At 37.4% G+C, this 72089-nt stretch overlaps 1 protein-coding gene across 2 annotated transcripts; it reads left to right on the top strand.

The window, feature by feature from the left end:
* The first annotated feature begins 19930 nt into the window (after positions 1-19930).
* Positions 19931-64108, top strand: LOC131033396 (uncharacterized). Of its 2 annotated transcripts, XM_057964625.2 has the most exons (4): positions 19933-22798; positions 22993-23193; positions 63332-63388; positions 63559-64108. In XM_057964625.2, the coding sequence occupies exons 1-4, from the start codon at positions 20141-20143 to the stop codon at positions 63781-63783; spliced, it is 3141 nt and encodes a 1046-aa protein (XP_057820608.2). In that variant the 5' UTR covers positions 19933-20140; the 3' UTR covers positions 63784-64108. The 2 variants fall into 2 exon arrangements, with proteins under 2 accessions (XP_059065180.1, XP_057820608.2); XM_059209197.1 differs by lacking the exons at positions 63332-63388; positions 63559-64108 and adding an exon at positions 23541-24709 and having other exon boundaries at positions 19931-22798.
* Positions 64109-72089: the final 7981 nt, after the last annotated feature.

Genomic DNA, 72089 nt, shown 5'->3' with positions numbered 1-72089 from the left:
AAAAGATATTTAACAATAAATAAACCCAAGAGAATATGATTGAAGATATGAGATTCAAAGATAAATTGTACTTTTTTGTAATCTAGACCTAGTATACGACTAAAAACTGTATCTATGAACTGAATTTGTAACTATCTGTCCTTTTTTAGTAATCTATTATTAGTTCAAAAAATAAAAATTGGATGAATGGTTGATGCCAATTGATATAAAATATATATAAATGTAATGCTCATATGCTATGTTATGCATAATACAAAACAATATTTAGGAATTAAGAACATTGCTAGTTCATTATTTGATCCATGTTTCTCTTTGCACAGCCTCTAATATTTGAGGACACCCTTCCAACATTTATATTGAAACATAGATAAAAAAATTTAGTATATGTATTATGTTGAAACATACTTTCAATGTTTAATGACACTATAGTATCACAAGATGTTGTATTCCAAACTATTTGGAGAGATGACTTAGATGCAATTTTTCATTTAAGACTTTTCTTTGTTTCTATAGAATTAGGGTATTGGGTGTTTTAATTTTTCATTTTGATAAGTAATGTAGGGCTTATTCTTGCATGTGAAGAGCCAAATCATCAACTAGCTTAGTAATATTAACCAAACTTTTATATTTTTAAGAAGAATGAGAACATTAAAATGACACCTCTTCATTTTCATGCAAGTTTATAATTAAAAACTACTTTTTGGTTTATTTCCAAAAGAAATCAAGAATTTGAAAACAAAAAGATTATCTATTTTATGAAAATCTACTTACATTACAAATTTGATCAATTCAACCAACAATAACTTGGATATTTATATAATACTCACACAATTTCTAATGAAACATGCTTTTTGATTTATTTCCAAGACCAATAAATTGATTTATGACATATTTTATGTGAATCTATTTATATTGCAAACTTCAAAAATTAAACCACTATCAACTTGGATATATTTATATTAATGAGTTGATATATTTATATTAATACAAATTTCTAATGAAACACTATCTATTTATTTATTTGCAAAAGTAACCTAGATTTTGAAAACTAATATATTATCCATATTTGAAAATCTACTTGTATTGCAAACTTGAATAGCTAAAAAACTAGTGACTTGAATATTTTTATATAAAACTTACAATTTCAAATTTGAAAACTTTAACTTGTGTCAACTCAACTATCTTTTGCACAACTTTTATAGTTCCTAGTTGGTATTATTCTTGAAGTGACACTCACTCTACAATCCTCTTTGATATTTTCGTTAAGCATTAGATTCTATAATGCACTCTTCTATAAAAGGAATAGAGTACAAGACATAACTCCATCATCCAATGATCTTACGTCACTTTAGAGTTAATTCAAGATAATTATTAGAATATAATGGCCTGATTAAAATAAATCTTAAGTTGGAGGTGGACCCATGATTTTCATGATTTTTTAAGTTGAGAAAACTTAAGAACTTAAGATGCCATGTTCTTATCACTATTTTTTTGGGACATTTAATTCAATGATATTTTTTTAATAATTATTAATGTTAATAATTATAGATAACTATTAAATGGTAAAATATCACCATTTGTTTTAAAAAATAATAACTGTTTAAAATTTTAGATGCATAATATATGACAAACATCTCTTAAGTTGATATTGGATATGAGAATGAAAAAATAAGGACTCTTATTTTTAAGATAAGGTTTTGGTATTATTGAAAATTTTAGGAACTTCTTAGAATAAGGGGTCTCGCGAATTTTGTAGTATTAGGTAAGCTAAAAAATTTAAGCTTCAAATTCTAAAAAAATTGATGTTCTGGTGATCTTTTTAACAACTACTATTGAATAATTTAAGATGATATTGGTTTAACAATATTTTCTCTCTCCAAAGATTATTCTTAATAGAAAACTAAATTTGGTAGCAAAATATTTTAAATTAATAAAAAAAATTCAACCAATGCCTCTAGATTTACCTCTCTTAAATTTAAAAACCAAAAAATAGAACTCTTATTTTTCTCAAAAATATTGTAATTTATTTTGAAGCAAATTTTTTTTCATAAAACCCTCCACTCTATCAACGATAAAAGCTCTCCATAAACCAAATCCTCAAATTCTAATTTTATTATCTCATAAGATCTCTTATTTCTTGAGAAGTGTTAGGAACTTATCCTATGAACGTAATTTTACAATCATGAAACTAAACTCTTCATCGAGACAAAGGGGTTATACGAACTTTGAAGCAAGACAATCCTAAGCCAATTAAATAGACATTAGAAACACCAACCGTAGTGGATCTAGAAATGGGCCAAACAATGAGCCAAATGAGATGTTGGACAAAATCCTCAACCTCCTAACCCAACAAGGAGCTAGGATGGACAACCTTGAGCAAGAGGTGATAGGAATCTAAGAAGTTTAGAATCAAAATTAAAATGTTGTTGTTGTTGGCCTTCTAATTGCCTCCATAATGATTCCCCTTGGTTGTGTCATGGAAATTGTTTCCTCTCTTCATGTTTGAAATCTGATGATTGTTGCCCTATTGGTTGTTATTTTGGGCCTTCTTATTTCTAGATTTGACATCCTGAACTCTTTGGTAGTTAGCTACTCATCGGAGCTTTTGTTCTTGTTTGGTCTCTCAAAAACCTCATCCATAGTCAATGGATTATGGAGTCCACCTCCAATCTAATTTGAGGTCATAATCCCAAAATGAACTTATAGATCCTAAATCACTTTAATCACTCATCTAATTGTTATTATGGTACACACTTGAGAAAACGGGAGAAATTTTCCTAATATTGTGTTACTATCATACCCCCTTGGGTTAGATTCTAAAAATCAATCATCTTCTAGTCAAATAAGAGTTGGGGTAATCACCTCTTCCCGAAAAGTTGGAGAAAGAGATCCTAGGTGATCTCTCTTGGTAGCAACTTCTTCTCAACTTTGTCATTATCCAACCAAGTTGTCTCTTCTCCAGTAAGATGATAAGATCCCCACATAGCCTAAGTTTCAATGGACAACTTGTGAAGCTCAAAGTAATTTTTCATTTCAATCACCCAAGCCTCTACTCTATTACCAATGGTCCTACCATCAACTTTAAGCGGATTAACCTTCTTGAGGTCCTTATGCAAGTCCTCTACAATCTTACCCCAATTGTTTCTATTATCATCAATCTCCTAGTTTTGCTCCTCATTCCTTTGATCCACATTCATTGGATTTTCATTTTGATTCCAACCATCTCGAAGTCCTCTCACCTCTTGCTCAAGGTTGTCCTTCTTAAACTCCTTGTTGGGCTAGGAGATTGAGGACTTGGTACAACATCTCATTCTACTCATTGTTTGGCCCATTTCTATATCCATTGTGGTTGGTATTTCTACTATCCATTTGATTGACTTACAATTTTCTTGGGCCAAAGTTCACATTTTAGCATAAAATAAAGTATCTCAATCTGAGTCCTCAAATAACAAATAAAATAGTAATAAATAAAAATAGTGTTGCATGTGTTGTCATTGATGCTAATTGGATGACAATGATAATGAAATAATTTAGAAGTGTAGTAATGATGGAAGACTAGGAATTAGTATCATCTGTTTTTGTTCGTTGTTGCACTTTATCTTCTAAAGCTCACGTTTGTAAGAGTTTTAAAGAGATTTGGCTAAGCAAAATCCATGTAAGGTGTCACACAGGCTTTATAAAATATATTGCATTTATCCATATTTGAATATATGGCTTTTTTGTTTTGAAGCAAGACAAAGGAAGATGTGAAGTATGTATATTTCTCATTTTAGGTCACAAAAGCTAACATATAAGTTTCTAGTATTTGTTGTGTAAAGATGGTATTGTTGCCTGACTGGATGAGTCAAAGAATGTTTTGTACTTATCTGCACTTCAATATTTATTCTTTTGGTTTGGAGGACTTGTCCACATTATCTGTATACTGCCTTGTCACAAGTCTTTGGTGTTTTGGTGTACAATAAGTATGAATTTAAATGTTCTATCTCAAAACTATATTTTTTGGTTTGCATGTGATGTTGGGTTCAATTTTTTTTTGTCTACACTAGCTCAATTTTGTGTGATAGTGTAAAAAGAGTGTATGAAAATGTTTAATCTCATATAATGCTTATCTATGCTCCACATATTGGTTCCTTGTTTCTTCAGTATTGTTTGTGGTCTAGAGTAAATGGTTGAAAGGTTAAGTGTTTGTTGTGCTAACTTGGAATATCTACACCAATGCTTTGTTGCATGTACCCGCATGGAAATGAGTGCTAAGGTGGTTTTGGTCCCATTTATATCCTAGCTTGGACTGTTGTTTTTTCTCTTTCATTTCATTGCATAAGTTTTTTGGGGCCGACCTCCTTAGTTGATGCACATTTCATCTTGGCCAACTAAGAGGACACTTGTTGATGTTTGTGAAAATATAAATGGAAGATCATTAGAATGAGTGATGGAAGAGGAGATGTGAAGAAATATTCGATATGTGCTGGAGACAATGAATTGAAGGTAACAACATTCTTGTGAATAAGGAAGTGAGTTGGAGGCAATGAGTTGAAGGCAAATGATGTTGTTAAGTAGAGGTGTTGCGGTGGAAGTTAATTAACAACTCATGTTGTTTTGAGGTTATAGCCATAAAATTGAGTTTCAAGGAGTTGCAACTTCCTTTGAAATGTAGCTCATAAAAGTTAATGTAATCATGTTATATTTGTGAGACTAGATTTGGATAGTAGCTCCAAGTAGCTTTCTCATTGTGGTTTTTACCTTGTTAGTTTTCCATACAAATTTGGTGTTTTCATGTGCAATTGTGTGTGCTCTGTTCCTTTTGAATCTCATTAATTTTAATATATTTTGAGTAGGATTAGGATTAATAGTTGTGTTGAAGGATTTGGGTTTTGATCGAATACTAATTCACCCCCTCTCACTATTATTTTGTGTTTAACAATGCCAAGTTCCTTAGAAGAAGCCTAACAACTTGAGGATGATCCAGGATGGCCCAAGAAGCATATCATTTATACAATTCTCCTCAGTTTGATGGAACAAACTGCACCTTTTGGCAAGTCGGAATGGAAGTCTATATCACCTCTTTAGGGTTTGGTCTTTGGCAATCAATTGAGAATGGTTAGATTATTCCTACTGCTCCCCCAACTGATACAATTGAGATTGAGGCATATGAGAACAATGCTAAAGAAAAGAATGTTATTTTGAGTGGGTTAGGTGACTCTTAACTTGTGAAGGTAATGCATCGTTCTGCTAAGGATGTTTGGGAAAAGCTTAGTAGCATTTATGAAGGAGATACTAAAGTAAAGCAAGATAAACTATAGATCTATAGATGTAAATGTGATAACTTGAAGATGTTAAAGGATAAGGATATTGCCATCTAATTGCTCTGAGTAGATGAAGTGGCCAATACTATTAGAGGTCTAGGTGAAGAACTGAAAGAAGTGGTTGTGTTAGAAAAGGTACTCAAATCTCTCCCTAAATCTTATAATCCTGAAGTGTCTTCTATTGATGATTCTAGGAATTTAAATAATTTTTTAGTGGATCAATTATATGGTGCTCTAACTACTTATAAAATGAGACATTTTAACATGGAAGCCCCAAAGAAGGAAGAAAGATAGTAAAAAGAAAAAGATTAAAGCATTTTATCTGAGCAATGGATCTGATGAGGAGGAAGCAAACTTTGTAAGAAAGCTAAAGAAGGGCATTGGAAAATACAAAGGTAAGTTACCCTTCAAATGTTTTAACTATGAAATAATTGGTCATTATGTTTCTAAATTCCCTTTAAGAGAATCATAAAATAGAAACAAGAATCCCCAAAAAAATAAATTCAAAAGGAATCTCAATTCTAAGGAAGGTTGTTGCACTTCCAAAGATGAGGAAAACAATGCTTTAGATAATGATAGGGAGGAAACTCTTTTCATAGCCTTGAATGTTTGTGATAATGCTAATCTTAACAACTCTAATCTTGCTGAGAAGCCTAACACATTGGAGACTGGTGATGATATTGAAAAGTCAATGATAGTGTGGACTTCTTTTCATGCAAAATAAGAGTCAAACTCTTGGGTGATTGACAATGGTTGTTCCAACCTCGTTATAGGTGATAAGAGAAAGTTCATCAACCTTGTGAAGTGGGATGGAGGACCAACCAACGTTTGAGTTGATACCTCTACAAAGATTTGTGGAAAGGGTGTACAATAAGTATTGATGGAAAGAATAAGACAAAACACGTTCTTTGTGTTAAAGGTCTCAAGCACAATCTTCTTAGTGTAAGTCAAATGTGCAACAAAAGGATACAATTTCACATTGATAAAGGATGTGGAATCAAAAAGGCAAAATCTGGAATGTAGGTGGTAAATGGATCTAGGACTGAAGGCAATATATACAACCTAAAGGAGGCTAACGGAAGAAATTGTCTTCTGGGACAAAAAAGTGAATGTTGGCTATGGCACAAAAGGATGGGACAGGTTAATTTGATAGTCTTGTGAAGATTATCTTTACATGTGCTATAAGAGATGTGCCATAGTCAAACTTGTAAACACCTTGTGTGAAAAATGTTAGATTGAAAAGTAGATAAGGTTAATATTTAAGACTGAGGAGTTTTCTTCTACAAAACCATTAGAACTGATTCATATTGAATTTTGTGGGCCTACCAGAACAAAGAGTCCTCAAGGTGAAAGGTACTTCATGTTACTCATTGATGACTTCTTTATAATGACACAGGTTACATTCCTAAAATAAAAATTAGAAGCTTTAAGTAGGTTTACAATATTCAAGTCAATGGTTGAAAATGAAATGAATGTCAGAATCAAGTGTTTGAGATCTGATAGAGCAGGTGAATTCACTTCAAATGAACTTGAGAAATTTTGTGATTAACATAGAATAAAGAGGCATCTATATACTGCTAGAAATCCTCAACAAAATGAAGTAGTCGAAATGAAGAATACAACTATTCAAGAGATGGCAAGAACAGTGTTGAAATAACCCAATTTAGCTATGGCATGGAAGACTTTCAATTGTCAAGTAATTTAGAATTTTTGGTAGTAAATGTTACACCAAAAGAGATGAAGATTATTTGGGGAGGTTTGACTTAAGAAGGCATGATCTAGTCTCAAACAAACTCCTAGGCCCTAGTATGCATGACTAGGCAAGCACTTACTCCAGCAAGGCTTCAAGAAAGGCACATAGATAACAATCTTTACATCAAAATTAAGGATGAAAGAATTTTAATAGTTGTTGTATATGTTGATGATATAATATTTGGTGGAGATGATGCAATGTGTGAGAAGTTTGCTGAAGAAATGCAAAATGAATTTGAAATGTTTATGATAGGTGAATTATCATTCTTTTTTGGACTTCAAATTGATAGTTAGATTATGGTATCTTTATCTCCCAAGCTAAATATGTCAAGGAGATACTAAAGAAGTTTGGTATGGAAGATTGCAAACCTGTGAGCACTCCTATGGTATCAAGTTGTCATTTGAGCAAAGATGATGAGTCACCTCAGGCTAGTCAGACTCTGTATAGATCTATGATTGGGGGCCTATTGTACTTAATTGCATCTAGACCTTACATTGTGCATGGAGTATGTTTGGTTGCAAGGTTTCAATATGATCCAAGAGAAACTCATGTGAAGGTAGTCAAGAGAATTTTTAGATATTTGAAAAGTACTTTGTGTCACAACCCTCCTTTATCACTTTTTGATTTGATACAATTCTATTATATTTTTGGTTGAGCTATTGAAAATGATTGAATAAATATTATAAAAGAATAAGTAATGGACCCACACACACACTTGGAGAATATAATTCAAAAGGCATTATTTATTTTTATTTTTATTTTCCCATTCCCAATTATGGCACATGTTGTAGGAGGAATTAGAAGCTTCTAGAGGAATCTTCAATACCTTGCATGTAACTCCCCCACTAGGATTTTAATCAATTTTGCATGAGTCCAATATTGGAAAAGAATCTCATTCTTAATTAATTTCTCTAGATAGTGGAATTAAGGGATTTTTCCTATATATTGTATGCAAGTTTTCAAAAGAGGGAGTTGATTATGTTTTGAAGAAAATTTCCCAAGTTTTTAGTAGTAGGATCTTCTTTGGTAGTCTCATTTTTTGTTTTAGGATTGTTAAGTTGTTCTTGAAGATTTCTCTCAAGTTGCAAGGAAGGATCTAAAAGGATAGCTAGAGGATTGGAGAGGATTCAACATCGAGCTTCGATAAGCCAGGTTCTCTTCTTTTGTCATCTCTCATTTACATATGAGAAATTTGTATTATAAAAAAAAAAATAGCTTCTAGATCTTCTTTTATATAGAATTTTTTTTTATTAGATTGTAAATCTTTTCTTCTTATTTAGGGACAAATATTGATAAAAGTGCTTTTCATATAATGCATGTAAAAGATAGCTTTATTATTTATTTAATTTTCTTTAGAAAAAAAAAATATATCAGATCTTGCTTTTGCTTTTCCAAAAAAATAAAAATTTCTAGATCTGTGCAAAAATCATATTTCCCCTTATTTAGATTTCTTTTTCTGAGATTAAACTCTTCTCTTGTGTGATTAAATGATAATCACTTGTGTATGAATCTTGTTCCTTATTATTCTTCTCTTAAATTCATTTCTCTCGCTCTTGGAATGGAAATCTGAATGTAAATCTTATTTCTTTAATTAAATCTTACTTCCCTGTGAATATTCTTACCTCTATGTGAATACAAGTTTGATCATCTGCATATGAAGTTATTTAAATATTTTTCCTGTGAGTAAAACCCATTTCCCTCTCTCTGAATGTAGATTTGATCATAAATCTTAATTCCTTAAGAGCAGTCTTACTTCTCTGAAAACATCTGGAAATAAAGTATAAACTTCACTGTATTTGTTATTCTCTGTGGAAATAAAGTATAAATCTCTCTCTCTGTGTGAATATTAGTTCCTGAAAATCTTTCTTCGAAAGCTTTGTTTATCTCAGCATAATCATCTACCTATCTCTGTGATAATTTAATTATATGTACATTGCTGGAACAAATCTATTTCTCTGTGTTATTTCATACCTGTGATTAAATTCTTATTCTCATTTTTTTTACATTAACATTTTTCTTATACATATATCTTTTTTTATATATATTTCTCTCTTATATTATCAAATAAGCTGGAATAAAAAAAAAACCCATGTATATATATATGTATATGTATATATATATATATATATATATATATATATATATATATATCGCAAATTTTAAACTTAACGCAAATAATATATTTAAGTTAATGCGCAGCGTTATCGAAAAATGTTCATCGCATTAATACCGGTCAACGCAGGGGGGGGGGGGGGTTTATTACACTGACAGGGAGTGGTACTCTCCACTACCCCCTACGGTCACTGCTACGGCAGTACCCGCAAAGGGAGTGGAGGGAACCACGACAATCCCCTCACCCCTGCGGACCTGTACCCGCAGGTCCCCAGTGGTGATGGGACTCGTGGGTCCCACTCCCACTTGGCTTTTAAAAGCCACTACAAAAAGTTCAAACTCATGGCAACTTCAATTTTGTTAACCTTTTTTTTTGTTTAATAAAAATTTTAATTTAGGTAAATTTATAACTAATTTATAATTACAAAATTAAATTATATTAAAATTTATAATTAGAATCTTTTTTCAAACTATTTAAGATTCATTGGGTCACTTAGTTGGCAATTTAGACTCATTAAAGCAATTAATTCATGTTAATATGATTTGAATCAAATGTCTAAGCTAATTGCTATTTTTGGGACTAGTGACTTTATAAGTGATTATTCTCATGGTAGAAATCAACACATTGCTTAACCTTGCATGTAACTTACACTATCCTTGCTTCATTATTTGCATTTATTGATGTCAAAGTTACATTTTCTTCATCTTCATGTAAGTTACACGTTTAATTATTAATATGCAAGTTTCATAATTGCCATTATTATGCAAATTATATTTCAAGTTTGAATATTAAATAATTTAGTTATGGTTTTTATTCCACGTGGTTCATCAAGTAGTTATTTCAATTAATTAAGCTTTGCAATGTCTAATTATACACATTCAATTCATAATTGTTTCCAAGCATGATGTTTTTCACAGCTTCTTAGTTAGAAAACTAAATAAAGGAAGTCGGAAAACCAAAACTTAGCAGTGTTAGGTATATACAGTGCCTCTGGGTCACGCTTATGGGTAATCGTCATGTTGAACTACTGCACTTAACGCCTAATAAAGCTACATCAACGACGTCTGTGGCATCGTCCCTGTAAATCATCGGGGAGTAATAAGGGACACTTGGAAGTTAAAATCCAAGGGTGGGTAATCCCCCTTGGATCGATAATCTAATAAGATAATCCTTAAATGATTTTTACATCTATTGAGTTAAACCATAGTAAACCCCCTTTAGGGTTGATTAAGTGAAATGCTTTTATGAAAATGATTTAATCTTGAAGAGTTGTTGATGATTGATAATTGGGTCAAGGCTGACGCTTATGATAAGTATTAGGATCTAGTTGTTTAGGCCACAAGCAATAGGCCACCTTGAGCCTTTGCTTAAGCGCTACCACCGTGGGTAGCAACCGCAGAGAAACTGTCTGGGACATTGACCCTAGAAAGGGTTGCACACCCACTAATCAGTTTACATCAAACCATAGTGTAGAAAATAGAACTACATACTTTACACCTTGATCCCGTGCCGAAACGGGTATGTAGGCAGTCTAGGGATGGAGTTGTCCCTAGTACTCAGGCGTTCGTGGATGGGGTCTAGGTTTTTGGTAAGAAGAAGGGTTGAGTAGAATCCTAATTTGAAAGATAAGTATAATAAAAAGGGAAAAGTAATTCAATGCATACTCGGAAGGAATCCCGTATGGATTCGCTTGACTTCCCGAGGCTTTAAGCCAAATTCCGAGGCAGAATTCAAGCTCGTATTATGTAATTTTGTTTTCTCCTAAGGATGGTGACCTCGGTGTACTCCTATTAGAAGAGTGTAGTACTTAGTGAGTGACTCAGGACCCGGATGGTCCCGATGAGTCTAAGTCTCTGGCCAGAGCACCTCCTATCTCAATTGGATAGATGCCTACCCTATATGGGTAGATGCCTATCCAGTATTGGATAGATGAAACCTTCTGCTCCATATGGACAGATGCCTAACCCATATGGTTAGATGCTCATCCCGGATGGATGAATGCCTAATCCTAATGGATGGATGCCCAGAGTATGCAATTGAATCAAACACAAATGATTAAAGTAAACACAAAAAAAAGAGAATGGTCAAATTTTGTTGGGTTAAGTAAAGTGGGTTATTACACTTTGGATTATGGATTGTGGTATTAAAAGGGCGATGACTTTTACTTGAGTGCATACACTGATGGTGATTAGGTTGGTAGAATTGATGATAGAAGTACCAACAGTGGGGCTTTCTTTTTGGGAAGTAGATTAGTCTTGTGGTTTAATATGAAGCAAGATTCAATGTCCTTGTCAACAATTATAGTAATATTTATAGCTACAACATCTCATTGCATTCAAGTGCTATGGATGAAGCAAAATTTGAAGGACATAAAGGTATTGTATGATAATCCCATTCCTATTCTGTGTGACAACACAAGTGCCATCAATATTTCAAATAATCTAGTGATGCATTCTAAAACCAACCAAATATCTATTCGGTATCACTTTCTAAGAGAAAGTTGCTGATCAAGACGTGAAATTGGAATATTTTCCTACAAAGGATCAAGTTATAGACATCCTTACAAAATCTCTTTCAAATGACACATTTGAGTACCTCAAACAAAATTTAGAGGTTTTTTGCCCCTCCTCCTTTTAACTAGTTGCATAGATGGTGCATTTGTCCAAGAGGAGCATTTCAACTACTAACTTTTTCCTGGATTGATGAAGACTACTCCTCAGGGGGAGTAGATAGTTAGTTGTTAAGGTTGATGTTGATAGAGGGAGCATGTTTGTTGTTGAAATCTTAGATGAAGACCTCTTTCCCTTTTCCCTTGATATCAAAGGGGGAGAAATTGTCATCAGTTTGGTGTTGCCATCAATGACAAAGGGGGAGATTGTTTCATGTGTTGTCATTGATGCTAATTGTATGGTGATGAAAATGAAATAGTTTAGAAGTGCGGTGATGATGGAAGACTAGGAATTAGCATCATTTGTTTTAGTTCATTGTTGCACCTTATCTTTTGAAGTTAATGTTTGCAAGAAGTTTGAAGAAATATTGTTAAGCAAAGTTCATGTTAGAAAAGGTGTCAAATAGGCTTTGGAAAATGTATTGCATTTCTCCACATTTGAAGATATGGCTTCATGATTTGGAAGCAAGACAGAGGAAGATGTGAAGTATGTATGTTTCTCATTTCAAGTCAAAAAAGATAACATACAAGTTTCCAAGATTTGCTATGTGAATACAATATTGTTGCCCGACTCGATGTGTTAGAAGAATGCTCTGCACTTCTCTGTACTTAAATATTTGTTCTTGTAGTTTGGGGGACTTGTCCATATTGTCTGTCTATTACCTCATCAAAAGTCTCTAGTGTTGTTTTGTACCACAAGTATGGATTTAAATGTCTTATCTCAAGATTGTGTTTTATGGTTTGCATGCGATGTTGGGTTTAGTATTTGTTTGTCTAGATGGTAGCTCAATTTTGTGTGAGTGTAAAAAGAGTGTATGGGAATTTTTTTGAATCTCATATTTTCATATTGGTTCATTGTTTATCTGGCTTTGTTTGTGGTTTAGAGTAAATGGTTGAAAGGTTAAGTGTTTTCTAGGCCACCTTGGAATATCTACACCAATGCTTTGATGCATTCGCTGATGTGGAGATGAGTGCTAAGGTGTTTTTGGTCTTGTTTATCTTGTAGCTTGAACCATGGTTGTTTCCCTTTCACCGCAGAAGTTTTTAGGACCAACCTCCTTGCTTGATGCATGTTTCATGCCTACACATTTCATCTTGGCTGAGTAGGAGGATGCTTGTTGAAGTTTGCAAAAGATATAAATGGAAGATCAAATTTATTACATTGAGTGATGGAAGAAGAGATGGAAGGAAATATTTGATATGTATAGGAGGCAATGAGGCGAACGTAACAATATTCTTGTGAATAAGGAAATGAGTTGGAGGTAGTGAGGCAAAGGCATCAAATGTTTTTAAGTAGAGGTGTCGCTGTAGAAGTTAATTAGCGATTCATGTTGTTCTAAGGTTTTAGCCTTCTTCTATAAGTGTTGTAATTTGTAGGGAGTAGTGAACTTCCTTTGGTTGTAGTCATAGAAAGAATTTTAGGGAGTTGCAACTTCCTTAGGGTTGCAACCCATAAAAATCAATGCAATCATGTTATATTTGTGAGGTTGGATTTGAACAACAGCTCCAAGCAACTTTCTTATTGTGTTTTTTCCCTTGTTGGTTTTTCTATGAAAATTTGGGCTTTTCGTGTGTAGTTGTGTTGTATGCTCTATTCTTGTCACGACCTGTTTTAGGCAAATAAGTTTTAGAATAAGTTGATAAGTTAGATATTGATATTATTGATGCTTGAAGATATATTTGACTTTTGATGTTTTGATGATATTTGAAGTGTTTGATGACATTATGATTAATGACATTATTTTGACATTATGACGTTGAATGACATTTGATATTTGATGTTAATTTAATTGATGGAAATTTTAATTCAATGTTAATTTTATTATGGAATTTTATCATGATGATCTGACGATTTTTTGTCGAGTGTGAGATAGATGCAGGGTCGAGCATCGAAGGCGGACACATGACCGAGGAGGGGTCTCCTAGCTTGTCGGCAGAAACCCAGGGAATATGGCCTGTGCAATCACACACACACACACACATGTAATAATTAAACAAATTAATTAAATAATAAAATCGATTTGGGAAGTCGATAATAAATAACATTATGATATAATTGAAGAATAAAATAATAAATTAAAATTAAAATGTTAAATAAGAGATTATAAGTAAATGAATTAAAAAATTAATTATAATTTAATCTTATTTAAATTCAAGCATATTTTAAATTTAACACTTGAGTTTCAAATTTTGATGGAAAGTTAAACTCTCAGTAACTTCCTGTCAACTCTCAATTTTCTCTTCCTGGCTAATCAATCCAATCCAACTCTTGGTCAACTTTCTTAACTAGCAAATCTATTTGAGTTTTCTCCATTTCCACTCCCAATCAATCTTGAATTCTCTAGTCTAGATCCATAATCTGAGGATCGATTTCCTCAACCAAAAAATAATATAAACTCAGAGAAATATCAAACTATGCACATCTCTCTCTCTCTGTCTTCCCCATCGACTTACTAAATCAACCATAGATCAGTATTGCCCTTCCTAATATTCTTCTTCATTGCTAGTTTGGGGAGAACGATTGTGATTGGAGGTCAAACAACCAACAAGGGCCACACCATCTTCCTCTCCTGCCTCCATTCTCCTCCACACCAAGTTTGCAAGGATTTTTAGAGGGCGACTAGTGTTTTGGGAGGTCGATTTGCAACAATAAGCCATGTCTACCCCCTTTCTCATTTCTGTAGTGAGATCGACCAGTATAGGAGATCAATTTTTGCCTGTGGGAAGCCACCCATTCTCCTCTTTCTCTCATCTCTATTTTAGACTCCCTTGGTTATTGACTTGTCTGCCTGCAAGGTGATTTGGTTAGTTTTGTTCTTATTTCTTTTTTTTTACAAAGTCATTTTGCTTTGATTAGAAACTATGTTGGTTTGTCATTTGATTCATGGATTATGTTTAGCTTTGTAGAGGAGTCAATTTGGCAGAGCCAAATCGAATGCAGATAGAAGGGACTCCATCGCCCTATATAAGTCTAACGCCCACTCCCTTCACACTTTTTCTTTTATCTGTGTTTAAATTTATGGATCAATCTACTAAAATATGATTTGGTTTCAATCAGATCAAGGGTAGCTCTGCTATCAACAATTCATCCACTCAAATATCATAAAAGACAATTAAGTTAGTCTAGATCATGGGAATGCACAACATATTTTTAAGTAGAGTCTATACTTATATATATATATATATATATATATATATATATATATATATATATATATATATATATAGTTTCTTTTTAAAAATATTTATATTTATGAAATTGGGTAAAAATTTGTTCTCTTTTAATATCTTTGCTTATTTCATTTTGTAGCTTAATGATGATGTTTCCAAAATCTGGATAATGTTGGTTTATCTCGAGTTTAATTTTAAACTAGAATTTAAAAGAAGGCGAATTTCTAAAACCTGAGTTTGATTGAAATCAAAATAAAAGAATCACACAAAATAATAATATTATTTATCTGGGAGGGATAATTTTATTGCAATGAGGGATGTATTGGAAAGGTGCTTGATTATGGGTTAAATCAGGGAAGGGTGTTTACACCTACCCCAATAGGGTTAATTGGCCAATAATTTAATTCTCCTTGCCATAACACTTGTAGCTAAGTTCAACAGTTTGGTTGTTAGATACTACATGCACACACAGGTTCCATTCCCAAAAGTTGATGCTAGTTTGCTAGAATACTTTGTCATGAGGGACGAGATCTTATCATGAGCACCAGAAAGCGTAAGCTTCGTTTAGTCGGCAGATTAAACACCTGGGTCATATGTCCGTCTTCCAGATCGCAGATGGAGGTGAGTCAGATGGTGAGGAAGACATTACTTCCAAAGACACATGTATATCATTGTAAAATCTTATGTATTAAAAGTATGTTGCATTATCTAATCATTGTAATAAGACCAAATGTGGTCTCATGATTAAGCTATGTAAACTATGTAAAGGACCAATGAGTTCTATTGTCAAAAATGCGACAGGAAGTCGCCAAGAGAATGTAACTAATAGAAAGTAAGGAAAACTACTAACCACTAACCTACTAACATGTGTCCTACTTGTGCATGATGTGTGGAATGTGTGTTGAATGCTTGGGTTAAGTTGATGCTTACTTTAAGTTTTCTAAGTTTAGTTTAATCATATGCATGAATCATTACGTATGCGTTCTCTTTGATGAGTTTTCTTTGATCCCCTTTATGAATGCTCAACGCTCGGGTTGGATGGTTATATCGACGCTAATTTAAATTACTCTTAGTCGTTAAATTGACAAAGTATTTCATTGTTTTCATATGCATTAACTCATGGTTATCTTTAATTATACTCATTGGTTAGAACATTTATCCATTTTATCATTCCTTTTTCATAACTTATGGATCTTACTTTATCTTACTTTATATTGAATGTAGTATTTTGCACTCATATTAACGGCAATTTGTTATTCATTTGTTTAAGTGCATAATAGTTAACATAAGACTTGCATTTTCATTGACGTTAAAAACCAAATTCATTATTAAATGTATGTTAGATTTAATTGGGAATCAATTATGTTAGTTTTTCTAAGGTTAGGACTAGTGGGTCCTTACAATTATTTTTTAATCTCATTACTATTGATTTGTTTTGAGTAAGGATAGGATTAATAGGATAGTTGAAGATCATTATCAAAGGTTCAAGGGACTCCAACGATTAAGAGCGAACTAACAATTAGTAAGGGATTTCCTTAAAGACAAGTTGAAGTGGATAGAACATATTTGACAACCAAATAGGATTGTAAACAAGATAGATGTAGGAAAGGATAGGCATGCAAGAGTAATCATGAGAAATATAGAGGACAAGAATGTGATCCTAAAGAATGGAGGGTTACTTTTAGGCACACATATTTACTTAGATGAAGACTCGTTCTTTGCTCAGTAGGAAGAGCAAAAGAAGGAATGGAAAAAAAAAGCAACAAGAAACAAGGGCAAGTGGAATAGTTGAAAATGGGAAAGTGCAAATCAATGACCATCTTTCAAACAAGAAATATGAATAATGGGCCCTGTGGGAGTACTTACATGTAGAAAGTTGGAATTGTAGAGGTTATCCATAGAGAAGAGGACCTTGATTGGGGCCCATATAAGAGGGGAGGGATGTTATTAGTCTTACAAAAACACATGAACATGATGGTTTCAAAGTAATAAATTTTGAAGGATTCAAGAAAATTTTGGTTTGAAAGAAGGGAAATGAAATTGGTAAAGGACACGGGTTTACAATGCTAATAAAAGAGAGGTGTATATAATAGTAAAATTTGCAAAAGAGGACCCAAGTAAGCAAACATTTGGCTACAGATAATAGAGAATTAGGTAACTTTTAAATCGACTGCTTGTTATTTTGCTTGGAAAAATTCAAAGATATATAAGAGGATAAACATAAACAACAAAGGTCCATGTGTTGAACATTGAAAAAGATATTTCAGTGTTCAAGACATTGGAAAAAAATAGTTTTATTGGGTAACTTTAATGCAAGGAAAGCTAACAATCAACCACTTCCATTGAGTGGTGAAGAAAGAGGGGATATCAATCCTTTGTGGTTGCAGGAAGGAGAAGGTCAACCTTGGGAAAACATCACAGGATGGAAATGAGAGTGTGCCACACTTCGGGGTAGAATTATTAGGGATGTGTAGCTTTTTTGGCATGGTTATTTACAATGGCATAAGAGGTTAGCCAAATTTAAGCAGTATTATTTGTAACACTTTTAATGATCAAAATTTGGTGGACTAAATAATTTGCTCCCATAGTTTTTTTTCTAGATTATTAGAGTTTGATATTAGGGATTTCTCTATCGAGATGAAATCTAATCATGCACCTCTACTTGTTAAGGTTGACATCATTCCAAGAAACCAACATGTTAAACAAACCCATCACATATAGAATAAAACTCTTCCCAAGGGTGAAATCCCTATGAATCGAGAAAATAGATGAATCTTTAGTGTTGCTATTGAGTAGCATTTTCATGCTATAAAAATAACATAGGGGACAAGACAATTGATGAGTCAAGTGGTCACATTTGTATCATTTTGTTGATTCCTACAATTTGCATGGCCTTAAGTGCCTGGAAAAGATCTTGCCCCAAGAAATGGGTTGCAAACACTTTTCCAACAAACCTATCATATGACGAAGAGTGTAAGGGTGCCTAGATATCATTAAAAGAGAGCAAGATGAAAAAATAAAATAAGGAGAATCATGAAAAATTGGTGTAATAAAAAAAGTAGGGTATGCAAATGTAAGAAGGAAGGAATTAGTTTCTATTGGAAAACATAATCCCAAAAGCTTTTTGTAAGGAACTACGACAAACAAATAAAATAGATTGAAAGCAATGTCACAGATGCCTAGTGGTTGGCAAATATGAGGCTTCTTTATGAGCGGGGTTGCGAGAAAGGGTCTCCTCCCATAGTTAACACATCAACAAAGATTTTCTCAATAGAAGATATCAAACAAGGAATAAAAAATCTAACAATTGGTAAAGCACATGATGTATATGGGCCTTAGATTGAATTTTCATAATGGGAGTTGAGACCCTTGCCTCTCACATCAAAATAATGTTTAATGGCATCACTCAAGATGGCTTTCCGATGGAATGGACAACTAGTCTAGTCATTCCTTTCTATAAAAATGGGGATATCAATAACCCATCTAACTACAACACCATCATGGTCAATCCTCTTCGTGGCGAGCTCTTTGGGAGCATGGTAGAATATAAAATCAACAATTGGATAGTAAATAAGGGAAAAAGAGCAAAGAGGCAGATAAGTTTTAGACCAAGTCACTCTACCTTTGATCATTGCATCATCACCCTTAAACACTTGATTGGAAAAATATGGGATACTAAATATGAAAAAATCGTTTTTTTCGTCAATTTTAAAAAAGCCTTTGACATTATCCCTAGAGACAAAATTTGGAACAAAATGGAGGAATTGGGTGTCCAATATGACTATATGGTAGTCCCACATAGACTTTACTAAGACCAAATTCATGATTTTTTCATTAAAAAGGAAAAGAAAAACAAATTAACTTCCTTTTTGAAAGTAGACCACTAGATATAGTGAAAGAATGCAAGTATCTTGGGATTGATTTTCACTACAAACTCAATTGGAGTCTCGTAGAGTGAAAATTGGAAAGCTTCTTACTTACTTCAAAACACGTGTAGAAATGTTGAACTTTGGGATTGGAAAACCAAGGAAACCCTTTTTGGATTGTTGATCATGTCGATTGTCCTTTATGGCTATGAAATTTGGGGAATTAGCATGTCAATTTGTAATTGGAGACATTTAGAAAGAATCCAAAAACATCTAATCGCTACCAATATCAAATTCAAAACTATAATTTCTTATGATATTCTTTTGGCTCAAGCAGGAACTTTATGTTTGAAGCATCAATGGTAATTTGTTTTTTAAGTTACATAAAGAAAGTTGAAAACATGGATAACCATTGTTGGCCCATAATAGTCGTAGATGAGGAGTTAGGTTGGAGGAAGAAAACTTGGATGAAGTAGAACGACAAATGGTTGAGCAAATGGGACATGAAATTGCATGAACGCCCTAACACCAATGAGGAAATAAGAAAATATGTCACAAAAAATTTCAAGGCTGCCATGTGGACAAAGCATATTGGACGAAAAAAACATACCCCATCAAAGATTTTAACCCATGTGGACAAAACATATTGGACGAAAAAAGAACACCATATCACATCATCTTAGGTGTGAGACTGATACATGAACTATGCCTAAGGAAGTTTGGGAAGAAAGAATTTACATATTTTGTAGTAAGGGAGCGGTGGAGATGAAATGACATTTTATCATGGAATGCACAACATATAAAGATATTCGTATTGAGAATGAAAACAACTTGAAAGTTAATAGCTTGTGTGAGTTATTCCAAAAAAATAGGATTAATAAAAGTACTAGCTTCATAGAAATAAATCCAACATAAAAGAGTTTGAAGACAACCTAAGATTACGATTTTGGACCTTAAATTGCTTGATCTAATGAAATATCATTAAAATCATTCAATTCATTCTTTCATCTGATTTAATTAAATAAAAAAACAACACAAACCGTATGAACCACCCTGTGGGAGGGGTCCCTGGTTCTTGAGTCCGTTTCACTTCTCCGACACGTAGGATGGCAGGTGGGAAGTGTTCTGCCATTCACAACTCACCACCTGCAGCTGCTATTTCCCGCCTTCGCTGCATGCAAGAGATTCTCCACAACATGACGAGGAGGAGCGGAGCAAACGTTTTGATTCTCACCGGGCTCACAGAAAATCCTGAAGGAAAACGCAATGTCCTCAGAATATAGTTCAAAAACTGGCAGCAAGCAAAGCACAGGGAACACGGGATTGAGCAACCCCAGGGCTAAACGCAGGCTCAATTTCGAACAGCAAGGTGACGCAGAAAATGTCGCTTGTTCGTCCAAAGATGAGGCTTTTCGGGACTTGGTTTCCCTTCTTCGCGGGGTCATGGCTCTCAAAAAACAAAAGCGCATCTCCTCTCCCATTCAAGATATGCATCCAAAGCCCCGCCATGGCGTCACGAATGCAAAAAGACGGCTGCATTTGGAGTCTTTGCAAACTCGTAACCAACAGCAATGGGGGTGGCCATGTTTGAAGGGATGCGATAAAACAACCAAAGTAAATATACGAGCTTTCCAGGGTTTGGGGAAAGATTTAGTTCACGAGCTGCCTTTTAATAAAGATACGAGGGAGGAGCTTGGAGATAGGGTGTTTATTCAAAGCTTGCATAAACGTAGCAGGGTTTCACTTAAAGAGCGTGGAATTGCACCGGCGAGTTTAGGTCTTGACGTTTTAAGAGTAGAGGCATCTAAAAAAACCGAGATTATGAGAAATTCTCAGAAGTTTAGTAGTTTGTTTCACAATTTAGTTCGTATGCCTGGAGTAGAGCCGTCCAAAGAGAATGTGAGAGAATCTGATGAAAACGCAGGCAAGCAGTGTGTAGATGAAATTATTGATCAAAGCTCCAAGAATAATAGCACAAGTTCAGGCAAAGGCCTCGGGAATGCACCTCCGACTCAACGTTTTCAGGAATACTGCGCAACCTTACAATTAGAGCTTGGGTGTGAACCGAAGTTTGAAGGAAGCTGCCAAAATGGCAAAGAGTTGTTCAAGGGTTCGGTTCTAGAGCCTATGAATGTGCCGTTGGATGAAAATTTGAGTAAAACACTGAAATTTGAAGGAAGCTATCAAAATGGCAAAGATTTGCTGAAGGTTTCTGTTTTGGAACCTTTGGATGAACTATTGGATGAGAATTCGACTAAAGAGCTTAGTTTTGAAGGAAGTTGCCAAAATGGCAGAGAGTTGCTTAAAGGCTCGGTTCTAGGGTCTGTGAATGAGCCCATGGACGAAATTTTGAAGAAAGAACCTAAGTTTGAAGGGCATTGCCAAAATGTCAAAGAGTCGCTTAAGGGCTCGGTTTTAGGACCTTTGAATGAACCATGGAATGAGAATTTGGAGAAAGAACCAAAGTTTGATGGAATCTGCAAAAATGTCAAAGAGTTGCTTAAGGGTTCGTTTCTAGGGCCTGTGAATGAGCCGTTCGATGAGAATGTGAAGAAATCTGGCAAAGATAGAGGCAACACGCTTGGAAATGAAGTCATTGATAAACGCTTCAAGAAAGATAGCATAATTTCAGCCAAGAAATGCAGAAGTCGAGTTTTTGGGAAACCCTCGGCTGTTTTACACCAAGGGCTTGACAATCAAAGTATCAGTCAGGATCTCCTAGATTTAAGCAAAGTTATAGATCAGGAGCTTGTAAATGAGTCGGTTGACCAAAAATTGAAGATATCTAATCAAGATAGAAGTGAGCAGCTTGGCCTTTTTATCGATCTTAACATCGAGAATTGCGAAGGCAATGGAGCTGAAGAACGTGCTACAGAACCTTTAAGTCAAGGTCTTGAGATACCTTGTGAATTTTTAAGGGAGGGGCTTCACAATGATCCAAGGATGAATATGAATAGTAAAAAGTTCAGGGATTCAGACGATAATTCAGTTTCAAAGGCTCCAAATATGCTGTTTGATGGATATTGTAAGGAATCTTATGGAGTTATAAATCAGAAGGATGGAAATGAAATCATTGATTGCAGAGTCAAGAAATACAGCAGAGGTTCAATTAAAAAGCAACGAACTGAACGAGCTAGTCAATTTAACATTACGGCCTGTGCAATTTTGGAAGGAGGACTTTGTTACAAACCAAGGATTGAAGAGAATAATCAAAATTTTAAGGATTTGGATAAACCTTTGGTTCAACATCCCGTAAGAGAATCGGTTGATGAGAAGATATACTATAAAGAGAGAAGCATGGAGCCTGTAAGTGATGTGAATGATCAAGCCTTTTTGAAATGCAGCAAAAATTCAACCAAAGAGAATGTAGCTGAACATGCAAGTGAAGGTTTTGAGAAATCTCGTGCAGTTTTACGAGATGGACTTGGCAGTGAATCTAAAATTCAGAACTCTGCATGTTCAGTAGGTCCAAAAGTCGAAATCAATTTAAATTCTGCCAATCCATTCTCTATTTCACCAGTTACCAATAATAAGGGTCCTTATCCTGATTACGATAGACCTGGTTCTGAAGAATGTAGAGAAATCAGAAACCGGCTACTTGAATTGCATGGATTTCCTGAAGAATTCAAGAAATTTAGGGCAAGATTAAAGGAGAAAGTTGATGTCCCTTTGGCAGCACGGCAGCAGCTATCGTCGTTGGACGAAAAGAATGGTACAGAAAACGTGAAGAGTGAAGGCAACAATGAAATGGTTTCCTGCATTGAGAAAAAGGGATCTGAGATCATTCCTACGCTTGTGCCTTATGAAGAGCATAAAACAATGTTGGATTCTTTGATAAGTACTCTACTGTCACAGAATACAACGGAAGCAAATTCTAGGCGAGCTTTTGCTTCACTTAAGAAGAGATTTCCTACATGGGATGAAGTAAGCCTTTTCGTCGATCCTTTACTGTCATGTTTCAATAATTTCTTATAAATACAAACTCTTCTCTTTTAAATTTCTCCATTGCTGTATGCCTGCAATTGGAATAATGATTATTGGAACACTGTGTGCCTTGTTCATTGATGCCTGTTATATTGCATTTTCGGTGAAAGATACTGATGAAATAGAACCTACAGGTCTACAAGGCTGATCCAAAGGCTGTAGAAGATGCCATTAGATGTGGTGGATTGGCCGAAATAAAAACTTCTCGAATCAAAAATATATTGAAATCCTTACTAAAAGAGCAAGGAAAGATATGCTTGGAGCATCTGCGCAATATGCCTGTTGAGAAGATCAAAGCTGAGCTTTGTCGTTTCAAAGGCGTTGGTTCCAAAACGGTAATTTCTATACAATAATGCTGTGGTTCAACTCGTAAAGTTAAATATACGTGTAGTTATTTGCTGGATTTTATCTTCCCCCACTATCCAATTATAGGCTTTTGGTGATTAACATGGGCTTTTAGTTATATTGATTTTTTAGTAGTTATTGGTGCCCTTTCTGGATGCTTAATTCATCTGTTTCAATGTTGGATTAGGTCAAATGGTGCTTGTTATTAATATTGATAAATCGCTCAATTGAATTTTCTTAGGGGGAAGTTCTTCACTTGAGTAGACTGTACAAGTGCTAAGCTGGTTTCAGCAAAGATAAACTTGTTCTAAATGACAAGGTTTTTGTTTTTATTCAGGATCAATGTACAATGGTGTCATTATTTATCAACGTTGCTAAACATCTCGTGCAAGAACGAATTTAGAGCTCAGGATATTCTAAGCTATGGTTTCCAATATTAAACCACAGCAGAAAAAATCTTTTGAGGAAAAAATGTCAAACCAAAAGAGGGGATTTAATTCGGGAAAAATTAGGAGAACTAAAAAAAAATAGAAAACCACACAAAAAAGAGAACCCTTTTTTAATTTCAGTAAGGCTTTTTATTAGCATGGGGAAGATATAGAGAGCAAATAAAATCAGGTGTTTAGCCCATGAGTTAGTGAATATAGATATTTTCTGCATATGTTCATATCATTGATTACATTTCATTGCACAATGCTTAAATGATAACTAGATTCTAATAGTTTTCAAATTTTCAATTACAATCTACTTTGTATAAAGTCAACTTACAAACTAAGTACAAAGTTCCAATAAATTAGATGTAGCCAATGACTCTTGCTGCTGCAAAGAAAGCTACGCTAAAAGGCTATAGAACAATATGATGAAGCTCTTGGGTCAGAGCCTCTCCCAAGTCGTTCATCGACACCAATTTCAATGTTGATCAGCATCGAGAAAGACACCATCATTTGCAATTCACTCAAAATTTTGATCAATCTTGTTGAGGTGAATTGGCTAGTCTTCCACAATGGTACCTCATTTTTTTCATATAAAGCAATGTTTCATATAGACACATCCTTCCCCCCTTCCTCCCCTGCACCAAAAAAAAACACCCTGTTTTTCTAGGGTGGGTTTTTGAGATGCACGAACTTGGGGGAAATGTCCCCTTGCCACCACCATCGGGACATCAAGGATGCCAGAAGACATCCAAGGGACTCCCAAGAGTCCTTCTATCCTCTTGGCGATGCCCAGATGTCTCCCGCAGCCGTTAGACGAAAAAGAGGTTTTGAATATTTTTTTGGAAAATAGTGCCAAAGGTCAAATCCGAACATTCAATGGGCCCCACCTAAGCCTCTCAAACCCTATAAAACACTCCAATTTTTTTTTCTCACAAACTCAATTCAACAGCAAGATTGAGGAGCAAAAAGAGTTAAAGAGTGAAGTGCTACAAGTGCAAGAGGGTTGAGGAGGAGCAAGAACAAGAGGAAGAAGAGGGATTCTACACCAAGTTGCAAGGTTTTTTCAAGCATAAGGTGGGGTTCTATGACTGTTTTTTAGTTTTTATAATTAGTTTCATGTTCATATTTTAATTTTATTCATAATTTCATGGACATGGCTGCAAGTGCATATTCATTATTTATATTGTCATCAAGATTCAACATTAAAATTTGAAAAAAAATATAAAGAATAAAATTCATATTCATAAACTGTTTATATTGTTCTACAGATTGAAATTACTTTTAGTAGTTTATGTATACACCTAAAAATGGCTTGAGATAAATTAATTAAATATTAATTATTTAATTAATATTTATTCTTCTATCACTAAATAAATTATTTAATTTATTTATGTGATTTACGTTATCTTCTTCTTAAGTCCTAAAGTCTTCTAAAGTTTCTAATAATTAAATAAGTCTAAATTATTTAATAATTCCTCTAAAAGACAAAGTCAATTTCTAAAATCCACATCACTCTCTCACATCATCTTTCCACCTCACTTGCCACCTCATCCGCATGTGGCTAAGAAAATTAAATATTTTAAATATCTAATCACTGAATTATCCTCAACATCCTTCCTAGTCAAAAGGAAGTGGAGACTCGTGTCATCCCATTCCCTATTCATTCTCCACCTTCCCTATTCTCAAGATCTTGGTCTCTACATAACATCATAGTCAAAGGTGACTCATGAGACAAATATCTCACGAGGCCTATTTTCTCTCTCACATTCCAACAACTTGGAATGTTTCTTCCTTCTCTTCCTCATGGTCATTGAGAGACGCATGACATTTGGCCTCTCCTCCCATCTTTTCCTCCATTCTGCCAATGTAGGAGGAACATTCTCCTTCTTTTTATCTCACAACTCAACCAACTCAATCTCAGCCATCCAATGTTTGAAGACCAATTCTCATCCATTGATTTTTGCCACCTAGGCTTAGAGCCATGGATTTTCTATAAAAGGAGATCTCACATCCTCATTTCAGCTAATAAGCAAATAGTGAATATCAAGTGCTTTTTATGCTTTCAAGAGATCATAGCAATTATCAAGTGTGCCTTTGGCTTAGTTATCACTATCATTAGCTTAGTATCTTATTGTCACTGTAGCTTTTCATATCCATGGTAGCATAACCATTTTAGCTTCATATCATTTTCATTCTCATATCATCATCATAGCTCTTTGCATTGTAGGGACAATCCATTTTGCATTTTCAATTACCACGTAGCTCATTCTCATTGAAGTCATCTTAATATCGTTTGTGCAAGATATCTGAGAGCAAAAATTGATAATAAGATCTCAATAGATAGAGCACAATGGGACAGCAATAATGAATCAGTATTTAAGGTATATCGTTTGTGCAAGATATCTGAGAGCAAAAATTGATAATAAGATCTCAATAGATAGAGCACAATGGGACAGCAATAATGAATCAGTATTTAAGGTATAATTCATGTTTTATTGATTTCTTCATGGTTTCATTGGTGTACTTGTGAAAGTAGAATTTCTAGTTATTTGTGGTATAATGGTAGGTTTTGCATTATTTACATTTCCAAGCTCACAGTTTATATTCAAAATCTTTATTTTTTATTTTGTCAAACTAGGATGAAACTTTTGTGAATCCTTTGCTTCTACGCTTTGTGCAACCTGAAGTAATAAAAACAGAAGTGAAATCCTTGGTTGACAAAGATTAAGAACACATATTTTTGTTTGTGTATCCTCAACTTTTCATGTGACTTTTGAAGTAAGAAAAAAAAAAAAGTTCTTTGTTTCTTAAGTCTTTGCATCATGCTGTATGCATAGTTTGAATTTTAATTTTAAATTATGAACTTATAAATTTTATATTGGTTAATTGTATTGTCACCATGAGTTTTCATGGCATGACCGAAAATGAGGTTGAGGTTGTTGAAAATGTAGCTAGGTTGTATCCCTTGATTGGGCCGACCTAGCTTGGTAAATTTTAGATGTGGCCTTCGGCCTTAAAATTTATTGTGTAATTTGTAAATTCAATAGGTCAGGTCCCATTCATATGTAACTTGTAAAGGGTTATTGGTTAGGTCCTAACCTATGTAACTTGTGGTTATAAATGGGTCTGACCCCATAATGTAACTTGTGAACATTGGAGATTGGTCCCGCCTAGGCACATAAAACACTCAAAGGGCAAACACAAATGTAACGTGTGGAAGCATGGACCTATTCATGTAACTTAAACTAAAAGCATTATATTTTGGCGCCAAAGTCCTTAGCGGACTAAGGCAAGATATAATGCTTGTACCTCCTATATAATCAATGGATTGTAATCCATTTCATAGACAATAGTGTGCACTTGATCAGCGAATACCACTCTGCCAGCGAATTCAATGTTGAAGTCAGCGAATATTCTGCAAGAGTCAGCTAACACATTCTGAGTGACAGCGAATTCACATTCTTGTAAATCGGCAGACTTCTGATCCAAGATGCTATCCTCTTGCTGTGCGAACTATATCAGACTGATCTGCCCTAAGGTCTGCCCTACATCTGATTGGAGATTCAGTCAAGTTCACATCAGAACTTGTGATTCAGATAAGTCAATTCTGTCATGCCCTAGGTGGGCGAATTTGTATTTGATTATCTTCTGACATTAATCTAATCAGATCTGAGATCTTTGGTTGCTGGGTTTTTCCTTCAAGAGGGAGGTTTCCCAGGGTACATGTGTGTTATGCATATGAATTACTTTGCATTCTGATTTTCTGTTCTATACTGCTAATCTGATTGCTAAAATCAACAGAGGTTCAGAGTGAAATAGAATCCGATTATGCACTTGAGGCTAAGTTTGAGATGGGTGACAATGATGGTGAAACCCAAATTACCAGTTCTATGGCGAGTGCAACTGCGCTTTAAATCAGAATAGATTCACTTTTTAAAATTAAAAAATTCAATTTGCTTCTAGGATTTTTGTTTGTTCGAGATAGGTTTATATGCTCTCAGAACCAGAAACGAAAAATTCCAGGAATTGAGCCACAATTGTTGAATGAATTGTAAAGTCTTGGTCTAAATAAGTGAGAGCTTTCTGTTTTAAGCAATACCTTATTTGTCAAAGTGAAGTATGTTTTCAGGTATTGTATAGGATCACACTCCTTGCTCGTCCAGAACCAAAAGTGTAGAGGAATTCAATAATTAAATTGTTTCCTGTTTGTTGGCCACTACCGTGAAACCCTTGAAAATAAGAAGTTGGCAAATCTTTAGAGGGGTTTAGGTAAACAGGTGGAGGAATCAACAAGAGGCATGTCCACAATACCAACCTTAAGGTTAGAATTAAATTTAGTAGTCCTCACAACGCATATGGAAGCAACAACAACAAAAGCAAGGTAATCAGGCTTGGGGGAATGTCAGCATTGGCTATCTGCAACAATAGCAAGCATTACTTGCCCAAAAAGCCATTATTCCAAATCTTATCTGCTCCTCCTCCAACCAGAGCCAACAAGGCAATAGATTTTGATTACTTTAAGGAGGAATACCACAAGTAGAAAGGAACTCTCAGATATGCAACTGTCCCTAGGCATAGGCTTAAGGATTATAACAACAAGGTTGTCCCCATCCCTCTAAACGAGACTGAGCCCTTTGTACTGGCTGCATTTGAAGACTACTTCATCAGAACGCACTACTCTCTGTCAAGTCCTAGGAGAAGATCAAAAGGATAGGATGCCTATTGAACTTATGTACCTGGGCGTGGACATTCAGAATCCAATGGTGAATGTGGAATTTGACTTTGTTACATATCTATCATATGAGATACATAAGGGATTGATGGAAATTAAGAAGGATGATAGGGTTATCAAATTTAGATTTTATTCCCTTTTATGTCACCTTTTGGTATTTGAAGAAATAAGTGGGACAAGGTGACCATGACAGATAACAACAATCAAAGAATGTCTGTTCAACGTTGGACATATATATGGGATAGGCTTAAAACAAGCTTTCCAAATCTCCATTTCAGATTTTGTGGGGCCCAGCAGGAGTCCTTAAAATAATTTATTTAATTCTCCATTCTAGAATGTGTGGGGCCCAAAATGTGATGAGGCAAGGATGGATGAAGAAATGAGAGGTGTTGAAGAAAGGCCATGGGTGAAACGGAAGAAGAGGATGTTGGGAAAAAGGGAGACATAAGGGGTATGAGGTGGGAGATAAAGGATATGTGGGGGAAGGTAAATTTAGGATGTGGGAGGTAAAAGGGGTTGGTGAAAGGAGTTAAGATATATGGGGAGTAAAATGGAACGGGGGGTATAAGGAGTAATAAAAAGGGTAAGGGGGGTAAGGTGGTAGTTAAGGGAAAAGGTAGAAAATGAAAGGTGGGTTAGGATAGGACATGGGTAGGATGTAGAGTGGTAGGTAAGGGAAAGGGTAGGCTAAGGGAAGTAGTAGGGTAAGGGGTGTGAGATGGAGGGTAGAGGATGTAGGTGTAAGTGTAGGTGAAGGGTAGGGAGGTATAGGTAAGTGTAAATGTAGGTGAAGGGTAGTGAGTGAGTATGCTAGGATGGGAAGAGGGTTAGGTAGGTGAGGGTATAGGTGAAGGTAGGGGGGTGAATGAGATGGAAGGGGTGATGGAGGTAAAGGTAAAGGTAGTGGTAGGGGTAGGGGTAGGTTAAGGATGTGGGATGGAAGTTAGGAAATATAAGGCAGGTCATGCAGGTGAAGTGGGTTAGGATATGGGGATGGGTGGAAGGGTAGATGGAGTATAGAAAGTATAGAAAGGTAGGTGGGTAGAGGATATGGTAAATGGAAGTGAAGCGTGGTAGGGGAGGTAGAAATGGAAGGAAATGGAATGGTGAAATGTTGATGGCAATGATGAGAAATGTAAATGGGAGTGATCGGGTTTGGGCACCCACTAATAGGACTGGGAGAAGTGGAAGGAATTATGCCTCGGCTGGGCAAAGGGAGTGTTGAACCTCACTTCATTCTTAAGAGGGAGACTTGATCAGCTCTTGAGCAACTACAAACAAAAGGTTAATAGCAAAGACTCGACAACAACTAACAACTAAGCTAAGACGACTAACCTAGAAAGTGAAAAAGTGGGGGTCCCCATTTGCAATGGGGCGATGTGTGAATACCTCGCAACACCATATTTTGGAGCCCTTCTTTATAATACGCATTCCTGGCCGACCAAATCATGTATAGTAATTTATAGTTATATATGATAAATGGCTGATCCACTTATATGCTCATATGGCCAATCCCTCATTATTACAAATAGAGGGCAGTGATTATAATTGGAGGAAAAAAACTGAGGCCGACTTTGAGGTAATTAAATTAAACAAAGCATGGGCCGACCCTTCCTTGAGCAGTGCCTCTTTTGGGAGGGTTAAAGAATAAATTATTTATGTTTAATTTAAACCGACCCTTCTTGAAGTGTCACCTCTTTTGTGAAGAGGCATACTGAGTAATATAAAAGGACGATGCTTGGAAGATAAAGGGAAGGAGGAAACAACAAGAAAGGAATATTACTAAAGCAGACCCAAAATATTATTACAGCAGACTAGAATATATTTCGAGCAGACATAAGCATATCACTTCAACAGATATAAATATAGCACTACAAAAGACATAAATATATTATTCCCACAAACATAATATATATTGTTGAGCAGATTTGAAAGGTAGAATTTGCAGATTGGAGGAGAACAACTAAATAAGCATCAGTCTCATAAAGAGCAGAACAGTTCTGGATACATCAGTGAATAAGGCATATAGATCAGTCCTGAAACTATTATTTATTGCAGGCTGAAGCATTATTATTATTATTTATCTGTGGTATGCATGAGATACTTAATAATATGCAGGAATGATAAGCAATTAACATATTATTGTTAGTGTGTATATATATATATATATATATATATATCTGTGGTATGCATGAGATACTTAATAATATGCAGGAATGATAAGCAATTAACATATTATTGTTAGTGTATATATATATGTATAGGACGCGGCCCCTCCCCCCCAAACCCCCGAGTTTCTGAGACAGGGACGTCTCTGGGATGCGGGGATGGGGCGTCCCTCTGCCACTGACATTGGGATGTTTGGAGACGCCGAGGACGTCTAGACGTTGAGAGTCTCAAGGATGGCTGGAAGTCTCCCATCTTGGGATGTCACAAAAAGCAATTTAAAAAAAAAAATCATTCTTTACAAATTTTCCACTCTTGGCCCATGGGGAAACGCAAGCGACACCTCTTCTATCCTTGGGTTTTGTCTCACATCTAACATTTTGTGCATCTTATCATTGCTACCCCTCAAATCCATCAGTGTCTCCACTCCCAAATCCTCACTAGTTAGTGGGACCTACCTTAGATGCCTTATAGGAGGGATGTGGGCTACTCTGAGCCATAGACTTCTAGTTATTGTTTTGATATTTGTTTCGAACATTTGATGTCATGGATTTCATATTCCATGAGTTTTGTATACATTTGACAATATTAATATAGCTAGTTGAAGAGGAGAAAAAACAGTGATTGAAGGAGTGAAAAGAGATAGATTGAGTGATTTTGTTATTTTACTAATTTGCCAAAGTTTCATTTGAAATGTAATTCTTATACATCTTTTCATAACTAAGTTTTTCAAGTACTATATTTATATCAGTACTGCCCCCACGCTGCCATCCCCTTGTCGTCCCCAAATTTAGGCCCCTTGTCCCCCCGTCCCCAAAACCTGCCCCCGCGCCCCCCTGTCTTGAACCTCCGTGGAACACTAATATATATACATAACTAATTATGATAAGGTTACTGTAAAGCTTCAGCCAATCTGTCATTCCATTACGGAGGGGAGAATGTACATACAAGGAGTGCAAGTAGCATAAGAATCTATTTGAGTAGTAGTAACCTTGGGTGGGGTTGGGATGTGTTTGGATGTGCCTATGTCTCCAATAGACACAGATGTTGACTCTTTTTCTACGGTTCATGTTGTTCCTGTTGTGCCAAGTATATCCGTTCGCAGTGTTGTATCATCATCAACTGCAGAATTACCTTTGGATACCCTACATGACAACTTGGAGAATGTTTTTGATGCAAATCCTCCATATGCTATCTTATCAAGTATGCCACTTCTTGAGATTGACACCTCTGCTATGAACTTTGATAGGTTCATGTCTAAAGCCTATCATGATATGTCATCCGAGCAAACACTTGTTGCTGTTCCAACCGAGACCTCCCCTAGTATAACAACTGCAATACAGTCTTAGCTTGTCATTCCGTGCTCCTAGGCTTGATGGATAGGTTTGAGGTCCCTTGCATGATCTCCCATGCAGGAGTTATTGGGTTAAACCTAAAGGGAATCCGCATGCACATTATGTAAACTACAATGATGACTCAGATAATGTTCCTAACCCTAGTAGGAAAGATTGATCTTATATCTAACATGATTGAGGGGATCGAATTGCTAAATTTATACCTCTAAACATCTTACATTTCCTATTTTAATGGAATTTGTGATTTTTAGGGCAAAAACTAGGGCATTTACAAAAGGGGACATTACAAGAGTTGATTGATTGTAATCTTGATTTTGATATATGTGAGCATTGTATTTATAATTGCATTTTCTAATGATCACTTGTTGGCCTCAAACTTAGTGATGCATTATATATCTACCATGCAAGAAATTAAAGAATATTCTTCATTAAACCAAGAGTGTACAAGATATCATCTAGCTCAAGAACACCACCTAAAGGCATGTGGAAAGAGACAGAGCATAGTACAGTAATTGAACAAGTGACATCATTGCCCAACTCCTCTTGTATGCTATCCTCTTGTTCGTGAAGTTTATTTTTTGTTGAAGGTCATGTGTTTGGATGCTCTACTGTCCATGTACCACTGTGCTATAAATGGTGTAATTGGATTGGCATGATACATGAAAAAAGCTGTTTCAAGTGTGGTTGCCAACTTATTTACTCTGACTGAAATTTCTGCACTCCTTGCAAACTCCTGCTGCTGCTGCTTGTCTTTCTTCCTTCAGGGACACTGATATCCATAGTGATCAATCTTGTGTTACTTGAAACACCTTATGTAGCTAAAGTCTTTCTTCCCTTAGTTTGAAGAATCTGATTTTTCCTCCTTGTCCTTCTGACCCTTTTTTACCAATTTTCCCCATCTTCATGATTAGTGCTAGGTTTCAACTCTCATGCACTTTGGCTGAAACAATCTCTGATTTAGTCTTCTTTTGGATGAAGTCATCACAACGCTTCTCATGAGCATAGACACCCTAAACAAAAGGTGGTGGGATAGAGATAACCTATTAATAGCTATAAGCATCAACTTATCACCGGTCATCTTCACCGTGATAGCAACAAGCTGATCTTGAAGTTTAGTGATATTCATAAGGTATGTGGTCATTGTGTCTGTACTGCACATGTATTTGGCAGTGAGTTTGTTCTTCAGCAGCATTCTGCAAGAAATGTTCACTTTCATACAAAGTGATTGAGGCATTGTACATCTTTTTCTCTACGATGTGAGGGATCAATTTTTTCTTAACTGAATCTAGGATCATTTGCTTTGTCTTGACCAAATTTTGGCTATGTTTGGTCAACCAAATGGGATTAATAGGAGTTGTAATCTTTGCCTTTACAGAACTATGAAGATCTGACTTCTCCAATAGAATTAGTAGTCTACATTTCCTAAGTTATAATATTGGAACTTGGAAGTGCCCTCTAGAGGGCCACACTCTAAAAAGTTGCCTTTTTTTTGTTTTTATGCACCAAATGTAGTAGGCTATCCAGTCTTGAAAAATGGAAATCTCATCTCCACATCCCCAAGTCCCCGAGATGTCGGGGACATCACACGTACTGCAGGAATGCTTGCCTGTGAACTACTGATCTTGCTGTCATTTGAGACCTTAACTTCTTCCTCCATTTTTACCACAATCTGGGTGTGAGGGGTTATTCATGTGGTCTGAAAGGGAGAATTCACTATTAAAGGTACAATGCATTACCATTGCAACCCAATCGTGAATTCAAATTACTTTTTAGAGTTATTTTTTGTCCTAGTACACTTTAAATTTTGAGATAAGGTCACTGTTGTCACAAAAGTTTGCACCCTTGCTGAGATTTCAACTCAGCAACCTTGTGAAACATGGAAACAACCCTGAAGTGTGGGACCTTGCGCAAGGGGGTTGATCTCCGGAGAAGGCCGACTTCCTTCTCAATCCAAGTGAAGGTGTTGTACCAACTCAACACTCCAAATCCTACTTCTAAACCTATCCTAAGAGTTTGCAGAGGAAAAGGGAAGAAGAAAACGCTATAATGAAAGGAGGTGATGCACCAAGATAAGAGATTTTTCTCTCCCCACCTAGAAATGACACAAATAATCAATTGAAATGCCTAGGGGATGCACAAACTTCAGTTGCATGAATGACCCCAAACGCATGTATGGAGGTTAGAATTTGCTGAATGTCAAAGGGGAGAAGATTTCCCACAAGTCACACCTAGAAATAGGTTAACACAACATATATGTGAGAGAAAGCCACAAACATACTCTTACAATGAAGGTAAGAAGACATACACAACATGCATAAGTTGAAGGAAGGCAAAAATGATGATTTCAATTCATTATAAGGCCAATGGCCAAACTTACAGTTGCAGAAATGCAAGAAATATACAAGTCTTCAAGAGAAGTGAAAGAGCAAAGAATAGCTCAAGTTAGCAGGGAGAGAATCCTTTACAATGAGGCTTAACAACCTTTATATAGAAAACTGGTCGTAGAGGAGAGAGTAATGGGCAAGGAGAGGAACCCCTTAACTCTGGCATGCACAGAGGAATGCCAGTCAAGGAAGGTAGGGGAGTGCACAGACCTGACATGGTGTAAATGCAAGCAACCTCACCATACCTTGACGAGGCAATCCCAAGAAGAAAAGTATTTCTATAAGGTGGATTTCCTGACATTCCAAAACCAGAGTCATGCGGGTCTGACACGAAGGCCATCAAGTAATCATAAATAAGCATGGCCATGTACTCCACTTGATGACAATCTTGCAAAAATCATTAAATGCCCCCTGTAGCTCCATGGAAGAAAGTAGACAAGTCGCAAGGGTTGGTGGAGCATTAAGAGCCTTGAGTGTTGATCACGCCGTCTGGAAGTGTTGCAAGTTGTCAGAAGTCGGAGGTCAGGTCTTGCTGCAAAGGAAGACGAATTTGGGATCTCGAGACTCAGAGGAGGAAAAGGGACAAAACCTTGGAATTTCGGGATTTCAGGGTTCCGGGGTTCAAGAAAGAAGGAAGGCAGAAACCCAAGAATTTCAGGATTCCGAGGTGCCAAGGGGGCAAAGAAGAAGAAAAACCTTAGATCATGACAATTAGAAGGCTGAGGAATTTAGAATTCCGGGATTTTAGGATTTCGAGTTCAAGAGAAGAGAAGGGTTGGAGAACTTGGAATTCTGGGATTCCGAGATTTCGAGTTCAAGGAAAGAGAAGGGCTGGAAAACTTGGAATTCTAGGATTCTGGGATTCCAAGTTCAAGGAAAGAGAAGGGTTGGAGAACTTGGAATTCTGGGATTTCAAGATTCCAAGTTCAAGAGAAGAGAAGGCCTGGAGAACTTGGAATTCTGGGATTTCAGGGTTCCGAGTTCAAGAGAAGAGAAGGGTTGCAGGACTTGGAATTCCGGGATTTCGAGGTCAACAGAAGAGAAGGGCTGGAGAACTTGGAAATTCGGGATTCCGAGTTTAAGGAAAGAGAAGGGCTGGAGAACCTCTACCTCCCAACAGGACAACACTTCACATTTCATGATTCCATTGGTTCCTTCCTTGATCAACTGGGCAGCGCTGGTCCATGGAACATATCTTTGATTGGTTCTCTCTCCGAGATTCTGAGTTCAAGGAAAGAGAAGGGCTGGAGAACTTGGAATTTCAGGATTCCGGGATTTCGAGTTCAAGAGAAGAGAAGGGCTGGAGAACTTGGAATTCTGGGATTCCAGGATTCCGAGTTGAAGGAAAGAGAAGGGTTGGAGAACCTCTGATCCCAACAAGACAACACTTCACATTTCATGATTCCATTGGTTCCTTCCTTGATCAACTAAGGCAGTGCTGGTCCATGGAACATATCTTTGATCGGTTCTCACTGATGGACCAAGGATGTCATAAAATGACAACAATCACCTTTTAATGTTTCTCTTTGGGGTGAATCTTGTTGTTTGTAATTAGGGTTGGGCCCTAAACCTCTAACGCATAAGGGCTGGGCCCTAAACCTCCACGCCACACTAAAACATGCACGCCTCATGATAGGACCTATCCTAACTTTGCATTAAGTAATTAGTAAATTAAATAATTAAAAGGGTTCTATTTTGCAAAAGCCGACATGCTAAAAGGGGTTCGCTCCTTATATAAATAAGCATTCAACTCTCACCACAAACACCAATTCAAGCACTCACTTCATGCGAAAGTCTGGATAATGCGAACCTCAGGAAGAAAGTCTTCATCTGTACATACAGAAATCTTATCTGCTATATCAGCGATTTGTATCTGCCATCTGCCAGTTGAGGCGTGAATTACATCATTAGAAGGAGGCGAACTTAGTTAAGATTGTGCAAAGTTCTTGAGGATCTGTAAATCTGGGTTAAAAGAAGAAGCAAGCTATCAGCAACAAACACCCACATGACAGTGAAGCAATCTACCATTCTTTCTGTGACAGCAACATCTACTTCTACAAGTTCTTGAGATAAGTGTTGTAACAATTGCATTACCATAATCTATAATCAGATCCGAGGATCTCTTTGGCTGGGTTTTTCCTCCTAGGAGGTTTTCCCAGGGTAACTGTGCTTTGTCCTTTTTATTTCCTTTACTGTGCTTAAATCTGGAAAACAATAAATTAATTAACCTAGTTTTTAAACTAATTCTGATTTTCTGAGTTTTATTCAATCTGAAAGTACTAAAAACAACATGGTATCAGAGCTAATTGGTTAGATCAATCTTCAGATTTAAAATTCAATACACCTTTATTTCCAGATTGCTGTAGCTTTTGCAGATCAGGTCAATGGGGCTGAAAGTTGAAGATAGGCTTGATGGGAATCTAAATTTTACTGCATGGAAAGTTCGAATCAAGTTGGCTCTTGAGGAAGAAGATCTTCTCCAATTCATTGAAGCGAAAGAGCTAACTGAGCCTTTGGATGCAGCTGAGTTGAAACAATTCAAAAGGGATGCTATCAAGGCCAGGAAGATTCTCATTGATTTAGTCAAAGACCACCTCGTCACCTCTATTGCCTCATTCACCACTACAAGGGAAATGTTCAGCCATCTACAAGGTACATATGAAGTCAACAATCTTAGTAGGGCAATTACGTTAAGACAACAACTATTTAATATCAAAATGGCTAAAGAAGATTCTGTTATTTCTTATTTCATAAAAATTTCAGAACTAAAGAATCAGCTAGGTTTAATTGGCCATAACATGGAAGATAAAGACCTTGTCATGATTGCCCTTAATGGTTTACCTCACTCTTGGGAGTCATTTATCCAAACTGTAAGTGGTCGGTCGGAGTTACCTACTCTTGATCGCCTTAAGAATGATTGCATCCAGGAAGAGTCTCGCCTCTTCACAAGGAGTCAATCCAAGAGCCCCCATGTAGATGAACATCACATGCTTGCAGCTCAATGCAAGAAAAGGGGAAATTGGAAGCAACCTTATCCTAGAAGAAATAGGGATTCCAGATCCTTTAGTTCCCAACACCCTTGGAAGAAACCAAGAGATACCTCGCGTGTGCGATGTTTTAGATGTGACAAATTTGGTCATTAGCTAAGGAATGTCAGTTTAATCCTAACCAAAGTGAAGCAAACCTAAATGAAGTCTCAGAACAAAATGATGACTTCTTATTCATCTCCGCTCTATCTAGCAGTGTTCCCTCAGATAGCAATACATGGTTGATTGACAGTGGTGCCTCCAGACACATCACAGGTTACTGCGATCATCTTTCAGGTCTAGTAGAAAAGGATACCAGCCTTCACGTAGTAATTGGTGATGACGCTCGTTATTCGGTAAGAGGTTCTGGCTCTACTTTTTTAAAATTAGATTCTGGTATTTCCTTGCATCTTAGTGATATATTGTTTGTTCCTGGAATTAAAAGAAACCTAATTTCCATTTCTGCTCTAGAAGATAAAGGTTATCAAATTGCATTTTCTGAAAGAAAAGTTCTTGCTTGGTCTAAGAAAGATAGTTTTGAATTTGCTCGTATAATTGGTCATAGATATGATAGTCTTTATAAGCTCTCTACTAACCCTATTCAAGCCCTCATTAATGAGGCCCCAAAATCATGTGAGTTATGGCATAGAAGACTTGGACATCTACATTATCAAGCCCTTCCATCCCTTGAAAGGTTAGTCAAAGGTATGCCTAAACTCAGTCAAATTCATTATAACACTTGTAAAGGTTGTGCTATTGGTAAGAATGTTAAAAGTCCTTTTCATAAAAGTGAAAATAGAGCTAAAGACAAACTAGAACTTGTTCACTCTGATTTATGTGGTCCTATGTCTATAGCATCTCCTAGTGGATTCCTTTATTATGTAATCTTCATAGATGATTTCTCTAGGAAAACTTGGATTTACTTCTTGAAATCTAAAGAATCTGATGAAGTCTTAAGTAAATTTAAGGAGTTTAAAGCATTAACTGAAAACCTCTCTGGTAAAAGAATCAAATGTTTAAGATCTGACAATGGAGGTGAGTACACCTCCGGTAGCTTTCATGATTTTTGTGTTGAGTCAGGAATTAAAAGGGAGTTTTGTGTTCCATACAATCCTCAACAAAATGGTGTTGCTGAAAGAAAGAATAGGACCATTGTGGAGGCTACAAAGGCTATGATTCACGATCAAGACTTGTAGACCTTCCTATGGGCTGAGGCTTCTAGAACTGCAGTATATATCCAGAACAGATGTCCTCATCGTGATCTAAAGAACATGACCCCGGAAGAAGCTTTCACGGGATTCAAACCAGACATTAGTCACCTCAGGATCTTTGGAAGTCCCGTCTATGTTCATGTGCCCAAGGAAAAGCGATCAAAGTTGGAACCCTCCGGAAAGAAAGGCATGCTAGTCGGATACAGTGAATCCTCCAAAGCATTCAGGATTTACATCCCAGGTCAAAGGTATGTTGAGGTAAGTAGGGATGTTAAATTTGAAGAAGACATTGCGTTTAAGAAATCGAAAGGTTCTTGTGTTATTGATGAATCTGATGATAATCAAAATATGAACGTCGATACTAACCCTGAAATTCAGAGTGAGCAAGTTGAACCTCCACCACAAGATGATCATGATGATCCTCCAGAACCCATGAATCCCACTGATATTCCTAGTGACATTGTCGTTACCAAGAAGAGACCACTTTGGGTAAGAAACACCATTCAAGAAGCTGAAAGATTTGCTGCTCCAAGTGGCACCTTCCGTGAAACTAAGAGACCTCAGGTATTTTCCAACTATGTTTCTTTAATGTGTAATCTCATTGAAACTGAACCTTGCAATGTTGAAGAAGCCTTAAGTCATCATGCCTGGAAGCTAGCTATGGATGAAGAATATCAGTCAATCATCAAGAATGATGTATGGGACCTTGTGCCCAGACCCAAAGGTAAGTCTGTTGTTTCCTCTAAATGGTTATTTAAAATTAAACATAATGCTGATGGTAGTATTGAAAATATAAGGCTAGATTTGTAGCGCGTGGTTTTTCCCAAAAGGAAGGCATAGACTATGAAGAAACATTTGCTCCTGTTGCTAGATATACTTCCATTAGAACAATAATTGCTATTGCTGCTTCTAAGGGTTGGAAACTACATCAGATGGATGTTAAGATTGCCTTTCTCAATGGTGTCATTGAGGAAGAAGTCTATATTGAGCAACCTGAGGGATATGAGATTCAGGATAGATTAACCCATGTGTGCAGGTTAAAGAAAGCTCTATATGGTCTTAAACAAGCTCCTCGTGCTTGGTATGAAAGAATTGATAAATATTTGCTAAGTCTAGGCTTTTGTAAAAATGATGTTGACCCTAACATTTACTTTAAAGTAGCCAATGATGAAATGCTAATTCTAGTTCTTTATGTAGATGACTTATTTTTGACTGGTAAAGATGAACTTATTATTAGATGCAAGAAAGAATTAGCTTCAGAATTTGAAATGAAAGATTTAGGGCTAATGCATTATTTTCTAGGTCTAGAAGTATGGCAAAGATCTAACGAAATCTTTCTAAGTCAAGGGAAGTATACTATTGACATTTTGAAAAGATTTAGATTGATAGATTGTAAACCAATGTCTAATCCTATGGAATCTAACTTAAAGAAGTTAAGTGTTTTTGCAGCTAACTCTGAATTTGCAGATCCATCCGAGTATCGACAGTTGATTGGATCACTGATGTATCTAGTTAACACTAGACTAGACATATGTTTTGCTGTGAATGCCCTCAGTCAGTTCATGAGTTTGCCCAAGCATGTTCACCTTGTTGCAGCCAAGCATATTCTAAGATACTTGCGGGGCACAGTTGGCTTTGGGCTGAAGTATCCACGTAACACTCCAATAACCTTGGAAGGTTATTCTGATGCAGACTGGGCTGGAAGCGTCAAAGACAGGAAAAGCACCTCCGGTATTTGTTTCAGCTTGGGTTCTGCAGTGATCTCTTGGGCCTGCAGAAAACAATCCTTAGTGGCATTGAGTACTGCTGAAGCTAAGTATATTGCAGCAAGTGTAGCATCCAGAGAAGTAGTGTGGCTTCGTAAGCTTCTTGCTGGACTGTTTGGTCAACCATGGGACCCTACAGTTATTCATTGTGATAACCAGAGTTGTATTAAAATGTCTATCAATCCAGTGTTTCATGACAGGTCAAAACATGTGGAAACCCATTATCACTTCATTCGGGATATGGTGCAAAGGGGTGCCATTCAGCTGAAATACGTCAGCACTGATGAGCAAGTTGCAGATATCCTTACCAAGCCTCTATCCAAAGTGAAGTTTGTGTACTTCAGGGATAGACTCGGTATTGTAGAAAATGAAACTCCGATTGAGAGGGAGTCTCAAGTTCAGTGATACTTTGTATTGTATAAATCCACCCTCTGCGGGCAATGTAAGGTGGTATTGTAAACTTCTCAGGGAGAAGTATAATTATTAACCATCCTCTGCGGGCAATGTAAGATGGTATTGTAAATATTAACCACCCTCTGCGGGCAATGTAAGGTGGTATTGTAAACTTCTCAGGGAGAAGTCTAATTGTTGACCATCCTTTGTGGGCAATGTAAGGTGGTAGAAAGGGATCCTCTCCACCCTCTGCGGGCAATGCAAGGTGGATCCAGTCTATGCTTGTGTGCAAACTGGAAGGTTATGTAGTTCCATTATATGCTTGTGTGCAAGATGGAAGACTACAATATTCTGATTATGGAATCCATCCTTTGCATGTGTGCAAGATGGAAGATTATGGTTATGTTCTCATCCCTAATTAAGAGGGAGTGTTGTTTGTAATTAGGGTTGGGCCCTAAACCTCCAACGCATAAGGGCTAAAACATGCACGCCTCATGATAGGACCTATCCTAACTTTGCATTAAGTAATTAGTAAATTAAATAATTAAAAGGGTTCTATTTTGCAAAAGCCGACATGCTAAAAGGGGTTCGCTCCTTATATAAATAAGCATTCAACTCTCACCACAAACACCAATTCAAGCACTCACTTCATGCGAAAGTCTGGATAATGCGAACCTCAGGAAGAAAGTCTTCATCTGTACATACAGAAATCTTATCTGCTATATCAGCGATTTGTATCTACCATCTGCTAGTTGAGGCGTGAATTACATCATTAGAAGGAGGTGAACTTAGTTAAGATTGTGCAAAGTTCTCGAGGATCTGTAAATCTGGGTTAAAAGAAGAGGCAAGCTATCAGCAACAAACACCCACATGACAGTGAAGCAATCTGCCATTCTTTCTGTGACAGCAACATCTACTTCTACAAGTTCTTGAGATAAGTGTTGTAACAATTGCATTACCATAATCTATAATTAGATCCGAGGATCTCTTTGGCTTGGTTTTTCCTCCTAGGAGGTTTTCCCAGGGTAACTGTGCTTTGTCCTTTTTATTTCCTTTACTATGCTTAAATCTGGAAAACAATAAATTAATTAACCTAGTTTTTAAACTAATTCTGATTTTCTGAGTTTTATTCACATTTCATGATTCCATTGGTTCCTTCCTTGATCAACTGAGGCAGTGCTGGTCCATGGAACATATCTTTGATCGGTTCTCACTGATGGACCAAGGATGTCATAAAATGACAACAATCACCTTGTAATGTTTCTCTTTGGGGTGAATCTAGAGGGCGTGACTTGAAGAATTCATTTCTTGTGCAGGTCGAGTTATGTTTTCTTGGTATGAATATATCCTTATGAAATTGTGAAAAATCTTAGATAAAGGAAGATCAAGATCATGTTGTATGCCATGTAGCTTATTTTTATTTTTCAAACGGATTGGTCATTTTTCAAGGTTGCATATTTTACGTATTAATAATGCGATTCATTTTTTTCATAGGTAGAAATATCTCTCTATTTGCCTTTGGTAATTATCTTTGGTGGCATAAATTTAAAAAAGAGGTTCAGTTTTCTTGATATATCCTTTTTCACATTTGGGGACATGTTTAGCAAACTATCTATTGGCTCTTCAATTTTATTATGAATATCAAGAAATTAATATATTTCAATTCCTTTGTAACGAATTCCTATTGTTTGATGACTACCTGTATCTGCTGATTGTTTCTAACCATCCTGCCTGGCTTAATAAATATAAACAAAAATGCTTTGGAAGTGGCATGCTAGAGTAGAGTTCAAAGGAAAACCAATGAGATGATTTGCTTTCTGAGTACTTCTTTTTTCTTATAAAATTTGACCAGAAGTAGAATTTGCTCTTTGGCTTTATAAAATTTGATCAGAAGGAGAATTTTCTTTTACTTTTACTTTGGAGTTTGATCGAGTGTTTATTTTCTTCCAACAAATATATCTCCATTTGCTTTGAGACTATAGGTCCCAAATATTGGAGATTTCTTTGTGAACATAGGCCAGAGGTAATTGCTGAGAATATTGAAAGTGAAGTATTTTAGCGATAATTCAGATTATAAACCAAAATGGGTTCTCTGTAATCAACTTCGTTATTTGTAATTACTTTAATTGCATTTCATGTCTAAAAGGGAATGCAAACATGCCTAACCAGAATGGAAATAATTCAAAGTTAATTAGGAATGACTTGAACTTATTCATGAATTGTATGTAGGCAGCATCATGGGGGAAAAATATGCAAGCATCTATTCACTTCCATGAGAAAGAAGTACTAGTATTTGGGTTTCGCATGCACCTATCTTTGATTTGAGAGTGCAACATATCTTGTCTATATTCTGTATGGATAATGTTTTGTTGTGGTCCAAGATTTGGAATGGCAAAGGGGGTGCCTTGTACTCTTAGTATATATTTTTTTTGGTCAAACCTTCAAGAGTAAAATCCTTTGTGATCATTGTTTTAGCTGGGAGGACAAATTTTTGCTAATGATTAAGCCTTGGCACTCTGATTTCAACCCTTCTACTAAAACGTGTAATAAGATTCTAACTTGGGTTAGGCTACCTAATCTAACCCTTCATTTATGGAACGATTCTGTTTTAACGGAAGTGGGTGAAGCCCTTGGAGATTTTTTGATTGTGGATGATGAATCGTATGATATTTTCCACTCCACCTTTGCCCACATATTGGTTGATATAGATGTTTCAAAAGGGTTGTGTTGATGTGTTTTTTACGCACATGCGAACACAGAATAAAATACCTAAAGTATCTTATCCTCTCTTGAACAAAATCTCTCAAATGCTGAAGATTAGCTTAAGGATCACTTGAGAAGACTCCAAGGTTCTTGAATGTTGGGTCACTACCTAAAGTGTCTTATCCTCTCTTGAACAAAATCTCTCAAATGCTGAAGATTAGCTTAAGGATCACTTGAGAAGACTCCAAGGTTCATGGATGTAGGGTCACTACGTGTGGATAAGCTCCGTTGGTTGATGTGATTATGCTGGAATCACAAGGGGACTTACATGTGAATGCCTGAATGCTTGATTTGTTGGAACTTAGATCATCTGATGTTGCAATATGGCGATGCTCTTTGATCCTAAACTAGCTAGAGTTTGAAAAAATAGCAAAAGGAAAGGTTGGGAGAGTCTATTCTAATCCTAAAAATGCAGGAAGATGAGCGAATGATTAGATGGAATCCTATTGAGCGAGGTCTCACCATCAACTTGAACAATTTGACACAAGCTCAGTGCAATCGGCTAAGGAGGTTTCAAAGATATTCGAATCAATACCATCAAACATCGATCGCCATTCAAGTTAATGCATAAGCGATGAATGTAGAATGATTCGAAGCTTAGCTCATATCGTTCTAGTTGACCACACAAGGCATGCTTACTTTCAATAAGAGGCTAGTGGTATGGACTAGGCGGATTCCACATGAATACATTCAACAAATTCCTCCATTCAATCTAATTTATTTATCATCCAACATGAAGATCCAACAAGAAACCATGCACATTGTAATGAAACAACACACTTCACCATAACTTCAATGAAAATGAAGTTCATTTACAACTTAGGCAACAATTTCTGCCATCTCCTCCTAATCTAACTTCTATTCTAATCGCTATTCTATTCTCTCCTATTGCTAACTATTCGCTATTAACCTTTACAAATGAAGAGCTTGAGCTTTATATAGAGAGCTCATTTACAATGAACGACCAGGATTGAATCTCCATCAATGGCCAAGATTTTACAATGAAACCCTAATTAGGGTTTGTTATAACAAACACTCCTTAGCCAATGAGAAAATTACATTCAGTGAGTGTGGACCAATAGATATTAGGGGTAGGTACATCGGAGTTTGTGCATCCATGGGTGAGCTTGGTTCATTGAATCAAGACGCGCTGATGTGGACCTCTCTGATTGGTGGTGTAGCGATTGGGATGCCACCTACTTGCACTTTGTAGGCTTGATTCGATTCATCATCATGAAGGGATGTTGAGAGACATCTCTTGATACTCAACATTATCTAGTTTTCTTAAAGTGATGATGATGATGAGAAGCAAACTGATTAACTCTTCTGAAACTATCTGCTTCTTCAATCATGTTCGTTGTAGGTCTTGTGATGACTTTGGTTGACTTTCTCTTGCTCATGATGAACTTTGAGTGGATGATGCACTTGGTTGAATGCAGCTCTTCAATGTACTGAATTTGATTCTTGGATTCCCAAAGGGAATTCAAGATTGTAAGACCCTTATTTTCTACCGTGTGAGTCATCTTTCTTTCATGCTCTAGTGCCTTGAGGTAGTTGGATGATTTCTTCTTTGCAGCCTTTGATATCCTCATGCTATCATGATGTGGTGAGAGCCTTCGAAGATCTTGAGATCTTCCCTTCCTTGATGTTCTTGTGTTTGCTGATGAAGTCTCCTCTTGATCTTGCATAATGGTGATAGGAAGTACATGTCATGGTCAAGCCATTCCTTCATCTTTTGATTGCTCATCTTGCCTCGAAGTAGTATCTTCTTCGTTACATATCTGCAAAACAAAGCAAGTATAGTATCAAACACATATGATATATAGCTTATATAATCTCTTAATTTGACATAATCTTTGATTTTGTATGATTTCTATCTAAATGCAATCAATGAATTCACTATGTAGAAGGCAATTTGAATGTCCTAGGGCAAGTCTGGGCTGTGTAATGATGAAATCTGCTGGTTGATAGGTCTCTTAACTGGGCAAATTCGCTCCAACCTGATGCTCCAATGATAAATTCGCCTGCTCAAAACATCAGACCTGCTCCTTTAATGATTGAAATTCGCCTTTATGCTGATGAAGTTCACCAATATTCTGATGGAATTCGCTGACCTGCTGCTGATTTAGGAAACAAAATGTTTCGAACTGAGGATTAAAATGATTAATTTACCTTCCTTATATATGCGCTTAGGGCAAAGGATGTGTCTTTTGGGGTAGGGGCCGTGTAAAAGTTCTTCAAATTTCAATTCAAAATCAAGGTATGTATAATGATGTTGTATTGCAATGCAAATATTTCTCACAATATATATCAATTCTGTTTTCTAATTATCTTCTATGTATTGGAGATGGTGGAGAAAGAACATTAATAATTTCGATGTCCTTTGGACAACAATAACAAGCACATATATATCTTATAATAGAGATGTCATGGGCAGACATGTCTCCTCCATGGCATCTCTTAATTGTGCCTCTACAAATAAACCGATATGAATCGGTGTATGCTTATCGGGTTTAACACAGCGATCAATGTTTTGTTTATGCCAAACGATCGGTATTGCCAACCGATAACAATGTGAATCTGCAATGTATGCTATTGGGTTAATAGCCCGATAGCATATTGGTGCCGATTCATTATGAATCGACACCAATATGCTATCGGGTCTAGTAACCCGATAGCATATGATCGATGCTTAACTAATGTTAAGCAAGTCGCCAATCAAAACAAAAACGCAATCAGATATTATTCATTGTTAACCCGATAACATATAGTTATCAACTTTTAATATTAATTTATTATATATATTATATATATATATATATATATATATATATACATACGTGTATATATATACATATATTTCTTGGCAAGGATTTCTTCATCTGATCGATGCTATTTCATCAACACTCCCTCTTAGCTCGGGAAGATGAATGACAACATATCTAGCGTCACATTTCTCATGATGGTCAGGATTCCTTATGGAGTCTCATAATCTCACTCTATAGGGGATCATATCACTCAAACACGTGATATGAAGTATCACCTAAACACGTGATACAAAAATCATATCAGCTAAGCACGTGACATGAAGTATCACCTAAACACGTGATACAAAAGTTCACCACAATAACTTGTGATGACAAGATATCACCTAAGCACGTGATATCAGTATTGCAAAGCAAGCAATGCTAAGGATAAAAACACGAGAATAATTAAATCCTCATTTTATCCAAATTGTGGTATGTGCACTGACATTTCAAAATGTCTTTACCACAATATAATTATGGCACATCCATTACATACCAGGAATCACACATGATATTTGGTTTGATCATTATAAGATCGTCACCTCTTAGAAATGTACACAGGGGGTGGAGCCCATAAAAGTCATAGCATGACAAAGAAGTTTACACATTAAACATCTTTATTAATATATAAGTACAGATTACGAAGCAAATTACCTTTCAGTCATACCAAGACCTTTTTTGAAGTGCTCAACTTTCACCCTGGAAAGTGGTTTGGTAAGAATATCTACTGTCTGGTCCCCTGTACAAATGTATTCCAACTGGATCACATTTCTGTCTACCATATCTCGCACATAATGGTATGGAATCTCAATATGTTTGGATTTGTCATGAAACACCGGATTCACTGAGAGTTTTATGCAACTCTGGTTGTCACAATGAATAACTGTAGGTTTCATTGGTTCACCAAATAACCCTACAAGCAACTTCCTAAGCCATACTGCCTCTCGAGCAGCCATGGAAGCTGCAATATACTCAGCCTTAGTGGAACTCTGTGCTATTGATGACCGTTTTCTGCTGATCCAGGATATCATAGCTGAACCTAAACTGAAGCAACATCCTGAGGTGCTTTTCCTATCAGTTGCACTTCCAGCCCAATCTGAACTGTGTATCCGTGTAAATCCAAATCAACTCTCTTATACATGAGACCTAGATTTAAAGTACCTTGTAGATATCTCATGATGTGTTTTACTGCTACCAGGCATATCTCCTTTGGTTCACACATAAATTGACTCAAAGCATTAACTGCGTATCAGATATTTGGTCTTATATTTACCAGATACATCAGGGACCCAATCATTTGCTTGTATAGAGTAGGATCTGTGGGTTGTGATTCTGCTGCTGCTTCCTTAAGTCTCTGAAGGTTTGTTTCCATCGGAGAAGTCATAGGTCTGCAGTTTAACATTCCAAATCTCTTCAAAATGTCCAAGGTATACTTACCCTGGTTTAGTATGATGCCATAAGAATTTTGCCATACTTCTAATCCTAGGAAGTAATGAAAGAGTCCCAAGTCCTTAAAGTCAAATTCTTTAGCAAGGTCTTTCTTGCACTGATCTATGAGGTGATCTTCACCTGTGATTAACAAATCATCAACATATAGAATCAATATCAACATATCACCTTTGTTTTGTTTATAGTAAAGATTTCGATCTGCATCATTCTTTGAGAAACCTAGCCCTGTGAGATAAGTATCAATTCTTTCATATCAGGCCTTGGGAGCCTGTTTAAGCCCATAAAGAGCTTTCTTGAGTCTACACACATGAGACTCCGCATTATGAATCTCAAATCCTTCAGGTTGCTCTAGATATACTTCTTCTGCAATCTTTCCATTAAGAAATGCTGTCTTTACATCCATGTGATGTACTTTCCATCCTTTTGCTGCGGCAATGGCTAAGACTGCTCTTACTGAGGTGTATTTGGCCATAGGTGCAAAGGTTTCTTTGTAATCAATTCCTTCCTTTTGTGAGAACCCTCTGGCTACAAATTTGGCCTTGTGTTTCTCAATGCTGCCATCTGCAGCATGTTTGATCGTGAAGAGCCATTTGGAAGATACAACAGATTTTCCAGCTGGCCTGGCAACAATATCCCAAACATCATTTTTTACAATGGGCTGGTATTCATCAGACATGGCATCCTTCCATACTTGATGTTTAAGTGCATCTGATACATTGGTAGGTTCAGCTTTTGAAAGGTCATTCATGAGGGCAACATAGCTGGTGAATCTGTTAGGCCTTTTGCTTTCTCTGAAGGTTCTTGAAGGCGCAGCATACTTATGAGCTTCTTCTACAGTTTTGGTGGCCCATAGTGGTCTTTTTTTGAGATTTTCTCTAGGTGGGTTTTGAATTTCACCTTCATTTTCCTCAAGATTCTCCCTCTAAAACTCAAGAGCAGGATCTTCATCTATGCTAGGAGCAGGAACATGGACTTCAGGTTCTATATAACTTTGGGCTTTTATGAAGGCTAAGTCTTCTTCAAAAATTACATCCCTACTAAGTTCAATATGCCTCTGACCAGGTATGTAGATTCTGTAGGCCTTGGAGGTTTCACTATACCCAACAAATATTCCCCTTTTTCCTGAAGGCTCCAGTTTTAACCTTTTCTCTTTAGGTATATGGATATAAATAGGGCATCCAAATATTCTAAGATGGCTAATATCTGGCTTTGTTTTAGTAAAAACTTCCTTAGGGGTTTTAGCTTCAATATGGGAGTGAAGACATCTATTTTGGATATACACGACAGTGCAGGAGGCTTTTGCCCAAAGATGGGTATCTAGGTTCTGATCAAGAAGCATAGATTTGGCAGCTTCTACAATTGTCCCATTTTTCCTCTTAGCTACCCCATTTTGTTGAGGATTATAAGGTACAGTAAACTCCCTCTTAATCCCAACATTTTTACAAAAATCTTTAAATAGATCTGAGGTGTATTCCCCCCCATTGTCAGTTCTTAAGGTTTTAACTTTATTACCTGAGAAGTTTTATGTTAGGGTTTTAAATTCTTTAAACTTATTAAGGATCTCTTCTGATTCTTTACATTTCAGAAAGTAGATCCAAGTTTTTCTAGAGTAGTCATCCACAAATATTACATAATACAAAAATCCCCCTAAAGAGGGTACTGACATAGGTCCACATACATCAGAGTGGACTAATTCTAAAACATTACTTGTTTTCCTAGTACTATTTTGAAAAGAGCCCTTAGTATTTTTACCTAGGGCACATCCCTTGCATGCCCCTGAATGATATTGCTTTAACTTGGGTAAACCTGTGACAAGGTTTTCCATAGATGATAAAGCTCTGGAATTCAGGTGACCTAGTCTTCTATGCCAAACTTCATTAGCATCTGCAACTTCATGGATTAGGGCCAGGTTGGGCTCTGTGCATAGCTCATATAAGTAACCTTGTCTTTGACCAATGGTTTTGGCTTTCTTGATGGACAAATTCTTTGGCCAAGCCAACAGTTTGTTGTCCATGAAGGTCACCCTATACCCATTATCCTCTAGTGCTGAGATGGAGACTAGGTTCGTCTTGATGCCTAGGACATATAGTACTCCTGTAAGCTGTAATGATAAGCTTGACTTCAGTCTGATGATGCAGGTTCCAATTTCTCTGACTGGATATGCAGAGTCATCTCCGATTGTTACTTCCTCATCGGTCTCCTCTATCATGGAGTCTAACACTTCTTTGAACCCTGTAATATGTCTGGATGAGCCACTGTCAATCACCCATGAGTTAGCCTTGTTTGATACTTGGTTTGAAAGTGCTGAGTAGAACACATATTTCTCAGAATCATCTTCGTCCTTTGACTTTCCAACTTTGACAAATGTAGCTTGTTTAGATCTTTCAGGACATTTAGCAACATAGTACCCGAACTTGTCACACCTGAAGCATTGAATATGAGAGAGATCCTTCTTGGAGGTATTCTTGCCTTGATGTCCTTTCCTCTTCTTGAATTGTTTCTTCTTTCTTTTCTTATTGGAGTTGGTGTTTAGAACTTGAAGATCTTCATCTATATTCTTATGCTTGATCCCTTTCTTATTCAACCTTGATTCTTCTTGAAGACAATCCGCTCGTAGCCTCTCAAAATTTGGATATTTAGCTCTTGCACTGATGCCTTGAACGGACGTTTCCCAGACACTAGGTAACCCATCTAGAGCAATGAGTGTTAACTCTTTGCTTTGGATTTCGTATCCAAGTGTTGCTAGTTCATCCCTTAGGGTAGATATCCGCATGAAGTAGGCATTGATTGACTCCCCTTTTATCATACTTATATGATTTATCTCTCTTTTTAGAGCCAAGGTTCTGCTTGCATTGGTTATCTCAAATGCATTTTCGAGTGCCTTGAACATATGATAGGCAGTCTCATGTTTGTTTATGATTGGCATAATATCGTTTCTCACTCCGTCAACTATGATCTTGATGGCCTTTTCATTACCCTCGATCCATGTTGTTTTGTCAGGTTCATTTTCAGGTTCTTTAGATTCGACTCTTACAAATGATTCAACTTTATTCTCCTTTAGGATCATCTTAATTCTGAATTTCCATGCTGAGAAATTGTCGCCTCCTTCGAGTCTATCTTCAAATCTGATAGTACTGGCCATTTGAAGAAATGTGATGTTAGATATCTTCTTGACTTTGAATTTTTCACAAATTTGAATGCCTCAGGTTCGATCTACCGAGGCTCTGATACCATGTAAAAGTTCTTCAAATTTCAATTCAAAATCAAGGTATGTATAATGATGTTGTATTGCAATGCAAATGTTTCTCACAGTATATATCAATTCTGTTTTCTAATTATCTTCTATGTATTGCAGATGGTGGAGAAAGAACATTAATAATTTCGATGTCCTTTGGATAACAATAACAGGCACATATATATCTTACAAGAGAGATGTCATGGGCAGACATGCCTGTCCATGGCATCTCTTAATTGTGCCTCTACAAATAAACCGATATGAATCGATGTATGCTTATCGGGTTTAACACAGCGATCAATGTTTTGTTTATGCCAAACGATCGGTATTGCCAACCGATAACAATGTGAATCTGCAATGTATGCTATTGGGTTAATAGCCCGATAGCATATTGGTGCCGATTCATTATGAATCGACACCAATATGCTATTGGGTTAATAGCCCGATAGCATATTGGTGCCGATTCATTATGAATCGACACCAATATGCTATCGGGTCTAGTAACCCGATAGCATATGATCGGCGCTTAACTAATGTTAAGCAAGTCGCCGATCAAAACAAAAACGCAATCAGATATTATTCATTGTTAACCCGATAACATATAGTTATCAACTTTTAATATTAATTTATTATATATATTATATATATATATACATACGTGTATATATATACATATATTTCTTGGCAAGGATTTCTTCATCTTATCGATGCTATTTCATCAACAGGCTGACCTGATTTTGAAACAAATTACCTTTCTCATACTGGCCGACTTCACCTTCTTGCATTCAAACTCTAATTTTGAATTGATTTTGAGGAATTTGCTCAAGATGGAGTAAGGTACATGATTTGGTAAAATTCGCTCTCAATCTTGGGTAAGGTACGAGACCTAACGAAAATTTTGCTCCAAAGCTTGAGCAAGGTACATGGTCTTGTGAAAAAGTTCGCTCTAGACCCTTGACAAGGTACATGACCTTAGGAAGAAATTCGCTTTGGATCCTTGACAAGGTACATGACTTGGAGATGAAATTCGTTCTAGATCCCTTGCAAGATACACAACTTGGCAAAATTTTGCTTTGGACCCTTCGGGAGGTACATGTCCCTGTGAAGAAATTCGCTTTGCCCTTTGCAAGGTACATGACTTGGAGATGAAAATCGCTCTAGGACCTTAGCAAGGACATAACTCAAAATTCGCTCTAGGACCTCTCCAAGGACATAACTCAAAATTTGCTCTAGGACCTTAGCAAGGACATAACCGAAAATTTTCTCTAGGACCTCTCCAAGGACATAACTCAAAATTTGCTCTAGGACCTTTGCAAGGACATAACCCAAAATTCGCTCTAGGACCTTTGGAAGGACATAACCCAAAATTCGTTCTAGGACCTCTCCAAGGACATAACTCAAAATTCGCTCTAGGACCTTTGGAAGGTACATGACAGAGTTCGCTCTCAATCTTGAGTAAGGTATATGACTTGGTGAAGATCTTTGATTTGATTCCTTCAATTTTCTTTTACTTTGTTGATTTTAACCTTAAATTCTCCACTCTTTCCACATGAAAGCATCACCAATCTGACCTTTTGAGAGCATCTATGGAGGAAATTCGCTTGGACTCTTGAGCAAGGTACATGATCTTATAAAATTCACTCTCAATGCTTGCAAGGTACATGATCTTATAAAATTTGCTCTTGACCCCTTGTAAGGTACATGATCTTATAAAATTTTCTTTCACTTAGTTGGTTTTGACCTTTAGTTTTCCAATCTTTCCACATGAAAGCATCATCAATTTGACCCTTAAGAACACCTATGGAGGAAATTCGCTCTATGACCTTTGGAAGGTACATCACTTGGTGAAGAGAATTTTGCTCTTGATCCTTTGGAAGGTACATGAATTGATAAAAAATTCGCTTTTGGACCTTTGCAAGGTACAAGGGTCTATGTCCTTAGCAAGGTACGGGGTCTCATGTGAAATTCAAGGAGGACACAATTCATTCAACCAAGGTTTACTCTTGCAACTAGAAATATGATCAGATAACACAAGAAACCTAGGCATGATCCAAGGGGTTCTAGATCTACTTTCATGCACACAACCAACTGTCTTCACTCCACCCTAAGGAGACCGACTTGACTTGATGACCCTCTAGCTACTTGAGAAACTCTATTCCTTCAATGCAAAGATTAATAGCAAAGACTCTAACACAACCTAGAAAGCAAAAAGTGGGGGTCCCCATTTGCAATGGGGCGATGTGTGAATACCTCACAACAGGTTGCTTGCTGCGATTTTACTTAAATCTGCTAAGGGTTCTTGGGTCCAATCTTTGGACTATGAAGGGATTCCTTTTCGATGCAGAAGGTGTTTTAAAACGGGTCATGTAGCTGCACAATGTGGCTTTGAGAAAAAGGCTATGATGGCCACTTGGTGGAAAGGCGCTTCTCATCAACATTATACAATTGAGAAGAAATCTGAACAACCTAGGTGCTTTTCAGAGGTGGTTGCTAGGGAACCACAGGATCTTGGGGCTTCCTCTCCAGATATCACTGTGCTTGAGTCTCTTGCCGAAACCCCTAATGTGAGAATGAATGGGCCTTAGGAGGTCAATTCTGGCGATAGCGCTCCGACTCTTAATTCTAGTGGCCTTTCTGATAAGGCCATGCCTGCAGGGAAGATTTCAAATGATTATTCTGGGACTGTGGCTGCTGGCTTTCATTCACAGAATAATGGTGGGCTGGCCTGGCATGACATGGCAGCGCAAGTGGAAGAGGGCTGGATTTTTGTTAAGGGCAAGAAAGTAAAGTGCTCTAAGCTTCCTTTTGACATGACTCTCTGCTCCCACAAGAGTAGATCTAAAAGTAAATCTTGATGGTTCTTGTTCGGGGGCTGGTTGCAGGTTGGCTGCAAGCTGTCGTTTTTGTAGCTGTGTGGTTGGCTGCATGCTGTTCTTTTTGCAGTCTTTTGTCCTAGGTTGTCTGTGCCTTCATGTTCATTTTGTTAGGACAACTTTTTGTTGTGGGTTCTAGATCCTTTCAAAATCTGGTTGTAAAGGGTTTCGGGTCTCTTCAAAACCTGTTTTTCCTTTAATCAAAAACATGTTTAGTATCTCGTCTATGTTGATAATCTCTGTGCGTGATCCAAGATATGGAATAGCAGGGGACACTTTGTTCCCAAGTCCACTCATCCTTTACTCCAGGCCTTCTCAGGGGAATCCTTCTTCTTCAGACAAGGTTATGGCAGTGTGATTGAGCAGATAGAAGCGGAAAAGGCTAAGTGCATCAAAAGTTTCAACATCAGAGGAGAGTCTGATCTTAGTTCCAGATCTAGAAAAAATGTATAGATAACATAGCAATCTTGACTACCCAAGCGGTGATTTGCAGATTCCATGGGAGCCAGCCATCCCTGATCTATTTGTGTGTGCCAAGAAGAATTTGAAAACACAAAGGAGAATAAAAGCTTCAAATGAAGAGGATAGGTGAAGGGCCTTCTAGGGTGGTCCTTTGTTTTTTAATGAAATTTGTTGACTTTTCATGAAACTTTGGCTCATGGGCTTCAAACCCACATAATAGATGCTTTGTAGAGCCCGTAATTGGATTTGGATATGTGCCTCGCTGCATTAGTTTTAAATTGAATATGGATTTCAAGAGGGCTGGAAATCTCATTTGGAAAATATTGATACACTTTTAATGTGTCTGATGCTCATGGCCATGTTAACTAATCCTGGATATGTGTGAGGGCAGGTCCAGAAAGGTCTCACCAAAGAGCATCACATTCTGCTCTGCCTCTGAAGGTTTGCAATGGCTACTATAAATATATTACAAATGTGCTCCATTTTGTTGTACAAATATTTTTGCACTTTTAATTTGTCTTCTGCTCATGGCCGTGTTAACTAATTATGTATATTTGTGAGGGCAGGTCTAGAAAGGCCTCACCAAAGAGCATCACATTCTGCTCTGCCTCTGAAGGTTTACAATGGCTACAATAAGTATGTTACAAAAGTATTCCATTTTGTTGTGCACTGTTTTATGAATGTGGTCATCTTGCTAGAGAATGCCCTTTGGCCCCAAAACGAAGGGCTTCAAAAACCAAAGAGGAAATTCAATAGGAGTCCCAAAAGGAAAAGGGAGGATTATGAACAACGAAAGTTGATTACGCAAGGGGTGAATACCTTTGCAACTCCAGAGGAGTTTGGCCATGAAAATCAACTTGAAATGGATAGTGATGGGAACCCAAATGGATAAATTAAATAGTGGAGGATTGTTCCTGTCATGAGCATGAGGTGTAATGTCCCCTTTTCAAGCACAATTGGTTTGTGCACAATTAGTCCATTTTCTGGGTTTTCTAGTCGGCTAATTGGTGAGCAAGGGAGAACTCCGAAGTTCTTGGAAAGCATAAGATTAGTCAAGTAGTGGTGTTGTTCGTGGCAGTGCATTTAGATGATCTTGTGGAGCCTCACAGTGCTTTCAGAATACAATTTTGGCCTCTTGGGAGCTCTCCAAACTTCTCGGAGAAGCATTCTCTTTCTTGATAGTTGTCAAAGTATTTTTGGTCCATCATCCTAAGTCCTCAATGACATATTGGTATGATCAAGATTTATTGTTTGTTTCACATCGATGCTTTTCGCAACTTGGATGATTTATTTAATTAATTAAATAATTATAATTTAGTTTTTCATGAGGAAATATTAAAAAGGCAACTGATAATTAATAATTATTTATTTAAAAGTGTTTCATATTGTGCCTATAGGGGGATGCCTAAGCACAAGGTGGTGCACATAATGTATTATTTAATTTGTTTAAAAAGAGTTTGTGGAGGAAAAAGGAAGATTACTATTTTCCCTCCAAAATGTTATAAAAGGAGGTTGCGAGCTCATTGTTGAGGTTAGACTTGATATTATTTCTGCTTCTGCATTTGAGAGAACTGTTATCGGGAAAAATGTATAGTTTAGTAATGTTAATTATTGATAGTTAGTTAGCCGACGGGTAGGTAGTTGGAGTCGCGACGGTTGTGTCGCACCCCTTCGGCTGTCATATATTGTACCACCTCCGGGTGTTGGGGGACATGTAATGTTGGCGACAGATTATAATATGAACATCTTTTGACATTAATGGCAAGCTTATTCTGGTACTTCTTTTGTATTTGCATTGTGCATTGCTGTTCGATTTCTGTATTCTTCCTGTTTACCCAGTGAGGTAAACATTTGGCGCCGTTGCCGAAATTATTTCGGGAGGGACGGGAATATACTACATGGCACAGGGATAATGGGACAACCATTGCCCGAGGGGACGAGCAGTAACCCTGACGAGGATCACCAAGAACTGTTCGAAGGAGAACGAGCACTCACAAAAGATTTCTCTTGCATCCTTCAAGCGGCCATCGAAACACACGTACGGAGGGAAGCCACCATTGAGGCTGTTCCAGAGGATGCTGTGTGGAGCCCGCTTGGTGTAAGCCCAACGGTGAATCGGTTGATGAGCAATTTGCCTAACCTTTTGGCTCAAGCATTTTTGGCTCTTCAAAACCGCAGAGAAGACACCTACCGTGAGAACCGACAACAGCACATCTTACGAGAATTTCATGAGCGCCAGGATGACAGACGTAGAGAAGACCGACTAAGGACAAATAATCCTTAAATTGTGAAGGGAGAGAAATAAAGAAAACTGTTGGAAGCAGAAGAATTATGTTGATTGTATACAAAAGAATGAATTAATAAAGACTGTTGTGTTTTGGTTTATGTGTTGTGAAACATGAAATTGTACCACAATTAATGCCCAATTTACTGAATAAAGACAGAAATAAGAAATTAGAAACCGACGAGTGGGAGGCTGCGCAGAAGGCTTTGATTCTGGAACGACGTGTAGAACGCAGATGGAGGCTGAGGCAACTTGCGAGTCTTGTTTGCGCCACCCTCACTACCACTTGAACCTGCTCAATTTGTCGGACGAGAGTAGTCACCCTACTCTCCACGACAGGTTGAGGCACTCTCCAAGCCTCGAGCATTGCATCTGTCTGAATAGCTGGCCACCCTTGTGACTCAAAGCATGTAACAAAAGCTGTCGAACAGCCGAACCGCATAAACTGGAGGACCTGCTCTAATTCCTCCACAACTTGCTGCAAAGCTCGTGTCTGAGCCATTGCCACCACTTGCCGACCCCTCGTCACCATGTCTGCTAAGTACGCCTCAATGTCCTCCCCATCCTGCCCCGAAGGTTGGGACCCCGAGATAGGTGCAGGAGGCTCGAGTGGAACCAAAACTGCTGGATCCTGCTGGCACAAAGGTGTCTCCTCTACCCTCACCTGCTCCTGGATAGCAGGGATGACTTCTCCTATCTCATGCCCTACTGGTGTCTCGCCCGATGAATCCACCAAGTCTACCACCTCCGTCAGAGGCTCTCGCCGGGGTGAAAATACAGCAGCTCCTACTGGTGGCATCACCGTCATCTGAAATCGCCGGGTCAGCCAACTCCCCATAGCCTCCACCGATGGATCCGTACTGAACACCTCCGGGCCTCTCTCCACTTCTACAGTGTGTCTCTCCAGAGGCTCCTCCAACAAAGAGGCCGACACATTCACTACTGCCTCGGATCCCACAACATCCAACCGCACCTGAGGCTCTGCGTCGACCCCCTCCTTGTGCTCCTCCTCTGCCACTACCTGCTGCGGTGATCCACACGACTCCACCATGCCTTCTGCACGTGCCTCTATGGCTGGAGGCGGTCCCGCGGGTGGCGCACTAGCTTGCGGAGGTGGTACGATGGAAGGTGATGCCACCTGCTGCATGGGCCCAAGCGCAACGGGCGTGCGGCCCTCCCCAAAAGCTGGAATCGACGTGCCTCCCACTCCCGCGGATGACCTCACAAGTGTGCCAAGTGGTAGTGAGGGTGGCGCAAACAAGACTCGCTCCCCCGCGGGCTCCATCCTTGCTGTTCGATTTCTGTATTCTTCCTGTTTACCCAGTGAGGTAAACAAGAATCTGTGTTCATCTCTAATATTCTTGAGGATGAAAATTCTCTTGAAAATACTTGTTCCCGAGATGAAACTCCCCCCAACTGGTATTGGTGGTTTCATATAGGAGCCACAACTGTGCCTGCAAGTGAAGTTATTAATCTTCTTGTTGATAATGGGTACATTTGGTGTGTTTTGATTAGTTGATTTGCAGATTGTGTTTGATGTTGTTTGGGTGAGTTTCCCTTTTAGCGAAGTTTTGAAGTGATGGAGTTTTTGGGCTAGCTTTACTATCCCCTATGTTGGTCATACTTCATGGGCCATACCTACGACAGTTAATGATTTTGTTTGAAGTATTGCTGCAAATTATCATTGTTCCCTGGCTGTACAAGCCTTTTCTTTCCACCTAAGCTGTAGGAAATGAAGTTTTAGTATGGTGTCAACCATTGTGTGGGCTGGCTACTAGTTGAAGGGGGCATGTGAAGTGAGGAAGGGGTTCACTCCCTTTAAGGGGCTACACCATATTGGTAGGCTGTACATGAAATAAGCTTTTGAGTGCTTTTACATATGGACATTGATTTCCTTATATTTCATGTATATAGTTTTAGGATGTTTGAGATGGGTTTCGGATCTTTAAGAGTTTCAATGCAAATTCTAGTTTTGGAGAATCTTGTAATTTTCAGTCTTAATCAAATTTCAGTAATCAGCAATTTTTTCAATGTGCTCTCTTTGTGTGATTAGTTTTGTTATGACAGTTAGACAGCAGCAACAGAGTGCAATCAGACCTGCAATCTGCCTTGTTTCATCTTCCAGAGGTATATTTCATGTTGGGCATTTGAATACTTGTTTATATATGCAATTTGGTTCACTTTTGGGTCCTTGCAGCAGTCTTCATTTATGATCAGCACTTTTTATCAGCACATACAACAGTCAACCTTTCTATATTATGTTTGTAATGCATTTGATCTAACCTGCAATTATATTATGTAATTGCACACTCTACTGAATAAGTGAGAAGTGTATGTTCTCATTGTAATTGCACACTTCACTGGAAAGTGAGAAATGTATGTTCTTATTGTAATTGTACACTTTGCTGAACAGGTGTTGAAGCGTTTTCCTTTTAGTTCTTGCATAGCACACTCCATTGAAGAAGTGAAGTTTTGGCCGGCATTGTGGCCAAGTGTGTTTCTTTCAAATTGCTGCATTCTAGATGGTGTGGTCCTATACACCATATGCTCTCACCTTATTCATCTTGGGAACTGGGTGATCAGAAAGTGATAAGGACATTGCATTGCAGTATATTTCAGTTAAAATTTCAAACAAAGTATAGGGTGGTTATTGTAGGAGGAGATGGACAGCCTGATGGAGGAGAAAAGATGAATTCATGGAAGACATCATTGCGGATAAATGGGAGCAACTCAACTCTGAATGTTAGACATTTGATTTTGAGGCAAAAGAAAGCAAACAGTCAATCAAAGAAGTGGAGAATTTCCCCAAAAAGTACGAGGGGAAGTGATAATATCCATGACAAATTTCAAAAGGAAACTAGAAGATAGTTTTCTTAGGCTTTCAGTCCCAACTAGAATAATTTCTTCGTTTGAAACCTTACTTATGTTCAAGCCAGAGAGGAACAGGGTAGGTAACTGCAAAGCTTATTTGTTATCTGAGACAACGTTTTTTCTCTTTCAATGCTTGTCATAAGAATTATCTCCACGACCTAATGCTAAGATAAAGACAGGAAAATTTATATGCACATTAAAAGCATGTGCATGCATGGGAAAAAGGAAGATAAAACTCAATACATAGAAAATGTAAAGTAAAACTTGCATGCATGACATGCCAAAAAGCAAATATCATGCTAGCATAAATAGAAATACATGCAGGGGTGGGTAATGCATCCATAGGAAAACATCAAGGACAAAGAAGTAATTTTTGGTTTCACGACATGTATAGGCCTGTATCCATTTTTTGATATAAAATTCATTTACCTTAAGAAGCAAAATATATAGGCAGCATCAGAGGCAAGCAAACTCACCACACATGAAGTGAAAGCTAACTCCATCCAATAAGAGCTTATCCCGTTTAGCATTAAAGCTTGTTGATGATTTATAGCTATGGTCGGAATCATCTTACAAACCTAGCTAATCCAAATGTCTAATTGGCCTATTGGCCTTAGACATTTGGTGATTCGACTTACTTGCTTCAGTTAACCATGATTTGTATTTTAACTTACTATCGGAGATTAGCTGTGGTTACCATTTACCATGCTATGTCTACCATTGACGCATGTATCCGATTATCTGTTTGCATTACACATCGATGATCGGTTAATGTCACATCTGTTATTACAATGATTATCGATCTGTTATTAATTGATTAGTTATCATATTAACTAAATCGATTATATTATAATTGAATCGGTTTGAAAGTAAACCTGATTACAATTATCGGCTTGTGTCCTTTTGCCTTCACGTCTCGTGGTGTAGAGACACGGCCCTTAAGGAAGTCCGTAGATATATATGAGGTTGATATTATCAAGTATGCATTCGTTATTATTAAGAGTACAATTGACATCATTGTGGCATAAGTGAGTGATCTGCAATACACCAAGTTTGTGATATTGTGCAGAATATTGTGTGATCTACAGTTACATAAATAATATAATTCAAACTGTGAATAGCTCAATATATATAGTGTAATCAGGTTTAAAGGAAATCCCGATTCATATATACTACTGTGCATAATTTAATATTACATTGCATTCTGAAAATTTATCAAGACATTTGTAATCTATATTATATTCTGTAATATAGTATTAGATTAAACCTAAGTGACTTTAAATTAGAAAAGTATCATATATATAAATCTGATCCAACTTTAACATGGTATCAGAGCCAGGTTTCCTTCTATAAAGCCTAACCGCCTGAAGGAAGATCCGATTAAGATCAGATTGATATCTCCTTGAAAGTTTGTATTTTAAAATGACGAATGGAATCAGATTCGAAGACAAGACTACGAATGAAGAATGATGTTGGTACTAAGGAAGAATGAGTTAAAAACAATAATAGAGAATCCTTCTAAACCTGATGGAACAGACGAACAGAGTCAGTGGGAAAAGAACAATATTAAAGCAATGGAGTTATTAGTAGATGGAGTAAAGAGTCATCTACTACCTATCATTACAAGGTTAGATTCTGCATATGACATGTTCAAAGCCTTGAAAAACATGTTTGAGATTAACAACACGAGCAGAATCCTCACACTTAAAAATCAACTTTCTAATATTAAAATGAGTAAAGAAGAGACTATCACTTCATATTTTATGAGGATAACAAAATTAAGGAACCAGCTCTCATCAATTGGTCACATTTATGATAATACGGAGCTAACTATGATAACTCTAAATGGGCTGCCTATCTCATGGAAAAACTTTAGACAAGGAGTTAGTGCTCGATCCAAAGTTCCCAAATTTGATAGACTAAAAGCTGACTGCATTCAAGAAGAGTGTAACCTAATATCAAGAGGAATCATGAAACCCGTTGATGAAGATGTTCAAGTTCTAGTCTCTAGTTTGAAAAGGAAAAAGGATAAAAAGACATATGGTAATCGATCATTCAAGAAGCCTAGAGACTCCTCTAAAGTACAATGTTTCATATGTGACGAATATGGCCACATTGCAAGAACTTGTCCTCTCAAACTTAAACTACAAGCGTCCCTTGCTGAAGTCAGAAATTCAGATGTATGTTCAGAAAAATATGTTCTCTAGAAGAAACTCAAGATACCTTGTGATTGAGAGGGAGCTTACTAAAAAAGATTGAGCACTTCTGAGGTAAAATTGTAAATATTGATTATTATTATTAATACTAATAATTATTTTATGGGCCCTGTGTAAATCATAAGGAAGTGACGACTTCCAAATGATTTCCACTTGTATTTTTTGAGGTTATTGGAAGGTGACGATCTTACAATAACTCAAGATTGTGGATAGAATCGCCGATTGAGGCAATCCACACAAGAGCTTGTGGATAGAATCGCCAACAAAGGCAATCCACACAAGAGCTCATGGATAGAATCTCCGAGTGAGGCAATCCACGTAAGAGCTCATGGATAGAATTGCTGACTGAGGCAATCCACATGAGAGCTCATGGATAGAATTGCCGACTGAGGCAATCCACACAAGAGCTTGTGGATAGAATCGCCGACTGAGGCAATCCACTCAAGAGTTTGTGAATAGAATCGCCGACAGAGGCAATTCACATCTTGAAACTATGGTCCCAAGATAAGCATCATACGATTTATGAATGTTGCTCCCAATATCTTTTATCCTCCCTAGCTAAGAGGGAGTGTTGATGATTTATAGCTACGGTCGGAATCATCTGACAAACCTAGCTAATCCAAATGTCTAATTGGCTTATTGGTCTTAGACATTTGGTGATTCGACTTACTTGCTTCAGTTAACCATGATTTGTATTTTAACTTACTATCGGAGATTAGCTGTGGTTACCATTTACCATGCTATGTCTACCATTGACGCATGTATCCGATTATCTGTTTGCATTACACATCGATGATCGGTTAATGTCACATCTGTTATTACAATGATTATCGATCTGTTATTAATTGATTAGTTATCATATTAACTAAATCGATTATATTATAATTGAATCGGTTTGAAAGTAAACCTGATTACAATTATCGGCTTGTGTCCTTTTGCCTTCACGTCTCGTGGTGTAGAGACACGGCCCTTAAGGAAGTCCATGGATATATATGAGGTTGATATTATAAAGTATGCATTCGTTATTATTAAGAGTACAATCGACATCATTGTGGCATAAGTGAGTGATCTGCAATACACCAAGTTTGTGATATTGTGCAGAATATTGTGTGATCTACAGTTACATAAATAATATAATTCAAACTGTGAATAGCTCAATATTTAGTGTAATCAGGTTTAAAGGAAATCCCGATTCATATATACTACTGTGCATAATTCAATATTACATTGCATTCTGAAAATTTATCAAGACATTTGTAATCTATATTATATTCTGTAATATAGTATTAGATTAAACCTAAGTGACTATAAATTAGAAAAGTATCATATATATAAATCTGATCCAACTTTAACAAAGCTTGACTTAAAAAGCAATTTGGCTTAAACACAGTGATCTTAGATTTGAGTCTTGGCCATTAGTATTTGTGACTGATGGCCTCAGCTGTAGATGACAAGTGTCATTGACTAACTAATATTTAAGAGTGATCAAGAAACATATACTTGTGTTTTAAGTCGTCATTATTATCTACTCTTATGAAGTAAAAATTTTAAATTCATGAAATTGGTGCAATGATACATATTATAAGCTTGATGTTTTTTTTTCCCTTATGTTCATCACAATGTTTTAGATCATATTGCATGCTGCTTAGAAATTTTCGTTTCCTATTGTCCCACCTAGTGCTAAATGTTGTAATATTACAGGTGGCATGTGTTCTGATGTTTCACTTGCAGCATGATGACTTCCCTGTAGACACCCATGTGAGTATGCTTGTTGAGCAAGCTAGGCATTCTTTTTATTCTTGTTGAGCAACTAAGCTAGGCATTCTTTTTTCACTAGCATAAGTGGCTAGCTGAATTGTTAACAATTGCTTTTATATTACTATATATGACATATTTTTTCAACAATTATGCTGTTCTCATAATCACAGGTATTTAGGATTACGAAGTCTCTTGGCTGGGTGCCCAGGGAAGCAAATAGGGAGAAAGCATATCTGCATTTAAATCAGCGGATTCCAAATGATTTGAAATTTGATCTAAATTGCCTTCTTGTTACTCATGGGAAATGCTGTTCAAGTTGCTCTAAGAGAGGGCGGTTACAACATGCACCTGATGGTGCTTGTCCTTTATTAAGAATTGGGGTAACCAACAGCTAGCTCTTCTTCAGCCCAATGCACAACTTAGTATGCTTGTCAATGCATGCATAAACCAAAGAATTATCTATGAATTTTTATGTTTACTAGCAGTGCCATCCTTGACTTGCAGATGGTAGAGTTAGCTCAGAGAATGTTTCTGTTTCAGAACTAAAACTGAGCAGAAATTTTGTTGTGCACGTCATGTATAGTTTTTTTTTCCTAGGAAGATCATTTCCTTACAACTGGTACTCATTTTGTACCTTTCTTCTGTTATTAAAAGAGAAATTCAATGTTACCAATAAATAGTAGAGCGCCATTAAGTCAAAGGCAACCCAAATCTTTTCAATGGTGAATCTTCAGAAATGAAATAAGAGTAAAGGAATTATAAATTGATTTTTGAAGTGCTCACTCGTCACTTGTCTAAAGAAACTATTAGCAAGGAGCTGGTTGAAATTCAAGCTAATATGTAAATGCAAGGATAACCAAATCTTTTCAATGGTGAATCTTCAGAAATGAAATAAGAGTAAAAGAATTATAAATTGATTTTTGAAGTGCTCACTCGTCACTTGTCTAAAGAAACTATTAGCAAGGAGCTGGTTGAAATTCAAGCTAATATGTAAATGCAAGAATAAGAAGCTTGAAATAGGTAATAATGAGAACTGGTAACCGTACATGCTGGAAAATTATTTTCATTTTTTTCCCTATATTTCTGCTAGAAATAGAAATTGACGGTTTCACATGAAACAACTTTCAACAGTTTACATGGGCTGAATCACATTTTTTCAATGCTCCACTCAGTTTAGGGTACCTGGACATAAAGGAATAGGTAGACATGTTTCTGGGACAGATTTTTTTAAGGCTATTTTATGGGTGTAGAAATTCTATTGCAGTCACTGATTATTAATCTCCTATCTCATAAAAAATTATTTAACTGCTGAAAATAAATTTACAGCTGAATATCGAAAAATAACACAACTGCAACTTCACTAAAAATACGGAAAGAAATAAGCAACACAAGGACACAATATTTTTGGACAATCGTCCCTGGAAAAAACCCCTAAGGGAAAACCAGTTCTACAGATGGAAAATATATTAATCTTCAGCAATATAAGAATTACAAAAGAATTCCTTGCCTCTTACTGGCAGAACTCCGACAAACTCCTAATATCTCCTGCTGATATCCTCCACTGCTATATCAACGCTATCACTGCGCCTCTTGCTAACACTGCAAGACTATTTGCTATCACTGCAAATTCTTCTCAAGACTTCTTATTTTCCAAATGACCCATGACCCCTTTTTATACTACTCTATTGGAAAACCAACGGCCGAGATTAATTCAAACCAATGGCTGAGATTAAGACAACTCAATAACCAATTACTAATTTTGGCTATGAGGTGTCACCTAAAAAGAGCCACTATTAAATAACAATTGTTATTATCCTAACAACACTTGTTTGACAAAAACAACCATTTTCTAATTCTAGGTCAGGACGAACAGCTGTCCAAAACTACCCATAACTAATGCTGTTATTTCTGGGTAAGGACAAACAACTGTCCAAGCTACCCATAATTAACACTCCCTCTTAGCGAGGAAGCTGTTCTGCACGACACCCATCTTATCTCTGAAGAAGATGAATTTTGCCTTCCCCAATGCCTTTGTTAGAATGTCTGCTACCTGCTCCTCTGTAGGTATGTACTGTAGCTGAACAATCCCCCTCTGTACACAATCCCTGATGAAGTGATACCTGATGTCTATATGTTTCGATCTATCATGAAACACTGGATTCTCAGTCAACTTGATGCAACTCTGATTGTCGCAGTGTATCACCGTAGTCTCAACCTTCTGACCAAACAAGGCTACTAGCAACTTCCGAAGCCATATAGCTTCACACGTTGCCATGCTGGCTGCTATGTATTCTGTTTCTGATGAACTCAAGGCCACAGATTTTTGCTTCCTGCTGAACCAAGAAACAACTCCTAATCCCAGGCTGAAACAACATCCTGAAGTACTCCTTTTGTCCGTTGTACTGCCTGCCCAATCTGCATCAGTATAGCCTATCAACTTGATACCTTCACCTCGAACATATCTGATCCTGTACTCAACTGTACCATGAAGATAACGCAACACATGCTTAGCCGCCGTCCAATGCACTCTCTTTGGCTCTACCATGAACTGACTAAGAGAGTTTACTGCAAAGGCTATATCTGGCCTGGTGTTGACCAAATACATGAGCGAACCAATCAGCTGCCTGTATAGAGTGGGATCAACATCCTTTTCCTTGGATGCATCTACCTTCCTCCAATTAGTGATCATGGGTGTAGACATGGCTTTGCAATCTTCCATCTCGAATCTCTTCAAGATTTCAATGCAATATTTCCCTTGACCAAGGAAAATCTCTCCATCAGTCTGCCACACCTCCATGCCTAGAAAGTAGTGCATAAGTCCCAAATTCTTCATCTCAAACTCTTCTGCAAGGTCCCTCTTGCAATCCTCTATGAGTCCTAGCGCACCAGTAAGAAACAAGTCATCCACATATAGAACAAGAATGAGAACCTCACCCCCAACCACCAAGTAGTAGAGGTTCGCATGAGCCTCACTCTTCACAAAGCCCATTTCCTGCAAGTATGTATCAATGCGCTCATACCATGCTCTGGGAGCCTGCTTGAGTCCGTATAAGGCTTTCTTTAATCTGCACACGTGGGTCTCTTTGCTGTGTGCTACAAAGCCTTCTGGTTGTTCTATGTATACCTCCTCCTTCAATTCTCCATTAAGGAATGCTGTCTTGACATCCATTTGATGGATCTGCCATCCCATCTGTGCTGCAAATGAGATTACAGCTCGTATAGAAGTATACCTGGCCATAGGAGCAAATGTCTCCTCATAGTCTATTCCCTCCTTCTGAGAGAACCCCTTGGCCACAAACCTTGCCTTATATTTCTCGATGCTACCATCTGCACCATGCTTTATCTTGAAGATCCAGCGCGATCCAACTACTGCTCTATCAGTTGGTCTAGGCACTACCTCCCATACATCATTTTGCATTATTGAGTTATATTCCTCAACCATAGCATCTCGCCATACCTGATGCTTTGCAGCTTCCTGATAGCTGGAAGGTTCACTATCTACCAACTGGCTGACTAATGCCACATAGTCATTGAACTTGGCTGGTTGTCTCCTCTGTCTTGTACTCTTCCTAGGAGCTCCCACAGACTCCTGAGTATCCCTTTGTATGTCTTGAACCTCATGGTTCCTACTGCCAACTGTAGAGGATGAAATATCAACCTCTATATCATCTAGATGCATATCCTGCTGCACCAGTTGCTCCATACTCTGTGAATCTTCACTACCTGAGTCTATGCTTGTACTAGTAACTGTACTTGAGCTTTGTTGTCCTTGACTTGGACTTGGAGCTTTTGTTGGCTGCTCACTCTGATCATCTGCTGGCAAATCTCTGGATCTTCTAAACGCCTTGTCCTCCATGAACTTGACATCCCGTCTGACAATAATTCTTCTGGTCCCTGGAATGAACATCCTATATGCCTTTGAAGTTTCACTATACCCAACAAGGTACCCCTTCTCTGCAGTCTGATCTAACTTGGTACGTGTGTCTCCAGGAATAAGGCAATATGCCAAACTCCCAAATATCCTGAAGTGACCAACATCTGGCTTCTTCCCCGTGAAAGCCTCCTCTGGTGTCATTTTCCCTAGTACCTTGTGTGGAACCCTATTCTGAATGTAGACTGCTGTACTACACGCTTCTGCCCATAAGTAGCGGGGCATGTCCTGGTCATGTAGCATAGCCCTTGCTGCCTCTGAAATAGAACGGTTCTTCCTCTCAGCAACTCCATTCTGCTGTGGATTGTAAGGAATAGTCCACTCTCTCTTGATTCCTTCTCTGGTACAGAAATCCTGGAAGTCATTTCCTTTGTACTCGCCTCCATTGTCTGACCGAAGAACCTTTATCTTCCTTCCTGTTGAGTTCTCCACAAGAGCCTTGAACTCTTGGAAGCGACTGAAAACCTCATCCTTGGTCTTCAAGAAGTATATCCAGGTCTTCCTGGAGAAATCATCAATAAAGGTAACATAATACTCATATCCTCTGAGAGACTTTGTCGACATTGGTCCACATACATCTGAATGTACTAGATCAAGAACACCCGTAGATCTGGTGTCACTCCTTGGAAAAGATGCTTTCGCAAACTTTCCCAACACACATCCTTTACATACATCATCATGCTCTGTGCTCACCTTTGGAACACCTGTCACCGTCTCACGAAGCAATCTAAGTGCTCCATGATGAATATGGCCCATCTTCCTATGCCATAGCTCTCCAAGATCTCTAGGGTTACTGCTGCTCATGAGTCCCTTAGGAGTATCAAACTGCAACCTATAAAGGCGACCACTCCTATCTCCAATAGATACGGGTGATTTCCAATCTTTATGCTTAATCAAAACATGCATCCCTCTAAAGAGAACATTATACCCTTTATCCTGAAGGACAGATACAGAAACCAAATTCATACCTAAGCCTGGCACATGCAACACATCATGAAGAGGAATTACCTTTCCATTCTCCCTCTGAAGTTGAACAGTCCCTTTCCCAACTGAGTTGAGCTTGGACAAGTTCCCCATAGAGATCTGGATTCTGGTGTTCTCCTCCTTGTAGCGAGAGAAGTACTCTCGAACTCCTGTCATATGAAATGACGCCCCACTGTCTATATACCAGACACTCTGTGAGGTTGAGCTAATCATACAGGCTATGAATGCAAACTCATCCTCCAATCTACTAGAGAGCTCCTCTGCACTTGCTGAAACTGCCACTTGGTTCTTTCCCTTCTTATCTTTCTTCCTTTGTGGGCAATCGCTGACATAGTGGCCAAACTCGTGACAACCAAAGCACTTGACCTTAGATAGGTCCTTCTTCTTCTTTTCAATTTGTGAATTTGCTCCTTTGCTAGATCCCTTCTTTGTTTTCCCCTTTCCCGCTAGGGCAACATTTTCTTGTTCTACCTCACTTTTCTGACTCTTATTGTTGGCTCCATTGACAAGGCTTAGTCTAAGCTCCTCTTGAGTGAAATCACTCCAAAGTCGATCCCAACTAGGTAAGGTGTCTCGTCCATTAATAACTTGAACAAAGACATCCCATTGCTTAGTAAACCCATTTAGGGCTATTCTTACTAGCTCGTCTTCATTTGGCTTATCTCCAACAGCTGCTAACTCGTCCTTGACAAGTCTAAGCCTGGTGAGGTAACTTGTAACATCTTCTCCCTTGTTCATCCGGGTATTCCTCAATTTTTCTCTGAGAATCAGCTTCCGGTTAGTGGTAGCATTCTGGTACAGATTCATAATGGCATCCCACATCTTCTTCGCTGTATCTAACTCTGCGATATGTGGAACAACATGATCCTTGACACCATCAAGGATTATCCTCCTCGCCTTGGCATCATCCTTCTTGTATGCTGCAAGTTGTACTGGATCTATAGGTACAACTACAGTACTGGTAACATATTCCTTGATACCATTCTCTTCCAGCAATAAAGAAATTCTGGCTTTCCAGACACCAAAATTTGAGGCACCATCCAATCTGTCCTGATCTCTCAAACCTGCTGAGACCATCTCAAAGAAATAAAGGAAAACAATAACTCGAAAGAGGTCAAACTCAAATTTCTTTCCTTTGCTTAGGGTAAACCTTTTCTACCCTCAACAAAGCTCTGATACCATGTAGAAATTCTATTGCAGTCACTGATTATTAATCTCCTATCTCATAAAAAATTATTTAACTGCTGAAAATAAATTTACAGCTGAATATCGAAAAATAACACAACTACAACTTCACTAAAAATACGGAAAGAAATAAGCAACACAAGGACACAATATTTTTGGACAATCGTCCCTGGAGAAAACCCCTAAGGGAAAACCAGTTCTACAGATGGAAAATATATTAATCTTCAGCAATATAAGAATTACAAAAGAATTCCTTGCCTCTTACTGGCAGAACTCCGACAAACTCCTAATATCTCCTGCTGATATCCTCCACTGCTATATCAACGCTATCACTGCGCCTCTTGCTAACACTGCAAGACTATTTGCTATCACTGCAAATTCTTCTCAAGACTTCTTATTTTCCAAATGACCCATGACCCCTTTTTATACTACTCTATTGGAAAACCAACGGCCGAGATTAATTCAAACCAACGGCTGAGATTAAGACAACTCAATAACCAATTACTAATTTTGGCTATGAGGTGTCACCTAAAAAGAGCCACTATTAAATAACAATTGTTATTATCCTAACAACACTTGTTTGACAAAAACAACCATTTTCTAATTCTAGGTCAGGACGAACAGCTATCCAAAACTACCCATAACTAATGCTGTTATTTCTGGGTAAGGACAAACAGCTATCCAAGCTACCCATAATTAACAATGGGACGACAGGGTATGATAAATGGCAAGGTTATATAAACGTAGTTTTTTTTTTCTTTTTTAAATTTAGAAAAATTTCAAATATTCATATACTAACGTTTGTAAGTCATTCATCAAAAGGACATTCTCTATGAGACAAGGACGGCTCTGCAACTTGCGTGGAAGATTTCTCAAACGTGGCCCTCGGTGAAGGGGTCGACCCTTATGGGTGGAGGAGGTAGTAAGGCCTCCTCCACATGGGTAAGCCTTTTCTTTCCCTGCCCTTTATTTTCCATTCTGCATTTTTTGTCCACGTTGGTTGTGTGAGGTTTTCGTCCAGGGTTGCGTGTGAACATTAATGCACCCCCATGGGAGACTTCTCTGGTGGTCGAGCATTTAATGCCGAGCCCCCAAATTTGTCGATGAATATGCTTGAGGACGGTCACAAGAAATCCTTCAAAAATGCCCTAATTGACTCGACCTTCTCGGTTCCTGAAGAAGCCAAATTCAACCTGGTGAGTCTATCCGAATCTGAGTGATGGAGATAGAGGAGGAATAGTTTAGTGCCCTAATTTTCCTCAGCCCACTTTATCTATCTCTCCTAATGATGTTATGGCAAAAGCTATTGAAATGGAAAAATCTAGGTTAAGACACATTGCTATTTTTTTAGCGGTCGTGGACGTTACTAAATGCCTGACCAAAAAGTTTTTGGATGATTGGATTAAAAACGTTTGGATTAAGAAATTAGGTTACCATATTTCTTTCTGTTGTATGATTCAGAAGGGATTATTTGTTATTTTTTTAGAGACTCCAAATCTCAGGGGTCGGTAGTTCAAAAACAGTTTTGGGTGGTAGGTAAATGCACCTTCAGAGCCCTAAGTTGGACTCCTGATGCGGTGAATGATGAAATTCTTGCGCTCTCCTGCCCTAGATGGATTGCCATTAAACACCTTCCGCTCATGTTGTGGAATTTCATTCCGCAAGTATTGGAACCCATTGGTCGGGTTATGCAGGTGGATAATACTCCCAATCTTGTGCCTCATCTTGATGCTCGGGTTTTAGTTTCAGTCAACCCGGGCCGTGAATTTCCCAAATTCATTGATATTAAGCTAGATAATGATTCTATCTCATGTCTCATAGAAACCCTTGGAGGGGTCAATGTGTGTTTTTTGTGTAGACATGAAGGGCATATTAGAAGGAATTGCCCTATCCTTACTTCACAGAGGAAGTCTAATGATAATCATAATTCCGGGATACCCCTCTCAGAGAAACATACTCCTCTCGAGATTAATCAAGCTGATCATTCTTCCTTATAGGAGAGATTGGATTCTCTCAAGTCGGCAGTTAAAAGGGCAACCCAAAGCTCTACCAAAGATTTGCCTAAGCTTGATCAAAATGTGGTTTTCGGGGCATTTACTGTAGAAGCCCCTCCACATTCGGCTATTTCTGAGGCCATTACTCAAATAGGGGATTCCAAGGAAAATCCGAAGCAATTTGTCGTCCCCAAGTCTTGGAAAGTTAGAAAGAAAAATGCCCAGCAATTGGTTTTAGATAGAATTAAAGATGATAATAAGAATAACCGGTAACAAATCTCAAATTAATCCCTCTAGCAAGAACTCTTGCTCGATGCCTATGGAGGATGACTCCAATGATACCCCGCCTAAGATGAGGTTTTCTGACCCCAGCTGGAATTCGCAGGTTAAATCCATTGTTAAGGGAATTGAGGATAGAGGTAGTTAGTAATGATGTGGAAGGGAGAAGAATCCTCTTCCTCGAAAATCCAGAGGCTTTTGAGGTTTCCAATAAATTTGACATACTCACAGATGCCCATACCGAGAGCTATGATCCTAGCAAAAACCCCAAGGATTTGGGTTCTCGAGGGATTGATTCTCCCTCCCTAAACCTTCCGGTTGTTCCTGG

Source organism: Cryptomeria japonica, chromosome 7, assembly GCF_030272615.1.
Source record: "Cryptomeria japonica chromosome 7, Sugi_1.0, whole genome shotgun sequence".
NCBI lineage: Eukaryota > Viridiplantae > Streptophyta > Pinopsida > Cupressales > Cupressaceae > Cryptomeria > Cryptomeria japonica.
The sequence above is the reverse complement of the archived record's forward strand: the minus strand, read 5'-3'. Positions and strand labels throughout refer to the sequence as shown.

What these genes read in the sequence shown, in the direction of transcription:
- LOC131033396 (XM_057964625.2), top strand. Translation starts at nt 20,141, where the DNA reads ATGTCCTCAGAATATAGTTCAAAAACTGGCAGCAAGCAAAGCACAGGG. An exon ending in AAGGCGTTGGTTCCAAAACG is followed by an intron (nt 23,194 to 63,331) that starts GTAATTTCTATA and finishes GTAATATTACAG; the next exon opens with GTGGCATGTGTTCTGATGTT. An exon ending in ACTTCCCTGTAGACACCCAT is followed by an intron (nt 63,389 to 63,558) that starts GTGAGTATGCTT and finishes TCATAATCACAG; the next exon opens with GTATTTAGGATTACGAAGTC.